The sequence below is a fragment of the Dendropsophus ebraccatus genome, chromosome 4, assembly GCF_027789765.1.
Source record: "Dendropsophus ebraccatus isolate aDenEbr1 chromosome 4, aDenEbr1.pat, whole genome shotgun sequence".
Taxonomy (NCBI): Eukaryota; Metazoa; Chordata; class Amphibia; order Anura; family Hylidae; genus Dendropsophus; species Dendropsophus ebraccatus.
This window is the reverse complement of record NC_091457.1, coordinates 154,282,908-154,346,132: the sequence shown is the minus strand read 5'-3', so window position 1 is coordinate 154,346,132 and position 63,225 is coordinate 154,282,908. Positions and strand designations below refer to the sequence as shown.

The window sequence follows — 63,225 nt, the reverse complement described above, 5'->3', positions numbered from 1 at the left end:
TGGAAGCCAAAGCCAGAAATGGATTTGAAAAGAGGAGAAATCTCAGTCTTTCCTTTATGACCTGATCCCTGTTTATAGTCTGTTCATGGCTTTGGCTTCAAAGATCTGTCAGATAAATCTGTCCGTGTAAACGCACCATTAGAGTATTTTATTTGCATACATTGAGGCCCTCACAGATACACAAGTGATCAGCCATGATTTCCTAACAGCGCCATCTCATCCCATGTGACTTCTGGTTATGAGGATGTGTCAGATCTCCCGGATGGCATTCGTCAGCCATGTATTATAGATTTTTTATACTTTTGTGCCAATAGGGTGTGGTTTATTGGAAGGCGGGGGAGGGTATGGCTTCACTGGAAATAGGAAGGGTTTATATGAAAGAAAAAATTAGCTGAAATTTTTGCTAAATTCTTCCATAAAGTAGGCCAAGTTATAGTTGGTCTAAACTTAGGGCCCTATTACACGGAGCGACAATCAGCCAAATCGTCCCTCTCCGGCCGATTATCGTTCCGTGTAATATACACAACGATCAGCCGATGACAATAAAATTGTATATAATTGTAGGGCACCGACCGCGCATCGCTACGTGTAATAGCAGTGCGTGGCCGGCGGCTCTCGATTTGCAAACTGCATACATTACCTATCCATGGTCCAGGCCTCCTCCTGCGCGCCTTCTTCCTCCCGGTTCCGCGCGCTGCAGCTTCTTAGCGGCCTGTCTTAGCTGACAGGCCACTCAGCCAATCACTGGCTGGGACCGCCGCAGCCAGTGATTGGCTGAGCGGCCTGTCAGCTAAGACAGGCCGCTCTGAAGCTGCAGCGCATGGGACCCGGGGAGACGAAGACCGCAAGAGGAGCCCTGGACCATGGATAGGTAATGTATGCAGTTTAAGCAAGGGCTGCAAAAACATCGGTAACAACGTCCATGCAGCCCTTGTTAAACGATTATCGGGCCATGGAATAGGCCTAGTAAACGAGCGCCGATCTAGTAGATCGGCGCTCGTTTATAGTTATAATCGGGCCGCCATTGGCCCGTGTAATATGACCCTTAGACTGGACAGTGCAAACAGACTAAACAGTCTAGATTCCCATAGCGAATTGAGTCATTCTCACATGGCCACAATCTAGAGCTGAGATCAAGGGAGCATGCTAGAGTCCAATCATTCTGCATTTGATTACCGGTGGCTGAAGAAGTCGAATGCAGCCCTAGGGAGTCCTAGAAGCCTATGGCCGCATCCATGTTTTTCAGGACTCCCTAGGGCTGCATCCGACTTCTTCAGCCACTGGTAATCAAATGCAGAACCATGAGACTCCAGCATGCTCCCTATGCGCTCATCTCTTATAACCTGTAATATTAAGTAGTTACAGTACTTGCAGTTCTGGCATCACAAACTTTTGTTGTACATCCAAAGTCATTGTGTAGTGCAAGTATAACACCTTCCTCTGCTACTGACACAGACACCATATAACTACCGAAATAAACATCTACCGATCACATTACCTATGTGCAATGCTGCTAGGATTCAGTGTGATGTCTCTGCATTTCCCACATATAGAGCTGATATATAGCTGATATAGCGTGGAATATAGCTGATATAGTGTGGAATATAGCTGATATATAGCTGATATAGCGTAGAATATAGCTGATATAGTGTGGAATATAGCTGATATATAGCTGATATAGCGTGGAATATAGCTGATATAGTGTGGAATATAGCTGATATAGCGAGGAATATAGCGTGAAATAAATCTGATATAGCCTGGAATATAGCTGATATAGTTTGGAATATAGCTGATATAGTTTGGAATATAGCTGATATAGTGTGGAATATAGCTGATATAGCCTGAAATATAACTGATATAGCAAGGAATAAAGCTGATATAGTGTGGAATAAAGCTGATATAGCCTGGAATATACTGTAGCTGATATAGCGTGGAATATAGCTGATATAGCGAGGAATATAGCTGATATAGCGAGGAATATAGCTGATATAGCGTGGAATATAGCTGATATAGTTTGGAATATAGCTGATATAGCCTGGAATATAACTGATATAGTGTGGAATATAGCTGATATAGCCTGGAATATAGCTGATATAGTTTGGAATATAACTGATATAGTGTGGAATATAGCTGATATAGCCTGGAATATAACTGATATAGCAAGGAATATAGCTGATATAGCCTGGAATATAGCTGATATAGCAAGGAATATAGCTGATATAGCCTGGAATATAGCTGATATAGTTTGGAATATAGCTGATATAGTTTGGAATATAGCTGATATAGTTTGGAATATAGCTGATATAGTGTGGAATATAGCTGATATAGCCTGGAATATAGCTGATATAGCCTGGAATATAGCTGATATAGTGTGGAATATAGCTGATATAGCCTGAAATATAACTGATATAGCAAGGAATAAAGCTGATATAGTGTGGAATAAAGCTGATATAGCCTGGAATATACTGTAGCTGATATAGCGTGGAATATAGCTGATATAGCGAGGAATATAGCTGATATAGCGTGGAATATAGCTGATATAGTTTGGAATATAGCTGATATAGTTTGGAATATAGCTGATATAGTTTGGAATATAGCTGATATAGTGTGGAATATAGCTGATATAGCCTGGAATATAGCTGATATAGCCTGGAATATGGCTGATATAGCCTGGAATATACTGTAGCTGATATAGCGTGGAATATAGCTGATATAGCGAGGAATATAGCTGATATAGCGTGGAATATAGCTGATATAGTTTGGAATATAACTGATATAGCGTGGAATATAGCTGATATAGCCTGGAATATAACTGATATAGCAAGGAATATAGCTGATATAGCCTGAAATATAGCTGATATAGTGTGGAATATAGCTGATATATAGCTGATATAGCCTAGAATATAGCTGATATAGTGTGGAATATAGCTGATATAGTGTGGAATATAGCTGATATAGTTTGGAATATAGCTGATATAGCATGGCATATAGCTGATATAGCCTAGAATGTAGCTGATATAGTGTGGAATATAGCTGATATAGCCTGAAATATAGCTGATATAGTGTGGAATATAGCTGATATATAGCTGATATAGTGTGGCATATAGCTGATATAGCCTAGAATATAGCTGATATAGTGTGGAATATAGCTATAAGCCCAGACTAGAATCCAAGCAGGTAATCCAGCAATATTTGAGTTAACCCTAATCTCTGCAGGCTGGACCCTTCCCTCCCCTCCGTCCGCTCCGTGCCTCTGCGCCAGGTTTTCCCCATCACCCATGCCACTTGTTCAGCATCCTCGCTGCTCTGTCAGACTTGGTCTGTGCTGCTGTGTACAGGATAAAGGACCGATGCTTTGTGCCTATGGACGGGATATGGTTCTGAGCATCCTGAATGGAGTGATGCGGACAGAACCGTAGAGCAGAGCTGGATGATGGATCAGCCACGGGTATCATGGACTCACGGTCTCTGTATAGCCGTCCTGATGTGTCTCCAAGTCACACGTGAGTTATATTGATTCCTTATTAAGCTCCGACAACAATTGATTTTTCTGTAATGTCTTTCTATATGGAAAGTATATTAGTACAGTATATTACTAGTCAAAAGTTCTTTTATACTTTACTGCGCTCTGTACTCTTCTTCATCATCATCATCATCATCATCGTCGTATAGCTCTATACAATAATAAGTACAGACTTCATTTGCATGCCTCATTAGATATGAAAAGCCTTTTCGGGACAACTTACATTCTGCATGAATTATTTCCCAGCAATAATGAATTCATTTACCATATATTCAGCCCAGGCGGATCTATGAGGAGCGAGGAGTTTATACCTGCAAGTCCAAGCCAGTATGTGTTTGTTACCTGTAGCATTGTAAGAGGTAATTCAGATTACTAAATTATATGCAGGTCATAGGCGGCCGAAATATTTTTATATTTTATATATAGCTGGGACCCTTGGGTTGCGTTCATATGCTGCAGTAACGGCCCACAGAATTGCACATGGATTGCCACAATGTGTTTCCATTTTAGTAGGTGTTAGAATGGGTTCACACTGCGTTTTATGCAACAACAACAAAAAAAAAAAACGGATGATTTGTGTGCATCTGTTTTTATTCCATCGACATCCATTATTGAAAAAAATGGATCAAAACACAATCTTTTTTTCTTTTTTTTGCGTTTTTTTTTTAAAGAAACGGGTGAGTTTTAATCCCTTTTTTTAATGGAAGTCAATAGTAAAACAGATGCACACACATGCATCCATTTGCAAAAACGCAGTATGAACCCAGACTAAGGGCCGTATTACACAGGACGATTATCGTTCCAAAAACCGTTCAATCGTTCGGATTAAAAGGATTATCGTTTCGTGTAATAGCAGGCGACGATTAAATGAGCAACGAGAAATCGTTGATCGTTTGATAGAATCTGGACCTATTTTCATCGTTGATCGTTCACAAATCGTTTGGTGTAATAACACACCGTTTGGTCGTTCCCTGGTCTATCAGTCAGGAAAGGGCGAGTGCAATAAGGGCCGTTGAGGTAATCTGTTGAGGTAAGCTGGAGAAATTGCTCCCCACGCTTCTAGAAGCAGCTCCCACAAGTTGGATTGGTTGGATAGGCACTTCTGGCGTACCATACGGTCAAGCTGCTCCCACAACAGCTCAATGGGGTGGTGATCTGGTGACTGCGCTGGCCACTCCATTACCTATGATAGAATACCAGCTGCTGCTTCTGCTGTAAATAGTTCTTGCACAATTTGGAGGTGTGTTTAGGGTCATTGTCCTGTTGTAGGATGAAATTGGCTCCAATCACGCGCTGCCCACTGGGTATGGCATGGCGGTGCAGAGTGATGGCCTTCCTTATTCACAATCCCTTTTACCCTGTACAAATCTCCCACCTTACCAGCACCAACCCCAGACCATCACATGACCTCCACCATGTATAACAGATGGCGTCAGGCATTCTTCCAGCATCTTTTCATTTCTTCTGCGTCTCACAAACGTTCTTCTTTGTGATCCAAACACCTCAAACTTGGATTCATCCATCCACAACACTTTTTTCCAGTCTTCCTCTGTCCAATGTCTGTGTTCTTTTGCCCATCTTAATCTTTTTCTTTTATTGGCCAGTCTCAGATATGGCTTTTTCTTTGCCACTCTGCCCTGAAGCCCAAAATCCCGCAGCCGCCTCTTCACTGTAGATGTTGACACTGGTGTTTTGCGGGTACTATTTAATGAAGATGCCAGTTGGGGACCTGTGAGGCGTCTGTTTCTCAAACTAGAGACTCTAATGTGCTTATCTTCTTGCTTAGTTGTGCAACGCGGCCTCCCACTTCTTTTTCTACTCTGGTTAGAGCCTGTTTGTGCTGTCCTCTGAAGGGAGTAGTACACACCGTTGTAGGAAATCCTCAATTTCTTAGCAATTTCTCGCATGGAATAGCCTTCATTTCTAAGAACAAGAATAGACTGTCGAGTTTCAGATGAAAGTTCTCTTTTTCTGGCCATTTTGAGCGTTTAATTGACCCCACAAATGTTCCAGAAACACAATCTGCTCAAAGGAAGGTCAGTTTTGTAGCTTCTGTAACAAGCTAGACTGTTTTCAGATGTGTGAACATGATTGCACAAGGGTTTTCTAATCATCAATTAGCCTTCTGAGCCAATGAGCAAACACATTGTACCATTAGAACACTGGAGTGATAGTTGCTGGAAATGGGCCTCTATACACCTACGTAGATATTGCACCAAAAACCAGACATTTGCAGCTAGAATAGTCATTTACCACATTAGCAATATATAGAGTGTATTTGTTTAAAGTTAGGACTAGTTTAAAGTTATCTTCATTGAAAAGTACAGTGTTTTTCCTTCAAAAATAAGGACATTTCAGTGTGACCCCAAACTTTTGAACGGTAGTATATATATATATATATATATATATATATATATATATATATATAAAATTATTTTTTTTTTTTTTAAAGCTTTTATGTGTTGTATCTTAATAAAGGGGTTTTCTAAACTTATAAAGTGATGTCATTTGGCTAGTATATACCATCACCTTATAATCGGGGGGGGGGGGACTCTGACCGGAGAATGACTGCTCCTTCATTATATACCGAGATTTCCTGCTGTAAAGAATAGTGCAGCCAGACTCTTTTATGTTCACCATACTTGTACTTTCAAAAGATTTCTAAAAACCTGCATGTGGAGAGTGACCCTTTAGACTGGTGACAATGAACTTTTCAGGCTCTCGCTGCTGTTATTGAACTCTTAAAAGTCCTTTCCCTTCCATAGGTGGAACAAGATCTGAGCTGTTTGCCAGCAGTACACACACAGGGACTTGCTTTCCCTTACTTGTTGGGCTGATCATAGCTCAGCACCTCCCATTATGTCCTGACACTGCACTGGACAGGCTGGAACTTTGCTAGAGAATGATTTATAGTACAATACTATAGAAAGGGTAATGCACTGGGTTTCTAAGTTGGTACATGAGCAAGTGCTTTACCTTTCAGACACAGATTGTACACAGTTCAGACCTTCTTCCTCTCTCCTGCACATAGCACAAGCTAAGCCCCGCCCCCACTTCCTATATTCTGTCTACATCTATCCGCTGCTAGGAATGGTTGGATTTTCCCTAACAGGCAGTATCTAATAAAGACCCCTAGTGACCGAGATTTTTTCTAGGATAAGGAGTCATTTCCGTGTATAGGTTATCCGCTTTTTACATTGGGAATACCCCTTTGATGAAACAAAACAAAAAAGGCCAGACCCTTCATGTTTGTATTGTGCATTTATTTCAGTGGATAGTGGCCAAGACTCCCATAACTATATACATGACAAAAATAGGAATCCAAATGGGATGGGATAGCATTCTAATAGCTGGAAGTAGGGATGGTCCGAACCTGGTTTGGACGGGATTCGTATAAACCAGAACCCTCCGCAATGATTTCCGTTGTCTGCCTGCTCCGTGCAGCGGGTGGATCCAGCAGGAGAAACGCCTGGAAAACTGGGATACAGCTATAGCCATAGGCTGTATCCCAGTTTTCCAGGAGGTCCTCCCGCTGTATCCGCACGCTGCACGGAGCGGGCAGACAGCGGGAATCCGATGCCGAGCGTTCGGGTTCAGCCGAACCCGAACCTCGGCGGGTTCGGACCATCCCTAGCTGGAAGCAAAGATATGTCTGTTAGATTCAGATTATTGTAGGTTAGGCCTACCCGGTGACACGAGTCCTGCAGCCATAGATCACATGGGAGATGGGAACACCCCTATAAAATGAATTTAGGTGAGTTGATTATATAAAGGAAGGCCCTTGTCCACCATTGATACCAGTTTCCAATAATAATGACTTATTGTACAACGCACACGGCCAGTGGTGTTCAAGAGCAGGCACTGACGTTCAGCATCTATGTCACATGTCTGGGATGTGTCCTCTGACCTATGTTTTACAGGGCAAAGTGGCCACCAGCGGGTGTTACATCAGCTTCAATAGAGACCTGGCCATGCTTGCATGCGTCTCTACCCATTGACATTAATGGAGACAGACATGTGCACGTGCAATCACCTCTCTGCTGAAGCCAATGCAGCTTCTGGCCTCTTAACCTCAGCAAGAAGGGGTCAGGGGACAATTAGTGGGGGGTGCAGAAGGTGAAAGCACCAACTAACCAGCATTTATGGCCTATCCTGCAGCTATAAGATACATTATTACGGGTCACGTAGGCTATTCATACAGCTATAATGTGTATATCTATAGTGGACGGAGTTATACATAGGCCGCAATAAATTATTTAACTTGAGAAAACAAGAGAAGACCCTAATAAACTGATAATAATAATAATAATAATAATTAAATTTATTTAATAAAAAATAAATTTTTACTAAGTTTTATTGTATGGCTATGTTCACACAACGTATATTTTCGTAAAAGCAACAACGGCCGTACTTTTTACGAATAGATACATTGCCCAGCCTTCTATGGGATCCCGGCCAGAGCGTAAACACATAAGGGGAGATTTATCGAACATGGTGTAAAGTGAAACTGGCTCAGTTGCCCCTAGCAACCAATCAGATTCCACCTTTTATTCCTCACAGACTCTTTGGAAAATGAAAGGTGGAATCTGATTGGTTGCTAGGGGCAACTGAGCCAGTTTCACTTTACACCATGTTTGATAAACCTCCCCCATAGTATATGCTCCAGCCGGGATCTCTCACAGCGCCGCAAAGAACTGACATGTCAATTTTCTGTGGCCGCTCTTCAGTGCCCACAATGAAGCGAGCGGCTGCGGACGCAAGCTTCATAGTGTGCTGTGGAGAGTTCTGATGCAGGTGTGCACTGCAGTACCGGCCGGGATGATCCTTTCAGAGACCGGCCGCTCCGTGACCCGGCCAAGTCACGGAACGGACGGTCTCTTACGCCATGTAAACATGGCCTAATTGTTTTTTTTTTCCCATCAGTAAATGTCGTCTCCATATGATTTCCTTACCTGCTTATACACAGAATATATGGGAGACGCTCGCACTCATATTTCGTGGCCAATGGCCGCATAACGTTCACCTTCAATTTCTGCACTTTTGCTCTGGCAAACATGACTTATTAGAGGTTTTGCGCCAAGGTCAACAATAGTGAATGAGTGGAAAATGGGCATGGATTCCCTGGAACGGAGCAGTGGCTTGTATGTGACCAAAATTGTGGTATAACATTATGGAGTAAAGTAAAGGCCTGTATAAAAGGGACATTGACCAGCCGACGATCAGCTGATCTGTCTCACTGGAGCTCGTTATTTAGATGGTGTTGGACTATATAAACCAGAGATGGGGAATCTGTGGCCCTCCAGCTGTGGCAAAACTACAATCCCCATCATGCTAAAGCTTTGGCTGCCCAGGCAGGATGGGAGTTTTGCCACAGCTGGAAGGCTTAGGGTTCCCCATCCATGATCTAAAGGCCCTAAGCCAACTATGGGAATGTGCACACTACGGAACCTGGGCGGAATCTGCCTATGCATAGAATGAAGTCTATGGGACAAGCAGAGATGTGTGCAGCCGCGAGTGTGGTTTGCAATTAAACTCCATTCACTTCAATGAAACTGAGCAGCAAAACCCCACCCAAGCTGGAGACAAGAGTGGTGCTGTCCCTGGAAGAAAGTGGCCATGTTTTTGTAGCACTGGATAACCCCTTTAAGCAGGTATTCCAGGGAAATGAAATTATTTATTTTATCAATACCTATCATTGATTGGCAGTAAGGGTCGACACTGTCTCTCTGCTGCCACCAGTGGTTGTGTCGGGAACTGCAGGGCTTCAGAAGCAACAGTTACGTATTGTGAGCAAGCTCGAGTCTAATCATTTAGCTTTTCAATTTTTCCAGGACTCCCAGGGGCTGCATCCAGCTTCTGCAGCCACTGGCAATCATATGCCAAATAATCGGACTCAAGCATGCTTGACTGCACTCATCTCCAATCGCTAGTAGTGTGTGTTGAGCTGCTGGGAGCCAAAAGCCAATCGTTCAGGTTTGGAGGACGTTCCTAAATCGGAACAGTTCGGAAGGTCCACTAAACACTCATCACGAGCGCTGCTGCATGCAGATACTGAGCCTCCTCTGATGTCTACATAATACATGTTAGTATAAGAATAGACATTACACTGGGGGAAGCTGTCTGTGTCACTAGCGCTGCAGCTGCTGCAGAGTAAGCAGGGATAACTGTCAATCCCCCCAATTTGGTGCATTTTTAGACTGTCTAGTCTAAGTTTGTACCGCCTAAATATTAGATAGCATTAGTAAACCTGACCTTTCTAGTGTCAGTCGTCCCCCCATTCAAGACTATAGACTATCGGACAACGTTTTTTCATCTTGTGGCCATCTTAATAATGCAATGCTTTATAGATGCGGAGAATGCAACAGATCTCACCGCATTGTACGAAACGAGACAGGAGCCTTATGGCAATTAAAGGGTTAAGACCAGGACAAAGAAACTCTAAAAGGCCCCATATAATCTAGGTCACCGTCTGTCACTTACTTAAGCTACAGAGGTTTTATAAGTATATTATAACACATGTCTCTCTATGATATTGGGGCAAAATACATGAATTTATTTAAAATTTAGAATTTTATTTTGGGTTTATTTATTTCCCATCTATATACGGTATTGAATAAGGACTGTGTAATCCTTCAGTGTTTCTACATATAAATCCCTTTTAGTGTCGCTCCTCGTCATAGAGATTTGCCCGGCTGTGTCTCCTCATTACTGTATAATGTGATGGGATTCTTAATGCAGCGCCATAGTCTTATTGCTGATCATACACGCCATGTACGTGCCTTATACGCCACTCCAGAAAATCTCCCAGCAATCTGCTAATCCACCAGTAATTGCGAGACAAGGATGAGAATTGTAGATGTGATATAATGAAGCGAACAGTATCCCTGCCCAGGCTGCACATATGGCAATGTCCGCCCCTTGGTCTGCCCAGGACGGAGCTGATTTTCCTGCTCTATATCAGATTACTTACACTCATCAGATATATAAGCAGCTATTATTCCCAATTTTAGTCCCTACCGTGTTAAAGGGGTACTCTGGTGAAAAATTATTATTATTATTATTATTATTATTATTATTTCAAATCAACCGGTGACAGACAGTTATACAGATTTGTCATTTACTTCTATTTAAAAAATTCAAGTCTTCCGGTAGATATCATCTGCTGTATGTCCTGCAGGAAGTGGTGTATTCTCTCCAGTCTGACACAGTGCTCTCTGCTGCCACCTCTGTCCATGTCAGGAGCTGCCCAGAGCAGCAGCAAATCCCCATAGAAAACCTTTCCTGCTCTGGACAGTTCCTGACATGGACAGAGGTGGCAGCAGAGAGCACTGTGTCAGACTGGAGAGAATACACCACTTCCTGTAGGACATACAGCAGCTGATAAGTACTAGAATACTTGAGATTTTTAATTAGAAGTAATTTACAAATCTGTATAACTTTCGGTCACCAGTTGATTTGAAATAATAATAATTCTTCACCTGAGTACCCCTTTAACAGGGTAGGAACTAATATTTGGACTAACAGCTGGTTATATACTTTTTGATATCAGTTAATTAAAAAAACAATAATAATAAATAAAAATTGCTGAAGTTCCCCTTTAAGACCTATGGATGTCATGGAGGAGAGTCTCTTGCTCAGGATGATTCTCCCTAATTGAGGGTGCAGCATTATGGCCAGCTCCAATGTTCCTCTGCATGTTTTAGAAGTTGTCAGGAAGAGACAATAGAAGAATAAGTTCTGTGAAATAATTGGAAAGTGTCATCACATGGGAGGAACGCAAACCATGGTGCCAACGGACACGGACAATACAGTGTGATATGACAGATATGTCATATTACAGGAGTGATGTCACAATGAAGGAATAACTCATAGAGGGATGTGACAGTGCCGGTATGATGTATACAGTAATATCACAGCTATAGGAAATGACATATAATAGGAATAATGTCACTCAAATAATGGACACTGTGATGTCAAAGTACAAAATAATGGTCAACAATGTCCCAATATAATAATAATGGACACAGTGATCTTACAGTAAAGGGATTATAGACCCTAATGTAATTGTACAATAATAACAGGCACTGCGATGTACAGTAAGTGAATAATAGGAATTTATGTCAGTGTGGTAGTAGACTGCAAGCCCTCGGGGGCGGGCTTCTCTGTCCCTATGTAAGCCCTCGGGGGCGGGCTCCTCTGTCCCTATGTAAGCCCTCAGGGGCTGGCTCCTCTGTCCCTATGTAAGCCCTCAGGGGCAGGCTCCTCTGTCCTTATGTAAGCCCTCGGAGGCGGGCTCCTCTGTCCCTATGTAAGCCCTCGGGGGCGGGCTTCTCTGTCCCTATGTAAGCTCTCGGGGGCGGGCTTCTCTGTCCCTATGTAAGCCCTCGGGGGCGGGCTCCTCTGTCCCTATGTAAGCCCTCAGGGGCTGGCTCCTCTGTCCCTATGTAAGCCCTTAGGGGCCGGCTCCTCTGTCCCTATGTAAGCCCTTAGGGGCCGGCTCCTCTGTCCCTATGTAAGCCCTCGAGGGCAGGCTCCTCTCTTCCTATGTCATCCCTTGTGGGCAGGCTCCTCTCTTCGTATGTAAGCCCTTGTGGGCAGGGTCATCTGTCTCTATGTAAGCCCTCAGGGGCTGGCTCCTCTGTCCCTATGTAAGCCCTCAGGGGCTGGCTCCTCTGTCCCTATGTAAGCCTTCAGGGGCAGGCTCCTCTGTCCCTATGTAAGCCCTCGGAGGCGGGCTCCTCTGTCCCTATGTAAGCCCTCGGGGGCTGGCTCCTCTGTCCCTATGTAAGCCCTTGGAGGCGGGCTCCTCTGTCCCTATGTAAGCTCTCAGGGGCTGGCTCCTCTCTTCCTCTGTAAGCCCTTGTGGGCAGACTCCTCTCTTCCTATGTAAGCCCTTGCGGGCAGGGTCCTCTGTTCCTATGTACGCCTTCTTGGGCAGGGTTCTCTCTCCCTATGTAAGCCCTCGTAGGCAGGGTCCTCTCTCCCTAAGTAAGCCCCCATGGGCAGGGTACTTTCTCCCTATGTAAGCCCTTGCAGGCAGGGTCATCTGTCCCTATGTAAGCCCTCGGAGCAGGCTTCTCTCTCCCTATGTAATCTCTTGTGGCCAGGCTCCTCTGTCCCTATGTAAGCCCTTTGCGGGCAGGCTCCTCTGTCCCTATGTAATCCCTTGCGGGCAGGGTCGTCTTACCATTTACCTTATTCATTTTAACGTGCTTTGATTTTGTGACCTTCTGTTTGTCAACCCCTATCACTTGTATAGTGTTTTGAAATCAAGGGCAATTTAACCCATTACACGACCCATGATGTAACCTTGCGTCATGGCACCGTTAGAGGGTTCAGACAGGGGTCACACCATGACCCCGCTCTTTACCACGCTGCTCCCGGCTCCTATCAGCAGCTATTGGTAAAAATTAGTAAAAAAAAGAAAATTACCCCCACAGTACAGAGATAATGAACCATGTGATGTCACAGTATAAAGATAATAAACACTGTACATCTGACAGTACAGAACTTTAGAACAATCGTGGCGCTTTGGACCACCAATATAAGGTGTATGGGGCCATCTAGAATTACCACCGACACATGATTTTCCATCATGGCCGACCTTTTGGTTCCGTCAGAGATAAGCCACAGCAAGAACACTCCCTGCAGCTTATGTGGTGAGGTGCAGGTCTAGGTGTTGTGACAGCTCAGCCAGGGATGGTAGTGTCATGACGCCAGTGCTAGTCCAGCACACAGGTGTGATGTTGGTACCTGCTTTGTCGGTTACCTGCCAGGTTGTAGTGGGTCCCTTGGGCTCCTGTCACAATAGTCCTGATTGGGAATTGACCCACCCGGACTATTGTACCGGTAAAATCGGTATAAATAACCCAAGGTGTGCGGTTAGTGTCTATGGGTGCTGGTGCGTAGGAAAGATGACGGAGTCCCAGTGTTATCAAAAATATAACAACTTTACTGTAAAGTCCTTTAAGGGTACAAACCCACACACCGTATACGCAGCAAATACGCAACAAATACGCAACAAATACGCAGCAAATACGCAGCAGTTTGATGGTGAAGATTTAATGCTGAGTTCAGTTATTTAGATCTAATCTGCTGCGTTTTTGTTGCGTATTTGTTGCGTTTTTGCTGCGTATTCGCTGCGTATCGCAGCAGTAAATACGCTGTGTATACGGTGTGTGGGTTTATACCCTTACAATACAATACTCTTTAGCAGAATAGATAGATCTTCACATAGACTTTAGTACTTGAACTTAGTTTTGCTTGAGGAGGTGCTGGAGAAGTTGAGTAGTAGAGAGGTAGTTCTAGTGGTGCTTGGAGAGTTGAGAGTAGGAGAGTTTGTAGAGGGAGTCCTAACCCTATGTACTGACGGAACTTTGGGAGAATACTTGTAGAGTGAGAAGTTACTTGTACCTGTGTATAGACTTCAGTCTGACCACCTTCTGCCCTACAGTGTCGAGTGACACATCCTAATAGGGTGATACAAGCCCCAGTTGTGGTGATCTGGGTGAAGCTAAGTTCCCAGGGGTGTCCCAGTTACCTGCACTGCGAGATAGGATAGATAGACCTTCCTTGGAATAGACTGAACTTGTCCCTTTCAGGAGTCCTGGCAGCAGCCAGGCCCTGGCCTGGCTACAGCAAGAGCAGCAGTTTTTGCTTCCTTTCTCTGTGAAAATCTGGTAAGAACTCACTTGCACTTCTTCCACCCAGCAATTAACTTCCTACAGGGGCTAAGTAATCTACCCTGTGAGTGGTGGGGATGAGTGTGTGCAAAAGAGAGAAAGAAAGAGAGAGGTTAGAAGCAGAGAGCACCTCCTATAAGTCAACAAAAACACATAGTGCACAGAACACAGTAACCCATTACCTTCCTCAGCTGCGCAATACATAGGAATACATAGACACATGGAAGATACTGACATCTAGTGGTGAAACTTTAAAAATACCTTCATCACCACTAAACCTAAAGTGAGAAGCTTTTTGAAAGGTGCACAGGAGAGACACAAAACATCCATGGTGGGACACCACACTTTCCCCTCCCCATAGAGAACACAGGAACATTTCTGCGTATGGGGTGGATGGATGGTGGGCAGACAACATAACTGATGGCTGGATGATCATTTGGCCATAAGTTATTGAGGGTGTATGGGGGCCTTAATGGATATAGTGATGTCAGAGTACAGGGATAATGAATATAGTGATGTCAGAATACGGGGATAATGAACCATGTGATGTCACAATGTCGAGTGCTTCAAGTTTCTTCTCTGCTGGTGACAATTTTTGGCATGCCAACTGCAAAGTGATCGACAACTGGGGTTGAGAGATGAGCGCGACTTGAGCATGCTCGAGTCCGACCATGCAATATTTGGATATCGGTGGCTGAAGAAGTTTGATGAATCCCTAGAGAGTCCGGTTTAGCTTTAGCTTTGGCTGTCCAGGCATTATGGGAGTTGTAGTTTTGAAACAGCTGGAGACCCAAGGTTTCCTACCCCTGGGCTATATCCATGTTTTCCAGGACTCCGTAGGGCTGCATCCAACTTCTTTAGCCACTCAAGCCTGGTCGTCTCTACAATGGGTGTGGGCCAACTAGTCACCCTCCGGACCTCATGCATTTGGTGTAACCTTCTGGACTATGTTTCGCTGTGTTTAGTGTTGGTGGATATTGGGTCTTTGCCGCTGATTTCGGGAGCTGGATTGGTACTTTTTGCCTTTATACCTAATACCTCAGACTAATGACGGGATTTCCTCGACTTTCCACTAATTTGTTCGGCTTCTTCTCTTCTGCTTGAGTAACCGGATTTTCTGCCGCGTCGGTTCACATTGTGATTTCTGGTCTTTACACGGTTGTCGGCACCTGCTGAGGGGCGCAGGTTCACGGGATGCCGAAAAACGACTCTCCTTCTATATCGTGGCACCAGGTGTAGCCGTAAGACATATTACAGACTTGTGCATAGGCTTTATTATCTCCAATACTTTATAAGCCATACTTTATTATCAGGCCGGTGCTTTCACGCGGCCACTTTGTTGTCGTCATGAATCCGTATAATTTACGGCCTTAGATGCTTTGTTCTCTATGGGCGTTTAGGTGAAAGAGACGCAGGATCGGTACCCAGAGATAAAACAGGCAGATGCTCGTCCTTTGTGTCTCCAGTTACCATGGTGATGTTTTTGCTGGGTATCAACAGGTTCCTATGGCAACTAATTGAATGCTGAAGTCGCTAACCGCGTTAGAGCCCTGATGCTGGAAAAGGGAGATTCTCTGTGTATTCTCCAGTGTAAAATCTTCGTGGATACGTGTCTAGGCTCCCAAAGCACAGAAGTACGAAGATTATGTGAATTATGAGGGAGATTTACCAAACATGGTGTAAAGTGAAACTGGCTCAGTTGCCCCTAGCAACCAATCAGATCCCACCTTTCATTTTCCAAAGAGTCTGTGAGGAATGAAAGGTGGGATCTGATTGGTTGCTAGGGGCAACTGAGCCAGTTTCACTTTACACCATGTTTGATAAATCTCCCCCTATGTATTTTTGTGTTTAACCCCTTCAGAGGTTGTATATAGAGTGCTGAGGTTTTATATAGCATGAGAAAACGGTAAAAAGTTATTTTTTTACATTTTATTATAAAAAAAATTCTAAAAATAAAGATAACAGTATCATAATAAACAATATAGAGGCTAGGGTAATAACAATGTGTTACGGAACGCATCCATATGGTTGTGGACCGTCACCTCAGCAGATTAGCTTGACCTCTAATAGTTTTTTTTTTTAGGTCCTGAGTACTCAGATACCCTCAGGACTTACAGTAGGGCAGAATAGTATGACAAGAAGGCAGTCACAGTAAAAACATGAGGGAGAGTACAAGTACAAGAATAGGTTGAGATCATTGTTGCACCTACTACGTCTTCATCATGGATCAACCCTTTTAGCATTACACAGTACACATTACACATTAGCATTACACAGTACACATTACACATTAGCATTACACAGTACACAGTGCCCATTCATATCAGTGAGATTTCTATGTGGTGCAGAACAGGACAGGTCCTCCAGAGGGAGAGACGCTCTTTGTAGCTGCACTCTCTAGCACAGAAGTGAGGATTCTGAACACAGGAACCCCACTATTAAAGGGGTACTTGGGAGATTTTTTTTTTCTTTCAAATCAACAAGTTTCAGAAAGTTATATAGATTTGCAATTTACATCTGTTTAAAAATCTCCACTCTTCCAGTACTTTTCAGCTGCTGCATGTCCTGCAGGAAGTGGTGTACAATTGGGGGCAACACATCTGGCGACATAAACTAAGGCCTCTAATAGGCTAAGTTAAAAGATAGAGGAGGCATAGTGTGAGGTACCCTTGACAGGGATTGGCCTCAGTCAGCTCACAAATCATGACATATAACTGGATAAAACATACCAGCAATCATAACACAGTTAAAGGGGTTGTCCAGTGAAAAACTTCTTTTTTTATATCAACTGATATCAGAAAGTTCTATAGATTTGTAATTTACTTCTATAAAAAAAATTTCAAGTCTTCCCATACTTATCAGCTGCTGTATGTCCTGCAGGAAATGTATTATTTTCAGTCTGATACAGTGCTCTCTGCTGACTTCACTAGCCGAGACAGGAACTCTGTCTTGGTTTTATATAAATCCCCATAGAAAACCTCTCCTGCTTTGGACAGTTCTTGTCTCGGCCAGAGATGCCAGCAGAGAGCACTGTGTCAGACAAAAAATAAAACATTTTCTGCAGGACATACAGCAGCTAATAAGTATGGGAAGACTTGAGATTTTTAAATAAAAGTAAATTACAAATCTGTATAACTTTCTGATACCAGATGATTTGAAAGAAAAAGATTTTTTCTGGACAACCCCTTTAACTCTTTTGCTTAGCGTCTCTCAACTGTGCTCAGTGGTGTGCTAGGAAACAGTGACACCAAGTGGTGGCAACAGCATACTACAGGCTTCAGTCCCCAGAGCATATACATACATTGTACCGACCGATAATTGCATAGATAAAGCAGTAGAACCTGCTCTGAGACACTGCATAGAGCTGCAGACACAGGCAGATAAGTGACAGGGAGATAAAACAAATGGTGCCTTTGTCTTTGCTGATGGCCATTTACAGAGTTATAAAATTGCATTTTTCCTTGGATGCTGAAATGATGCTGAGCCATGGCATGCACGCCTCCTCCCCCACCTCTATCTTTCTTAACTAAGTGATGTATAGGGCTGGAGGCTATCAATATATATTTTTCTATAAAATCGATGAACATACATTATCCATGAACATATATTACAATGTTTTGCAACTTTTTAAAGCAGGACCTAGTGAATATTACAAAGATTTATAGTTTATTAGATGAATTTTTGCCATTCGATATGTCTTGTATTTTCCAGGTACTTTTTGCTCCAGGAACACTTCGCACTGTTCTTCTCCTCCATGCAGAGACGACTTTCCCTGCTCATCCTCACAAGGCTGTGGGAGCCTATTGGATCCATGTCTCTCCGATCCCTGCCCCCGGAATGCCACGTGCCAGGTTACCCTCGATACAGGGACCTACGAGTGCCGCTGCCCGGCAGGATTCAAGGGGACACATTGTGAGATCCCAATGAAGAGATGCTATAGAAATCTGTGTAGACATGGAGGACAGTGTTATGTCACTGAGCGGGAGTCCACATGCTTTTGTGCTGTAGGATACAAGGGGGCATTCTGTGAGACTCCGGAAGACGAGTGCCTTTGGAATCCATGCCAAAATGGAGCTGTGTGTAGAGAAAGGGGGAATGGACAAGCCTGTTACTGTGTGCCTGGATTTCAAGGGGCTTTATGTGACATTGAAGTCAATGAATGTATCTCCCAGCCATGCCAACATGGCGGCACTTGCCTCAACCAGATTGGAAGTTACGGCTGTGTTTGTCCACCGGATTATACAGGTAGGAACTCTCACCTCTAGTGCCCTTATGTAGAGTATGGTACTCAGATCAGTCATCCATTCACCAGGTATCCCACCTGTACATGGATTCACTCATGTTGGGTATGTGTCATACTGTGGCCAGACCAATATCAAAAAGACATCCACATACAATGTGACTATTTCAGTGAATATTTTCAAAACTGACATGTAGAACCTGGCAATTTATATAGAATACAATGAATAAATAAATTAAAGGGGTACTCCAGAGAAAAACTTTCATCTCTTAAATCAACTGGTGCCAGAAAGTTCTAAAGATTTGTTAATGACTTCTACTTAAAAAAAAAAATCTCCAGTCTTCCAGTACTTATTAGCCGCTTTATGTCCTGCAGGAAGTGGTGTATTCTTTCCAGTCTGACACAGCTCTGCTGCCACCTCTGTCCATGTCAGGAACTGTCCAGGTTTTCTATGGGAATTTGTTGCTGCCCTGGACAGAGGAGGCAGCAGAGAGCACTGTGTCAGATAGGAAAGAATATGCCACTTCCTGCAGGACATACAGCAGCTGATAGGTACTGAAACACTGGAGATTTTAGTAATTTATTAATAGTAATTTACATATGTGTATAACGTTTTGATATCAGCTAGTTTGAACACTATTTTTCCCTGGAGTACCCCTTTAGGTAAAGCAACAACATGCTCAGTGCATGTAAATTTACATAGATCATTTTTTACATATTTTTGCCATATTGTGTTTTTTATTAATAGATTATTACCCTAAGCAGATAAAATCCCTAAGTTACTGTGACCCGTCCTGTGATTTGTGCCATGCTCCTTGCACAGCTTAGATGTCCGGCCATCAGTGATTAACACCCCGGGTTTCCTAGTATGATCTGGCAACCTTCACTTTTCATTTTCACCTTTGAACACATCGTACTAAAAATTAATTCAGAAACACAGGGGGACGATCAATGTAGATAGCGGGATCTGGTGTATACTGTGTGTAGTACTATGCTGGGATCCCCTGTGATGTGCTGCATTACCTATAGGTAAAGGACTCATATCATTAGTATGGCTTCTGACATCCTATATTCTATAATAAACAAGTAAGAGAAAGGCTCGTGTCACACGGCTGTAATATAGTCATTGTCTGACACATAGGCCTTAAAGCGACTCCGTACCCACAATCTGTCCCCCCCAAACCACTTGTACCATCAGATAGCTGCTTTTAATCCAAGATCTGTCCTGGGGTCCGTTCGGCAGGGGATGCAGTTATTGTCATAAAAACAACTTTTAATCATACAGCGCTGTGTCTAACGGCAGGGGCTTACATTTGTATATGCATTAGGCTGGCACCACCTCTCCGTCCTTCCTCCCCACCCTCCTCATCATTAGGAATAATCCAGGAACATTTACTGCTGTTTGAGCTTTGCACAGGTGTATTAACGATCCAGCCCATGTTCATTATACACACAGGTGGGGAATAGGAAGCAATCTGCCTGGATCATTCCTAATGATGAGGAGGGTGGGGAGGAAAGACAGAGAGGGTGTGCCAGTCTAATGCAAAGACAAATGTAAGCCCCGGCCGTTAGACACAGGGCTGCCGGATTAAAAGTTATTTTTAGGACAATAACTGCATCCCCTGCCCAACGGACCCCAGGACAGATCTTCGATTAAAAGTAGCTATCCGAAGGTACAAGTGGTTTGGAGGGGACAGATTGTGGGTACGGAGTCGCTTTAGAATTAGGAATGTTCGCCAAACCAATATAAAGATCCTTGGCACTCAAAGGAGAAGTTCGGATAAAATTTTTATTAAAGTATTGTATTGCCCCCCAAAAGTTATACAAATCACCAATATACACTTATTAGGGGAAATGCTTATAAAGTGCTCTTTTCCCTACACTTACAACTGCATCAAGGCTTCACTTCCTGGATAACATGGTGATGTCACTTCCTGGATAACATAGTGATGTCACTTCCTGGATAACATGGTGATGTCACTTCCTGGATAACATGGTGATGTCACTTCCTAGATAACATGGTGATGTCACTTCCTGGATAACATGGTGATGTCACGACCCGACTCCCAGAGCTGTGCGGGCTGTGGCTGCTGGAGAGGATGATGGCAGAGGGATGCTCAGTGTCCCTCTAGTGCCCTGTGTCCCTCAGTGTCCCGCTGCCATCATCCTCTCCAGCAGCCACAGCCTGCACAGCTCTGGGAGTCGGGTCGTGACATCACCATGTTATCTAGAAAGTGACATCACCATGTTATCCAGGAAGATACATCACCATGTTATCCAGGAAGTGACATCACCATTTTAACCAGGAAGTCAAGCCTTGATGCATTAATAAGTGCAGGGAAAAAGCAGTTGATAAGCATTTCCCATAATAAATGTATATTGGTGATGTGTATAACTTTTCGGGGGCAATACAAAGGGATATTCCGGAGAAAAAAATGTTTTTGGTTTTTTCTCAAATCAAATGGTCAGGGTATATAACAAAGTTTTCCAAACTGGACCACCCAATTAATAGAGGGGTGAAGTAATATTGCCATAGTAATAATAATAATAATAATATTGACACTAATATTAAAACAATACAAACCTTAAAGGGGTTGTCCAGCGAAAATATTTTTCTTTCAAATCAACTGGTTTCAGAAAATTATATAGATTAGATTTGTAATTTACTTCTATAAAAAAAATATCCAGTCTTCCAGTACTTATCAACTGCTGTATGTCCTGCAGGAAGTGGTGTATTCTTTCCAGTCTGACATAGTGCTCTCAGCTGCCACCTCTATCCATATCAGGAACTTCCCAGAGAAGGAGAGGTTTTCTATGGGGATTTGCTGCTGCTCTGGACAGTTCCTGACATGGACAGAGGTGGCAGCAGAGAACTCTGTTTCACACTGGAAAGAATACACCACTTCCTGCAGGACATACAGCAGCTGATAAGTACTGGAAGACTGGAGATTTTTAAATAGATGTATTTTACAAATCTGAACAACTTTCTGACACCAGTTGATTTAAAAACAATTATTTTTTTAAGAAACAGTTTTCTCCCTTCTGGATGAGAGCTGGTACGCATGGTTATTACTAACACACCCCTGCTTGTAAATGATGTTATGTCGGGGAATTGTTCATAATGCAGTTTGATAATATAGCTTAAATACCACTTAACAAGCATAAACAACCTGATGTGATTTCTCTATGTAATATATTGGCTATAGCCGATCCTTGATGGCTGTTTCTCTTACCGACTCTTGACTTTTCATGCTAATATTTCCTGATCTTCTTCTCCTCCTCTTCTCCTGACAATCTTGTTCTCTCCCAGGCCGGGACTGTGAGCTGGAGTATAACCCATGCACATCCCGGCCTTGTCTGAATGGAGCCATGTGCCTGGACCATGCGGGGTCCTTCTCCTGTGAATGTGCCGCAGGATTCTCCGGGGACCTCTGTGAGGTGAATGTAGATGAGTGTACCAGTTCTCCGTGCCTTAACGGTGGGCGCTGTGTGGATAACATTGACGGGTGAGTACTGGCGCCCAGGACACGGCCTTTCCTTATAATTTGGTGGAATTTTTATGTTGCATCATGATGTCTTACAGCTATATGTGTGACTGCAGTATGGTGGGCTTCACCGGTGTGAACTGTGAGGACCCCGCGCCTCTGTGCTCAACGCAGCCATGTCAGAATAACGCCACCTGCCTACAGGACTCTGACCGCTTCCAGTGTCTCTGCTGGCCAGGTACTTTTTTTCTTATTTACTTTGAAGCGACTATAGATTTAAGGGGTACTCTGAGGAAAAATATTGGGGAAGATTTATCAAACGGGGGGTAAAGTGAAACTGGCTCAGTTGCCCCTAGCAACCAATCAGATTCCACTTTTCATTCCTCACAGACTCTTTGGAAAATTAAAGGTAGAATCTGATTGGTTGCTAGGGGCAACTGAGCCAGTTTCACTTTACACCGTGTTTCACGAATATTCCCTATTCTTTCCAGTCTGACACAGTGCTCTCTGCTGCCACCTCTGTCCATGTCAGGAACTGTCCAGAGCAGTAGCTTTAGCTTTGGCTGTCCAGGCATGATGGGAGTTGTAGTTTTGCAGCAGCTGGAGAGCGAAGGTTTCTCATCCCTGATATAGGAGATGGATCTGTAGCTGATATATGTGCAGCCTTACAAGGGAAGTGAATGAGCCCTTGAGGGCAGGTATATCCTTCATGTAATTCTGTAAAACCTTTTCCTATTATGACAGGTTACACAGGCTCTCTATGTGAGACCCATATCCCTATGTGTGAGAGCCAGCCTTGTATGTACGGTGCAGAATGCCTGGACCTCACGTGGCTTGATATGTCTCAAGGACAAGTCAAACAGCAAGACAAATCCAGAGGTTACATCTGTAAATGTGGGAATGGATTTCTTGGTATGTATTAAAGTAGAACGTCTAAGTATGTAAAGTATGAGCCTTTAAGATTTGGAAACATAGAAACCTTCCTGCAGGGACAGTGCTTGGTGTCTCGGATTATACCGTAGGGCGTCCAAGGGTGTTTCTTATAACAGGGTGTGATCCTTCTCCTTTGCACTCAACAAAATACTACTAGTATTTACTAATATGCCGTTTTCCACCATGTTTCTTGTTCTAAAGATTCATCAGGGCACAGCACTAGGTGAATCAATGGCACCTTTTCATAAAGACTAATAGCAGTGTCGGACAGAGGTTAACATGGGCCCACAAGGGAATATTTTATTTTAGGGGCCCACCCTACATACAACAGATATACCCAGCGCCAAACCTTTCTCATTTCTATAGCGACTTTGCACAGTGCTGTGTATGTGACCAGCAACGCTCCCTCACTGTTAGTAACTGGTCAGACACTCTATGTCCAGGCACGATGGGAGTTGTAGTTTTGCAACTGCTGGAGGGTCGACTGGGGGAATATATGTCATCCTGAAGCTGCTAAACAGGGATGCAGACCTCCTGCTCAGGGGCCCACCAATGGGTAGGGCCCACCGGGCATTCCCCTGCTCCCCTGTGGGCCAGTCCGAGCCTGACTAATAGATACTCAAAGCTGTGTTTTTTAGCCCAAACATTTTTTTGCCCTCTTAAGAAACCAGGTCTGATGCTAACCCAATGAAGAGAGAAGACTCTGCTAGTAAAAAATGGCTGCTCATGCTGGCCCTAGGCTTCTGAAATCTGTTGGCAGAACACTAGATTGGCGAACATCTATCTCTCCTGAAAGGCAAAGACTCAGGAGGTCACCATACACAATAGATGGTTGCCTGGTCTGGCCAAAATTAAAAGCTTCAGCTGAGAAAGTCTGGCCAATCTGTGAAAGGGTTATCTGGCCCTGGTCGCCAGTAATAGTAAAAGTAAACTTAGGGTCCTATTATACGGGCCAATGGGGGCCCGATAATAACTGTAAATGAGCACCGATCTGCCGCGCACTGCTATTGCACGTAGTGATGCACGGTTGGCGCCCGACAATTATAGGTCCAAACCTATATCAATGATCAGCCGATGATCCTTGTCATCGGCTGATCATTGCGTTTATTACACGGAGCGATAATCGGCCGGACAGGGCCGATTTGGCCTAATAATGTTCCTTGTAATAGGGCCCTTAGAATTCTATTACATGGGGCAATTATCTCCCTAATCAGGCAAAAATAGGCAGATAACGTCCCATGTAATAAAGTCAACGAACAGCCGAGGAGCCGATCATGATCGTATGTATGCTGATCAGTGTCTTTCAGCAAGTTTGAAAATCACGCTACATGTAATAGTGATGCGCAACCAACAGCTGATGCGAGGGTAAAAAAAATAATAAAGATGTATGCTTACCTCTCCAGACTCCCCCAGTGTCCTCGAGGCTTGTATCTGTTATTACCTGCTCCCTGCAGCCGCATCTGGGACTTCTAGACCCATCTCTGAAGTGACGGGCCGCTCAGCCAATGACTGGCCACGGCACTGTCCCATCTCCGTCAGTGATTGGCTGAGCGGCCCGTCACTTCAGAGACAGCATCAGAAGTGCCAGCGGTGAGCAGGGAATTCCACAGATTCAGGACCCCAGGGGAACATAAACAGGTAAGTACACCTTTATTGCTTAACACCTTTAAAGCAAGGACTGCATGGACATTGCTATATAGAGAGAGACAGAGACAGAGAGAGCGAGCAAATCAGGCTTACCCGATCATCAGGCCATGTAATACCACCATTAAAGGGGCATTCCACTCGAACATAACTTTTGATATGTTGCTGCCCATGGTGAGACTAAGAATTCTTTCCATACTTGTTATTATCTATTCAGTCTCCTTCCCCCAGTTCTCAGCTGCAGCTTTCTGCTAAAATCCCAAAAGTCTGTGTGTGAGCTTTTCTCTCTGTCTCCCCCTCCTCCCCCCTCCCTTCTCAGACAGCTGATGTAAATAAGTCCCTGGCTGACTTATCTGCAACATTGTAGCTTCTTTTTAATGCTGGGAGGATTAGTCACAGTGAGTTCATTACCAACTTGACCTCAGATAAACCACCATTACAAAGAAGCTACAAAGTTGCAGATAAAACCAGCCAGGGACTTGTTTACATCAGCTGTCTCAGAAGGGAGGGGGGAGACAGAGAGAAAAGCTCACACACAGATTTTTGGGTCTTCAGCAGAAAGCAACAGCTGAGAACTGGGGGAAGAACTATAGCGTTCATAGTACAGGATAGATAATGTCATGATGCACTAATTTGTGCAAAATTGGGATTAAAAAGCACCGTTTTTTTGCAAATCATGGCAGAACTGTAGCCAGGAGACAATACACCACTTAAATTTTAAGTCTTTTTGGGTGGCCAAGGGCCCCCAAGAGCTCGGGGCCCTGGGCTGCCGCCCGAAACGGACCTATTATAATCCGCTACTGCTCCCAGGATAATGACTATTCCTGGCCAAGTCCTTAAAGCGACTCTGTACCCACAATCTGACCCCCCCAAACCACTTGTACCTTCGGATAGCTGCTTTTAATCCAAGATCTGTCCTGGGGTCCGTTCGGCAGGTGATGCAGTTATTGCCCTAAAAACAACTTTTAATCCTGCATCGCTGTGTCTAACGGCCGGGGCTTACATTTGTATATGCATTAGGCTGGCACCACCTCTCCGTCCTTCCTCCCCACCCTCCTCATAATTAGAAATGCTCCAGGCAGATTGCTTCCTATTCCCCACCTGTGTGTATAATGAACATGGGCTGGATCGTTAATACACCTGTGCAAAGCTCAAACAGCAGTAAATGTTCCTGGATCATTCCTAATGATGAGGAGGGTGGGGAGGAAGGACGGAAAGGTGGTGCCAGCCTAATGCATATACAAATGTAAGCCCCGGCTGTTAGATACAGCGCTGTAGGATTAAAAGTTGTTTTTAGAAGAATAACTGCATCCCCTGCCGAACGGACCCCAGGACAGATCTTGGATTAAAAGCAGCTATCCAAAGGTACAAGCGGTTTGGGGGGACAGATGGTGGATCTGTGTTCCTAAATATATGACTTATCTATTCTACTGCTATTGGATAAATATGTCGACTATACCTGTCACCCAGTTGTTGTTGACTATTCAGCTTATTTATATTTATTTTAGGGTTTATAAACCCTGTGTCTTCTTCATCAGGGGCTAATAATAGCTTCTGAGGTGAGCGGTAGATCCCCATAGAGTTTCTCACCCTGCTCATTGCATAAACGCTAATAAGAAGAATTAGACTAAGCTGGTTTTAAGAGATTGAAAAAACACTGTGTGCAGAAGGGTAATCCAGTGACGGATCCAGGCATCAAGATGCACAGAGACACCGCTCGTGATCAGTGCAAGGGACGGCTCTGAGAATGCTCCATTCACTAATATGGGTATCCGTCTCATCCCTTCTTGTACATTTGGGTAAGGTCTCCTCAGCTATCTGATTCATCAACCATTGTTCAGGTTAGACCTGCGCTGTCTAGATCAGGGATGGGGAACCTTCGGCCCTCCAGCTGTTGCAAAACTACAATTCCCACCATGCCTGGACAGCCGAAGGCTGTCCAGGCATGATGGGAATTGTAGTTTCGCAACAGCTGGAGCGCTGAAGGTTCCCCCATCCCTGGTCTAGATAGTGATGGGGTAATGTGTGTGTCTGGGTAGACCGCCACACTAGAGTGTAGAGTCTTATAGCTCAAGATAATATAGATAATCACACAACTACCAAAACATCATCCAAAATTATACGTTCGTCTTATTCACTTCATCTATTTTTTGGGGGGAGAAAACGCCACTTAATTTTTTTTTTACACAATTTTATTTCATGGATCTAACAAAACGGAGAGGTATAAATCCTTCTTTATCCAGCGTTAGAAAAATAGGGCCACTTTCTTCAGGAGACGGGAGCACTCTTGTCTCCATCTCAGGTGTGGTTTGCAATTAGGCTCCATTCACTTCAATGGAACTGAGTTACTGGAGACAAGAGTGGTGCTGTGTCTGGAAGAAAGTGGCCATGTTTTTCTAACATCTTTAAGTTCATGGCTTCGACTCAAAGAATTGTATCAAAAGCCGCAGTGGTGGTCACCCATAAACGTAATATGTGAAAGATGGATGACTTGTCTTTTTGTTTCTAGGTGTCCATTGTGAGCAAGACATCAATGAGTGTGAGTCCAATCCCTGTAAGAATGGAGGCACTTGTGAGAACCTTCCGGGCAGGTATATCTGTCGCTGCCCTACTAACGCATTGGAAGGACGTTACTATGGAGGACCAGACTGTACGCAGGAACTTACGGGCTGCGAGGAACATACATGCCAGAACAGTGGCTCCTGTGTACCTTATATGAAGGACGATGATCACCACCATAGCTGTGTGTGTCTGCCGGGATTTACAGGACCTTACTGTGAGACACAGACCACGTTCTCCTTTAATGGGAGATCTCTTCTTCCTCTTACGTTACGTCCTCGAAGAGATGAACCTTTCAATGTTTCCTTCTCTTTCCGGACTGTGCAGATATCGGCTGCCATATTACACCTGCGAGCCCAAGCTTCGGCCCTCAGGCTCTATCTCCAGAACGGCTCCTTGTTCTTCTCCGTACATCTCAATGGTCACTTGGACTCTCTGTTGCATTTGCCCTACAGTGTCAGCGATGATCTCTGGCACACAGTGGAAATAGTCTTCCAAGACGATATCCAACTCAGATTGCTCGACCCTTCTTGCGGAATTACATGCATGGACAAGTCTGGACTAAAAAAGTCATCGGCTATCGGGTTCCGTGAAATTTTCTTTGGAGGTGAACCATCGGGGCAGAAGGGGCAAGGAACCAGTATTACTGGTATAGCGGAAGTTCAGACACCGTACGTAGGCTGCCTACGTGATATGACAGTGGGCTCCATCGTTGTTACTGAGGAAGACGCAAAATTGGCTGACGTTGACATCGGGTGTAAGAGACGTGACCATTGTGAGAGTCACCCGTGCGGTAACCGAGGGGAATGCATCAATTTATGGCTGAGCTATTACTGTGACTGCCATCGGCCTTACAGAGGAAGCGACTGCTCCGCAGGTAACCAGGGCTGTTGATTTATAGAATATGTGAACTGTTCAACCCAAAAAAAAATATATATATCTAAAAAAATCTAATAATATAATCTTAACTTAAAGGGAAACTATCAGCAGGTTTGTGCAAAAAGTGCTGATATCTGCCTGCATTCGCCTGCCTACCTCATCTTTCTGACACTGATCTTGTTTTCTTTTTAGGTCCTGCCATTTTGGAGTACTTTAACCCAAATAAAATATGGAAATTAGCTTGTTAGGAGCACTAGGGACACTCCTCGGCCCCCAGTGCATTGTTCAGCGTGGCCGCCACCTCCTTTGGTCACGCCTACCTAAAAATAATTGAATATGCATAAGTAGGCTGGACGTATACTATGAGCAGATGATGGGAGGAGTAGTACAGTGTATATGTGTCCAGCACCGAGCAGGGAGGGAGGGGGGAGATAGTTAAATGCATAGGCACCTCTCTCCCTCCCTGCTCAGGGCCCTCCAAATGTACTGATTGAATACAATTATGGAATACTTTGGAGAGCAAGGACACTTGCTCCCCAAAGTATTCTATAAATGTATTCAATCAATAAAACACAGTGTACATTACATTACTTTACATAGACATCCATAGAATCAATACAGTGCCATAGAATTCTACATATAGTGCGCCCCCTGCTGAACACTCCATAGGAATTACAACTGATTCGTGACGTCAAGTTTTTTTTACAGAATCTGAAGCCTCTCTGATCTAGTAAATTAAGGGAAATAGCAGTATATGTGCATTTCCTATAATTAATGTACATTAGGAATTTGTCTAACTTTCCATAAGTAATAACATATTAAAAAATACTTTTTGTCGAACTTCTCCTTTAAGGCCCTATTACATGAAGCAATTACGGACGATAATCGCTTATTGTAATAAAAGGCAACGATCAGTGGATATTCATGATGTCGGCTGATCGTTGTCTTTTAACGTCTGTCAACATGTTCAACGACTAAAGACAATAGCAACGATCTGCTGCCGTTGCTCAGTGTAATAGGAGCGTCAGCAGCAGACCGCCACTACCTCCTACGGGCTGCCTGGACGATCTGATGATCACCAGGGCAGCCTCCCCGCAGCCCCCCTGCTCGCTGTCAGCGCGTGCAATAGCTCCGGCAGCGAGCGGGGAACGAGGAGCAAGCAAGTGCTGACCTGACAGGTCTGAATCGGCCCATGTAATAGGGGCTTTAGACACCTTGCAGGGCCCAGAACATAACAGACATGGGGGTGTTTTTCTTACTTCTCAAACTGCTATAGCAACCCTGTATGTTGATGAGGTATTATATCTCATTGTGGAGACTACTAGCTGGTATATGGAGTCTTATAGGCAATGCTCCCTGGGAATATGTATGCAAACTATCTCTCCTCCATAAAGAAGAACCTGTCTTTCTAGTGCCCCCTATAAGTGGCTTCCCTGTAAGTAAAGTAGTCCTTAAAACATGACTAGGGATATTAGCCAAATCAGAGCCTTCTCATAAAAGAAGAGTCCTCTATTGGTACAGTCTTGGTGCCTCATCAGTACAGGGCTCCAATAGGTGGCGCTAGAGACAATTAGCATGTAAGTGTATGAATACATGGAGGATGGAGACTTTGTATTCCTGCAGAGTTTTACACTATTTTAAACCTGACATCATTTTTTACTTTCTCTGTGTTTAGAATATGAAGCTGCCGGCTTTGGTTATGGACGTGTGTCTTCATATGCCGTTTTCCAGACAAGGATGCTACGCAATGACGATGTGATTATATCTGCATTTGTCAGGACATGGCGGGATACCGGGGTTTTGTTCGCCATGGGAGACTCCACTCACTATGACATAATCGTATCCCTGGAATCTGGTAGATTGGTGGCAAGAACTGGAAATGGTTTTGTGACTAAGGGAGAACACAGCATCAGCGATGGTCGGGGTCATCTGGTTACTGTGAATCTGACCAAAGAAAAGCTGGATGTGTCTGTCTCATCACAACCGCTGGGTTTCATATCTATGGATATCAGTAGAGGACAGGATACAGGTTTTCTATATGTCGGAGGATTGGGCGATCGCTTGGAGACCATGAAGAGAGGGGGCTACTTTAAAGGTTGTATCCAAGATCTGAGGATCGGCAGCATGGCTCTAGAATTCTTCCCCAATTCAGAAAATGCAACTTTAGTCAATGTGACAAGAGGCTGTCTAAATGATACCGAGTGCAAGGTGAGGGGCATGCTAACCAAGATGGATTGTGCGATGACTCTGGGTATTCCACTCAAACATAACTTTCCATATGTTGCTGCCCCTGGTGAGACAATTCCTTCCATACTTGTTATTATCTATTCACTCTCCTTCCCCCAGTTCTGAGCTGCTGCTTTCTCCTGAAGACATAAAAATCTTTTCTCTTCGTCTACTTGTCAGGGACAGTGCAGAACCTTTGTATTATGGTAGTATAGCTTAGAAGATTCCTTCTGAAAGAGTAAGCAAGAAGAGACTATATTATCAGATGCCAGAGGGGAAGGAGTCTGCTCAATACCCACCCCTAGCCGCAAGTACTGTATTAGCAGCAGCTCCAAGGAAACCTGGCTGCATAATATCATCAGTCCACCCAGGACTTTTGCTACAGAAATGCTTTAACAGATAACCCCTATAAAGATGTGTCCCTACACAGTCTAGTGCTACATCTGTAGCACGTGGCTTAAAGCGACTCTGTACCCACAATCTGACCCCCCCAAACCACTTGTACCGTCAGATAGCTGCTTTTAATCCAAGATCTGTCCTGGGGTCCGTTCAGCAGGTGATGCAGTTATTGTCCTGAAAAGCAACTTTTAAACTTGCAGCCCTGTGTCAAATTGGCGTAGCCTAGAGTACCCATGTCCTAGGAATGCAACGCCCCTCCGTCCCTCCTCCCCGCCCTTCTCATTATTAGGAATGCCCTACGGCAGGATTTCTCCTATTCATCACCTGTGTGAACACTGCACATGAGTCTGTTCGTTAAGGCACCTGTGCAGTGTTCTCACAGGTGATGAGCAGGAAAAATGGTGAAGTGGGCGGGGAGGAGGGACAGATGGGTGTCGCAATGCTAGGGCATGGGTACTCTAGGCCATGCCAATTTAGCACAGGGCTGCAAGTTTAAAAGTTGCTTTTCAGGACAATAACTGCATCACCTGCCAAATGGACCCCAGGACAGATCTTGGATTAAAAGCAGCTATCTGATGGTACAAGTGGTTTGGGGGGGGGGGGGTCAGAATTAAGGTTGTATCCTAGTTTGAAGGTTATGGACACCTCTACACTAAAGGCCCTTTTCCAAGGGCCGACGGAGAGGAGCAAACTAGCGCTATCAGCCCCACTTGCTGCCGCTGCCTTTCCGTGCAGCAGCAGCAAGCGGGTGAGTCCGGGGGGGGGGGGGGGGCGGGGGGGGGGGGCGCAGGAAGCTGCGGGGGGGGGGGCTGCCTGGCCTAGGTGATCGCTAGATCGTCTGGGCAGCCCATAGAGGTTAGCGGCGGTCTGCTGCAGCCACTCCTATTCCACGGAGCGACGGCAGCAGATCACTGCTATATCAGTCGCTTGGTTTTTAACATGTTTAAAAAAAAAAGCGACGCAACGATCAGCCGACTTGAACGATGTCGGCTGATTGTTGCCCTCTATTCCACAGGACGATTATCGGCTGTAACGGCTGTTATCGGCCCGAATACGAAAAATCGTTCCGTGGAATAGGGCCTTAACTTCTTTTGTTTCTTAATTGCAACATCATGTTCTAATGGTTTGGTGCTGTAAAGTCTGTGAAGATTTGTGGCAATTCAGCTTGACTAGTATTTTTGAGAATGGATGTGGAAGACGATGTCCTCATCCCTATTATGCATGCATGATAAGAATACTTAACAACGTGTCTCTCTTGTTGCCTTAGCCCAGCCTTTGCCAGGATGGCAGTGCTTGTGATGATACAGATGGCAGGGATTGCTCGTGTTCTTCAAATGCAGCAGGAAAAACATGTGAAGACCTACAATGGTGCCAGCTGACTCAATGTCCTTCTGGATCCGTCTGCCAGCCGGTGCCTGGAGGATACGAATGTAAGTACAAGGATTAGGAAATGCGTCCATCACACAGCCAGAGCTCCCTGAATGCAGTATGAATGAGTAACCAGACACAAAATCATTACATATCTGTTCTTAGTACTCAGTAGTAAATTACTTTACTACTTAGTAGTAAAGTAATTTAAGAAACCTTCTATACAAGGCGTATCAGAGTAATTAACGATAAGTGAAAAATTAAAGGGGTTTTCCAAAGAAAAAAAAGAATTTAAGTTACATGCAACCCTGTGCATTTAGAATAAAAAAAAAAAAGATGCATACTCACCTGCCCAGGCTCCCCCACTGCTGCTGCACCTCCTCCTTCTGATGACAATTTGTGCCAGTAGGAACTGTCTGTTCAGCCCAGTGATTGACTGAGTAGGTATAAAACTTAATCAGTAGGAGAATAAAGAGGGCAAAAGTTCTGGAAAACTTGACAGCAGGAGCAGGGTGGTGCAGGGGAGGTGAGTATGTCCCACTGGGATTTGGCTGTCAACCAAACACACAAATGTACACCATAGCTTTATACTGCTTTCGCTTGCAGTATATATATACTATATTAAGACCTTGGGAATATGATGATTTCTTGCACTTTTTCATTCGGTATAACAGGTATTTCCAATGCATTATTCCGTGGTAATGGACAAGCCGTCAGTTATAGAAGCAATGGGAAGATACTGAGGGACCTCACCAACCTGACCATCGGCTTCCGCACCATTGACTCTGAATCCGTGCTCCTCCACGCCCAACGAGAACCCGAAATCATTAGAGTCAAGATCCTTAATAAATTTCTACTGTTTCACCTGCAAAGCAGCAATGGCCTCGATGCTGTGAGTCTCTTAAGCAAGGAACCCGTGAGCGACAGTCGGTGGCACACCGCCACCTTATCCATGACAGCTCCCGGGTCCCAGTCCTCAACATGGCAGATGGAAATAGATGGAAAACCAGAAAGAACTATCAGTTTACAGGCAACAGGAAACCTGAACTTTCTGAAGGAAGGCACGGATATTTACCTGGGTGTAGACATGGATGGGATGACCAGGAACTTTACCGGATGTCTTGGCACGGTGCTCATCGAAGGAATCCACTTACCCTACTTTGCCGATACGGATTACGTAATGGTTAAACCACAAGAAGAGCAATTTATCAAAACTTCTCCAGAGATTGTTGACGTCAGATGCTTGCCGTCTGATCCCTGTGCCTCCAACCCATGTCTGTTTGGAGGCGTCTGCCATGATGTGTTCACCCACCCGGTCTGCACTTGTCCAAAAGGAAGAAGTGGAGACGTCTGTGAAACCAAAACCACAGAGTGCCTGCCTAACCCTTGTGCACATGGCAACTGTACTATTGAAGCTGATGGTTACAGATGTGAGTGCGAGACTGGTTACACCGGACCGAACTGTGACCACATGAGCTGTCAGGGTCATCTGTGTGCTAAAGGTGCCACCTGCATTGGGGGAGCCAATGGATACTATTGCCTCTGCCCACCTAATGTCACAGGGCAGTACTGCAGGTGAGAACAGAGCCAACCCCATGACCGATATAGTATATATGGCGTCCATTCTGATATATGTCCATCTATGTGTACTAACATACCCGCACCTTCATTCTTATGTCCTTCACAGTTTGTCCTCATCGTCTGAAAAATCATCTCTGAGTTTGGTAAGAATGTATGTATCATCCATCTCTACCTGCTGTGTCTGTGTCGCTGATATAGCCCTTTGCTTCGTAAACCCGGCATTTATAAGCTTTGTTATCGGATCCTTAAAGTGTCGCTGTCGTTTTAATGTTTTTGCAGAAATCAATAGTACAGCCGATTTTAAGAAACTTTGTAATTGGGGTTATAAGCCAAAAAAAGCTTTTTTATCATGAAAAAGCAGTTTGAAGCTCTCCCCCCTGTCTTCATGGTTGTCTATGGAGAGGGGAGGGGTGGAGGGAGATGAGGCACCAAAACAGGACAACATATATTATAATATACAGTATATATAGTAGAGTCATATTATATTACATATTATAGTAGAGTCTGTAATATGTTGTCGCTAATAGTAATAACAATCCATTCCCAATCCTGGTGTTTTATGTCACCATTTCTACCATTGTCTATGTGATCAGTATATATGTATATTGAGAGTTTAGGTTCTCACCATTTTGTGTGTAATTTTGCAGATTTAATATAATGCCTTCCATTTTCTGTGGAGATGAAAAGAAAAACATAACCTGTTATAACTACAGTAACTGCACCGAGGTGCGCGGGGTGCTGGGGTGTTCCTGCCAACCTGGATTTGTGGGAGAGAGGTGAGTTATACTATAGCCACCCATTAAATATTATTGTTTATATTACATTAGCATCTCCTTATAATGTATTATGTAGAATAGCTCATTTGCAGCAAAAGAACTTGCCCTACAGCGCCACCTACTGGAGGTAGCTTCAATACAATCAAATTCAATCAATGTCTGACCCTTAAAGGGAACCTGTCACCAAGACATTGCTGTCTAATCTATCGCCATCATGTTGTAGAGCAGGAAGAACTAAGCAGATTGATATATAACTTTGTGGGAAAAGATTTAGTATAACTTGTAAAATGTAGATGGAAATCCCTGCTCATTCTGTGTAAGGAGTCCAGTGGGCGGAGTCATTCAATGGACTGGACTCTTTAGCATGGAAACATAAGAGATTTAAATTAATAAATTATACTGAATATTTTCCCATAAAGATATATATCAATCTGCTCAACTCCTTCTGCTCTATAACATGATGGCGATATAGGTAGCATTTTCATGGTCCCTTTAATCAGAAAATACAAATATATATATTTTGTACAATTAAATTTAACTTTGTAACTTTGTTAAGGAAAATCTATTTTTTTCTACCTTAATACATTGAGTGGCAGCGGTAAGGAGCGACACAGTGCCTCTGCTGCCACAAAAGGCTGTGTCGGGAACTGCAGGGCCTGCAAGTCTAATGTCTGTTCTAATTCATAATGACATCAGAGGAGGCTCAGTCTTCCTGACCCTACATGCAGAAGTAGTAAGGCCCTATAAGATGGCCGCATGTTACACTGTAAACGAGCGCCAATCTCCTACATTGAGTATGTGAGAGGGCGTAAGAGCAGAACAATTAAGGACAACCCCTTTAAACAGCCTTAAATGGATAGTTCACCATTTTCTTTCTCTCAAATCAACTGGTCCCAGCAAGTGCCAAAAATTTGTAATTTACTTCCATTTAAAAAAATCTTAAGTCTTCAAGTACTTATCAGCTGCTGTATGTGCTGCAGGAAGTGGTGTATTCTTTCTAGTCTGACACAGTGCTCTCTGCTGCCATCTCTGTCCATGTCAGGAACTGTCCACAGCAGAAGCAAATCCCCATAGAAAACTTTTTCTGCTCCCCAGACTGGAAATAATACCTCTTTATGCAGGACATACAGAAGCTGATAAGTACTGGAAGACTTACAAATCCAGTATCTGTAGGTTGTGAGACAGAGAGGATATGGTGGTCCAGTTTCATATCCTTTTGGCTTTTCAGGTGTGAAATCGACTTTGATGAGTGTGAATCCAACCCCTGCCTGAATGGCGGCATCTGCCAGAACCTGCCCAATCGCTTCCATTGCATCTGCGACATGAACTACGCCGGGGAGACCTGCGAGATCGATGTAAGCGACCTCTCCTTCTATGTGTCTATGCTCCTGTGGCAAAATCTCTTCCAGTTATTGTCCTACCTGATCCTGCACATGGAGGACGAGCCGGCCGTGGAGTGGGGGGAGCAGGATTACGAGGAATAGCCGGCCATAGCGTCCGAATAACACGGCTACAGGTCTATGGCCGCCCACATGTCACTTACAGAAGCAGGGATGTATATAAAAACACATACACAAATGCCAGGGATTTTTTATTATTTTTTTCAGGGTTTTTTATGGCTTTTCGGGGGCATTTTGGATATGAGTTTTGTGCTTTTCCTATGGGGAAAACACCAGGGAATGATGAATTTGTGAGAGGTCAAAGCCCCCGAAATGTGAAGAAAACTCGATTACTTGTAACATATTATGGGGGAGATTTATCAAACATGCTGTAAAGTGAAACAGGCCCAGTTGCCCCTAGCAACCAATCAGATTCCACCTTTCATTTTCCAAAGAGTCTGTGAGGAATGAAAGGTGGAATCTGATTGGTTGTTAGGGGCAACTGAGCCAGTTTCGCTTTACACCATGTTTGATAAATCTCCCCCATTGTGTCTCCATATCATTGTCTTCATCTCTTTTTGTACTATATGTTTGTATTGTTCTTGTGATGTTTCTCTATCGTCTGTATATTAAATCTATACTCATGACTTCCTCTGAATGTTTGCTGATCTTTATTTCGTCATTTCATTGTCCTCGTCATGATCACTGTCATCATCATCATCATCACCACCGTCATCATTATCATCATCATCATCACCACCGTCATCATTATCATCATCATCATCATCACTGTCATTTGTCCAAGTCTCCATGGATCATCAGCTGCCCCTAACTATATTACAGATAAGGCTTCTTCTTTACATAGTTGTAGGATTTTCCCATATAGTCCTTTGTGTTTGGCTATAAGGGCATCATGGGGATTGTAGTCTTGTAATTGTAGTCTTGCAGGATTCACATATTGGGGAACACTATTGTAAGTAAAGATACGAACCAATATCAGTAAACTTTACAAACTCTTGTCACCCTTGACCCAAATGACCTTTATTTGCTGAAGCTGTAATACACCGTCAAAGGGATAGTTCACCAACTTGTCTCAGCAAGTGCCAGAGATTTGTAACTCACTTTTATTTAAAAATCACGTCTTCCCTTACTTATCAGCTGCTGTATGTCCTGCAGTGAGTGTTGTATTCTTTCCGGTCTGACACAGTGCTCTCTGCTGCCACCTCTGTCCATGTCGGGAACGGTCCAAAACTGCAGCAAATCCCCATAAAAAACCTCTCCTGCTCTGCACAGTTCCTGACATGGACAGAGGTGGCAGAAGAAAGCACTGTGTCAGGCTGGGAGGAATACACCACTTCCTGCAGGACATACAGCAGCTCATAAGTACTGGAAGACTTGAGATTTTTTTAATAGAAGTAAATGATAAATCTCTGGCACTTGCCAGACATTGTGAACTTAAATAACATAGTAACAAGCAAACTCAGTCAGCAGCAGATCTTGGGCGGTGTGAGGTGCGTCCTCCATGGAGGGGACAGGTATCTCCATTCCATCGGGCTGAGATCTGGGGAATCCTTATTCCACATTGCTGCCAATACAATTCCTTTTATAATGACAGGTACACTTTAAAGTGTAGAACCTATGGGTAAGTCAGTGTCTGACCATTACAGAGCCTTCTTCCGGATCTACAGCAAGATCCTCTGTTAATCCAGAAGTTGGGGGGGGGGGAGGGGGATACAGAGATGCAATGAGACCGTAATGTGCACCACCCCCATTGGATTCAATGCCAGTTTGGTGTGTGCCCGGCTGTAGGTGTGCCCTGGTACAGAGCTCCCCCTGCTGGTACAGGCCGGAGGGGTGCTGTGCAAGTGCCAGGTACAAAAGTTATTTTAGAGTGCTGTGACCAGTGCCGGCGTCAGCACAGGGCTTACCCGGGCAAGTGCCAGGACCCACAGCACCTCCAGGGGCCCAGAGAGGGAGCGGGGTCTAATGTTCAGCCCCTCACTGTAGTTCAGGGAGAGTGGGATGAACATCAGAAGACACAGGTGATAGAGCAGGGCCTGTACAGAGAGAGAAAAGGGTGAAGGACCTGATCACATGACCTGCAGGTCCTCAACCTTACAGTGTGGAGAGCAGCCGGACAGAGAGGAAGAGGGAGAAGACTGAGCTGTAACGCTGTGTGTCAGTGTCTGAGTGTGTCAGTGTCAGTGGTGTGTAAATTGATTGTGCATAGTGTGTGGGTGATGGGTGCATAGTGGATGGATGAGGGGCCCACTGAGGCCTGGAGCCGGCCCTGGCTCTGAGATTTGGGTCTCTGAATAAAATTGGGCTTTAGGGCTCTAACAAACATAGAGGTGGGCTTCATTGCTGCAGAATATTATCTGGATGAATGGAACTTATCAGTTGCAGAAATGTCTGCAACCAATCTGACACGTGTGAATACACTAGAGGGCCTGGGTGTGACTACTACCTGTGTACCTCCTATATCCATGTTATCTATAACCGCCCTCCTGACTCATATACTCAGATGTAGCAGGGATTTCTATCAATGAAAGTTGCAGCCTGTGTCCTGTTAATAGTATTTGCTCTACTCTCTTTACAGCAGGTGTCTCTGCTCCATGGAGGATCATGTACCACATAGAACGCAGATAATTAATATGTTACAGAGTGTACCGCCAAACTAGATACACCTTCTTCTAAGTGTACAGGCTCCACTATATCTAATATGGTCACAAACTAGATTCATGTATCCTCTGCTGCCATCCAGTGGTAAAAAATCAGAAGGCAGCAAAAGCAAGACCAATATCATCAATGTATCTGCTCTATGTAGGCTGGATGCTGCGATTACTGGATGTGGTGTTGATGTCACAACATTAGGTACAGATAGTATACAAGACTTGACCTTAATACATAGGTCTCACCTGAATTCAGTGAGATGCAATGCGGGGTATATAAATTAATAAACTACATAGGTTTCCCAAATAAAAGTGGAAGCCATCAGTTATAAGGATATTACTGGTATATAGTTACATGAGTAATGGCAAAATAGGAAGAACATCCCATAGATGAGGGTGGAATGAGAAGTCCAAAGATGATAATAATACCATAATAACCATTATTATAGATGGGGGGAGAGCTTGGTCTCTGATTTGGTGACATACAGAGAAGTCGAGCTTTAAAACTTTATTTTACACGTTATTTATATTATAAGACCTATGAACATTATATTATGTCCTGGTATATAACATTATATGTCATGTTTTCAGCTCCTTGACTTCATGCCTCCGGGAGTATTTACCGCCGTGGCCGCCGCCGTCCTGGCTTTGTTCTTTGCCGTGTGCGCTGGTCTTTGCATCTTCATCGCGATTGCCGGCATGAGGTCAAGTCAAGGAACCTACAGCCCGAGTAGGCAGGAGAAAGAAGGATCGCGGGTGGAGATGTGGAATATCGTTCAGCCGCCGCCGGTGGAGAGACTCATCTAACTATAAGCACTTGCTTATCCAGCTTCAAGGACGTCCAACATCTCAGGAATCACCGACATTTCATGGGAAAATCCTTGTAAATGAGTTGTCCGAGATTAGAATTTTTCTGGATGATATAAGATGATATCTAATCTTGGGCGCCCAGTTTGATGGGGTTGTGGTTGAAGGACCCTAAAAGCAAAGGCGACAGGACTAAAGTTGGTGCCTCATTCACACAGTAATGATTTTGTTGCCTTTAATGCGAAAATCAGATACTGACTTCTATGATGGACAAACAAGTCCGGAGGAGGGTGGTGGTGGTGTTTGCGTTTGATTTTACATGGAGGAAAATTCAATAGTCCACATTGATTAAAGGGATATTCCACTCAGACATAACTTTTGATATGTTGTTGCCCATGGTGAGACTAACAATTCCTTCCATACTTGCTATTATCTACTCCATCTCCTTCCCCCAGTTCTCAGCTGCTGCTTTCTGCTGAAGACACAAAAATCTGTGTGTGAGCTTTTCTCTCTGTCTCCTCCTTCTCCCTCCTCTCTTCTCAGACAGCTGATGTAAACAACTTCCTGACTGGCTTTATCTGCAACTTTGTAGCTTCTTTGTAATTCCGGGAGGGTCAAGCTGAGGTCAAGTTGCTAATGAACTCACTGTGATTATTCCTCCCAGCATTATAAAGAAGCTACAATGTTGCAGATACAGTCAGCCAGGGACTTGTTTACATCAGCCGTCTCAGAAGGGAGGGGGGAGGAGGGGGAGACAGAGAGAAAGGCTCACGCACAGATTTTTGTGTCTTCAGCAGAAGGCAGCAGCTGAGATCTGGGGGATGGAGACTGAATAGATAATTACAAGTATGGAAGGAATTGTTAGTCTCACCATGGGCAGCAATATATCAAAAGTCATGTTTGAGTGGAATACCCCTTTAATAATGACTAGAGATGAGCGCAACTGAAGCATGCTGGAGTGTGATTGGTCAGCATATGACTACCAGTGGATGAAGAAGTTAGATGCCGCCCTAGGGAGCCCTGGTGGATATATCCTATGGAGTATGGCTGGATCCATGTTTTCCAGGACTCCCTAGGGATGCACCTAAGTTATTCAGTCAAATGCTGAGTGTTCCGGTTCAGGGAACGTTCACAGCCTTTTCTCTCAACACTACATATCATACGAAACCAAAGAACAATACAACATCTCAAAACGTATGTACGAGACTTCACACTAACTGATGGCGCTAGTGATCACTGCCGTCTATTCCTATATGTGCCATGTAACCACCGTTTTGTCATACGTGTAAAAATATTTCATAGTGTAATAAAGGGGTTTGGTACATGTCTTGTCTGGCTATGGGTTAACTTCATGAAGGGTCTACAGATCTCCGTACAGTTCAACAAATCAGAATCTTTTTTTATATTATGGATTTGTCAGAGTAGCCGCCTCTCGCTCACTCTTAGTTGAGTGGTTTTCGCCAATGGGGATTAGAAAAGCGTTTAACTAGGGCTAAAAACTTTATGGGACTGTGTATTCATCCTATATATACACAACTGATGGTCTCAAATAGAGATGATCGAACTCGAACATTCTGTGCGGAAGGCGGAGCGTGCCCGGGGACCGACTGGAATCCCGTAATTCTAGGCGGTCCTGGGGCACGTTCCTCCTTCAGCACGGATCGGGAAGGCATCAGCAATCTAATGCGGAAGGGGGGATTTTAAAATTTTAACCCCTTAAGGTCAAAGCCAATTTTCGTTTTTGCGCTTTTGCTTTTTCCATTTTATGTTTAAAAGTCCATAGCGCTTGCATTTTTTCACCTAGAGACGTATATGAGTGCTTATTTTTTGCGAAACCAATTGTACTTTGCAATTACAGGCATAATTTTTCCATAAAATATGTTGTGAAACCGGAAAAAAATCATTTGCGCTGTCAAATTGAAAAAGAAACAAATTTGTTTTGATTTCGGGGAGTTTTGCATTTACGCCGTTCGCCCTATGGTAAAACTGACTTGTTATGCATGTTCCTCAAGTCGTTACGATTACAACGATATATAACATGTATAACTTATATTGTATCTGATGGCCTGTAAAAAATTCAAACCATTGTTAACAAATATATGTCACTTAAAATTGCTCCATTCCCAGGCTTATAGCGCTTTTATCCTTTGGTCTATGGGGCTGTGTGAGGTGTCAGTTTTTGCGCCATGATGTCTTCTTTCTATCGGTACCTTGATTGCGCATATACGACTTTTTGATCGCTTTTTATGACATTTTTTCTGGATTTGATGCGACCAAAAATGCGCAATTTTGCACTTTGGGATTTTTTTGCGCTTACGCCGTTTACCGTGCGAGATCAGGAATGTGATTAATTAATAGTTCGGGCGATTACGTGTGCGGTGATACTAAATATGTTTATTAATTTATTTATTTATTAATTTATATTTATAAAATGGGAAAAGGGGGGTGATTTGGACTTTTATTAGGGGAGGGGATTTTTTATTAATAAAAACACTTTTTTACTTTTTTTTTTACATACACTAGAAGCCCCCCTGGGGGACTTGTATATAGACAGCACTGATCTCTCATAGAGATCAATGATGTGTATATACACAGCAAAGATCCATTAGATCGGTCATAGATTGCTATGGCCTGCTGCAGGCCACAGCAATCTATTGCCGAGCCGGGATCAGCGTCATTCCGACGCTGAGGCCCGGCACGGGCAGAAGAACGGATCTCCCCCCGCGATGCGATCGCGAGATCCGTGCCACTTGACACCAGGGATGCACGGAGGAAAGCACTTCAATGCAGCTGTCAGGTTTGACAGCTGCATTGAAGGGCTTAATTAGCCGGCGCGGCAACGGGACCCCGCTCTGAACACCCCCTGCGGCACCATGACATATCAGATACGTCATGGGTCGCTAAGGGGTTAAACATACTAAGGTTTAGTTCAACTGAAGTGAATGGAGCTAAATTGTAATACTACACACAACCTGAGGACAGGGGTGTCACTGTTTTTGCAAGAAAGTAGCTGTATTTTTCTGTGGCCTACACAGCAAAGCTGACAAGTGACGCTAGAGGGACAGTTTTCTTTCCTTTTTTCATAGAGCATTGCCTGTCAGACTCCAGAGACCAGTCGGGCAAAAGAGGCAAAAGAGAAATGTAGAAAGCGTCCTCATGTATACAGTACATCATCCCTCGGATTGTATGTAAGGGTGGGCTGAAAAGGGAGAGACCCTCCATGACAGGGAGCTTCCATCTGTCATGTGTAATGCAGGAAAGATGGAGACTTGTCCTTTCACCTATCGGCTGGACTGCGGCACCAGACACAACCCTATACATATAGATGCTGCGGTATCACTGCAGTCACGGCTCATTGGTATGCATGGACTAGGAAGGCAAAATCCAGAAAAATCCTTTCAGATTTTTGGTATTTGCTGCTAAAAGAGAAACTAAAGCTGTAAAGGGAACGTATGATTGGAAGATGGAAGACGCCTCTATACAATGGACCAAATGCCCGACTATGACCACATGACACCTTACCTGACCCGGATCCTAAGGAGCCAAAAAGGCCCCACTGCTAAGGAGTTGGGGTGGGGTTGTCTTCATCTGGATGCCTGTACAATGTCTGCAGTGCGGCCTCCGGGGCATTATCCATTACATACATTGGGGGGTCCCACTGCCATGAAGATGTGTACAATGGTTAGGTAGGTGGTCGGTATCACAGTAACATCCACATGATGTCAGGACACAAGGTCTCCAGCAGAACATTGCCCATCACACTGCCTCCGCCATCTTGTCTTCTTCCCATAGTGCATCCTGGTGCCATCTCTTCTCCATGTACAGTAAGTGATGCACACATACCTGGCCGTCCACATGATGGAGAATGTGACCCATCAGACGTCTTCTTCCATTGCTCCATGCTCTAGTTCTGATGACCATTGTAGACACTTTCGGTGGAGGACAGGAGTCAGCATGAGCTGTGACCGGTCTGTGTGGCCCCATACACAACAAGCCAAGATGGTTAGGGGACTGTATGTGCACATTATGGATTCCTAGCTGAGAACTTCAAGCGGATTCAGTGGCGCGCCGCCACTTGACTCTCTGGCTGTCCCATAGACTCCATTCTATAATCAGGCAGATTCCACTGTCCACCCAAAAATTTGCTTGAATCTGCTTGAGTGTAGAATGGAGCCTATGGGACCGGCAAAACTTCAAACAGGGGTGTGCTGTGGATTCCCTTTGAAGTTCTCCGCTTGGAATCCGTAGTGTGCACATAACCTTAATCTATAATAGTCATTGCTCTACAACAGCTCTTCTGGGGGATCGGACTATACAGACTGGCCTTCACCCCCCCACACACAAATCAATGAGCCCTGCTCTGACCCCGGCGTCTACACATCCTTTTTTGGCCCTTCTCACAGTCGCTCAGATCCTGTGTCCAGCATCAAATCAAAGACTGACTGGTCACTTGCTCTCTCTCTCTATAATATATATCCCACCACTGAGAGGCGCCATTGTCCTCATATACTCCCCGTTACTCACTTCACTTGCCAGTGGCTTTAATGTTATGGTTGACCGGCCTAAAGTCTTATCCAGTCCCTCTATAACATGGGTCTCCAAACTGGCGCCCTCCAGCTTTTTCAATACTACAATTCCCATCATGCCTGGTGAGACAAATCCAAAGCTTTACCTGTCCAGGCATGATGGGAATTGTGGTTTTGCAACAGCTGGAGGGCCGCAGGTTGGAGACCCATGCTCTACAACAGGGATGGGGAACCTTCGTCCCTCCAGCTGATGCAAAACTGTCCAGGCACGATGGGAATTGTAGTTTTGTAACAGCTGGAAAGCCAAAGGTTCCTCATCTCTGCTCTATAAGATCAGTCGCCTTTCCTTTGATTTATTCCTATAAAAATCAATGTCTGGTAAACAATTGGGGGGAGATTTATCAAACATGGTGTAAAGTGAAACTGGCTCAGTTGCCCCTAGCAACCAATCAGATTCCACCTTTCATTTTCCAAAGAGTCTGTGAGGAATGAAAGGTGGAATCTGATTGGTTGCTAGGGGCAACTGAGCAAGTTTCACTTTACACCATGTTTGATAAATCTCCCCCTTGGTGTCTATGTGGGTGAAGTACGGGTGTAATTAATAAGCCCCACAATGCAGGGTTTAGAATTTCCGCCTTGGCTCAGCCTGGCGCCCTTAACTTGTTCAGCATTCAGGGGGCAAAGCGAAGGGATTTCTGCGACTAGAGGAGGGAGCAATTACAGAAGCAATGACATTTTAGTTGGAGACATGAAAAGCGTACGGCCAGAGACCGCATGAAAGACAAATGGCAAAAATGCAAACCGCTAATTAGTGGAAAATGCCAAATTCGTTAGTAATCTGCTCAGGGGACGGGCGCAGGAGACGGGAACGGTACAGCCGGGATTAACCCTCTCAGTATCAGCCACAGTCATCGGTACTGTGAGACCTATGGATGATCGCCCCCCCCCCCCCCCCCCCCCCCCGCCGCCCCCCCGCCGCTAATGCCGGATTGTTCTATACAGAAACATTCCGGATGAATTATTTCTTTCATCATTTCAATGTTTCGTTACATAAAATTGCTGAATTGCAGCAGAGAGAGAAGCAGCCGAGAACATTGCTGAGATTTAGAGAGTTCACTTAGAGGACACAATGTAACTAGCAGCGCGCGGATCGAAACACGGCCGGTCAGAAGTTACGGGGCTGAAGTCTGGGCAGAATATTACAGTGTCAGGATTTTTTATTCTTATTAGTTCCTCCTCTGCTGTTTCTTGAGGAGAAATGTCAGGTGACAGTTTCATCATACTGGATATACTACTATACTTGATCCTCGTATAGGGTCTCTAAATCATTTAAAGGGGTTATCCAGCAAAAAAATAAATAAAAAATTAAAAATTCTTTCAAACCAACTGGTGTCAGAAAGTTATATAGATTTGCAATTTATATATTTGTAAAAACCTTAAGTCTTAGGGTACAAACACACACAGCATATACACATAGGTTACACAGGGCTCGACTGATGTAAAAGAGTCGAGATTTCCTGATAATGAGCAGTGAATGAGAAAGAGGAGGGGGGGGGGGGGCCTGGGAAAAGTCTTTTTGAATTCAGATAATGGCAGATTTGCCTAATAAACCCAATTACAAAGTTTCTTAAAATCGCCTGGACTATTGATTTTTGCAAAAAATAAAAAAATAAAAATACGACAGCGACACTTTAAGTACAATGAAAGGCGCTCAATCACCTGAAACGCTGCATCATATATGGAGAATATAACACAAAAAACAGAAAGCAGAGAAAACACAAAATAGGTGCACCCCGCAGGACGCCATTGTAGCTGCCAAACAGGCTGCATGTCTGTGGAGCTAGTCATCTAGTGATGGGGGGCACAGTAAGAGGCTCTAATGAGCCGTCCAATATACTTGGAGTAACCTCTGCTATTGTGTTATGATGCATAACCTAGTGCTGCATTGTTTCTAACTTTAGTGCAATATCGACAGTACCGAACTGGGGTCTGAACAAGTACGCCGGTCTTATTTTAGGCCCTGCCCCCTTTCCCCGGCAGGATTCACTAAGAGGTACACGCCTCTTAGTGAATCCGGCCGGCCGGGCTCCTGAAGCTGCGTACTAAATCTACATCTGCTTCGAGCAGGTGTAGATTTGGATCATGATTTACGTCTGCGCGCAGGCGTAAATCATGATAAATGAGGCACGGGAGGAGGCCACACCTCCTCCCCGCCTTGTCTCGCCCCCAAACTCCCCCAGCCCGCCCATTGGGCATGTGGGGCATACGGCAGGCGCACGCCAGGGAGAAGGGGCGAATCTGCACCTTCTCCCTGGCGTACCGTTCATAAATGTCCTCCTGAGTGTTTATAATACACTTCACACTGAATATACTTCCCCAGCCTTAAGGCCCTATTACACGGAATGATTATCGGCCGTATTCGGACGATAATCGTTCCATGTAATAGAAGGCAAAGAACCTATTCTGAAATAAAGTAAGTTATCCCCTGGGAATAAGTCTCAGATCATGGTGGGTCCAAGTCCACCTCCAGAATGGAACAGTAACTCTGTATGTGCACAGTCGCTCCATTTATGTCTATGAAGCTGCCGATGGTAGAATCAACTCCATAAACAACGAATGACGCTCACCACCCCATAAGAAGCATTTGGATCCCTGTTCTAGAGATCCCCCATGATCACATGCTTATCCTTTATTCTGTGAATAAAAGTTATTTTAACTTGGAATATTCCTTTAAAAGGGATATTCTTATCTAAACTAGCATAGTTATACTAAGTGAAATACTTTTGCAAATATATACATTTACCAAACTTGATATGCTGCTCTTTCCCTCCCATTGTTGACAGCTCCTTGTCTAGGTTACCGACCACCACTCTGCTCTAAAAGCAGTGGTCTGGCTGGTATATATAATGTAGATGCATAGCAAGGTAGTGTATATACAGTATATATATTGTATAATATACATAAATATGTATACAATATCTATTTATATATTAGTAGATCACTGGATTAGAGAAGAGTTGTGGTCAGTAACCTAGACACGAACTGTCAACAATGGAGGGAAAGTGCGGCATGTCAGGAGAAGTTGACAAGTTTGGTAAATGAATGGATTTGAAAAAGTATTTAAAGGGAATCTGTCATAAGGCTTATGCTGCCTTAAATGAGGGCAGCATAAACAAGTGACAGAAATGCTGGACAGATCAGTGTATTACTTACATCAATTTGTTCAGCCGTTCTCCTGATATGCAGGAGAATAGGATTCTTGCCACACCCCTCCTTCTGTGCTTCAGCTGTTGATTGATAGTTGACTGCCTATACACAGCATATATAGATAACTGCAGCTGGTGGGAGGAGTTTTCTCCTTCTCATGAATATCCAGGACTGCTGAGCTCATGCACATGATGGAGAGGACTACTTATTTCTTCATTGTGTGAACTGACAGGGTTTTCTGTGTGCAGCGGGGAATTCGCATGCGGGCGTGCACAGATGCGCCCGCATGCGAAGTCTGTGGCAGTAAAGATCATTCGGCCGGCCGGGTCACAGAACGGCCGGTGTCTTACCACATGTGAACATGGCCTCAGTCTGCATCATTGTATCAGATGAGAGCCATGAGCTGATCCAAGTATCAATGCAAGATGTGCATTTCGAGATTAATAATAATTTTGCGCTCTTCCGATTGTTTTACGACTATAAAGATCCATGAAATTCTCCACTTGGATGAAGATACCCAATAACCTGCCCACTGTAATGTATACGGGTCAGAGCAGTGTATACTGCAGCCACCTGACCAGGACCATCACTGTGTATCTGTGCTTCCCCCGGATAACGTGATGGACAAGTCTTCTCGTTTTTATACATAATGGATGTCGAACTTCTCTTTTAATCCTTCCTCCAACACGAGGGTCTGCTGAGCCTGGCCGAGCGCTATACACAGTGAGCTGTTTGTTGTGTACTCGGGATTAGCCTCTGGGATTTCTATGTCTTGCAATATTTTTCCCTCCTGTGACTGACGTTAAATCGCCACCAGATCTTCCCCGGTACACAAGGCTTTCTATAGAACTGACTTTACAACTCCCGGCGTGGCTTCATTTCAGATTTGCTAAGACCTGCCAGATCAAATTAGCCTCCCATTCCCCTCATGCCAGTAAATAATCCTGCCCGGTTAATGCCCCGTCATCACTGTGATTAAGAAGACACCGCCATCACAACCACATCTGTGGCGCCATCAATGACCACAGGACGGTGGCGGGGGCAATGCCCATAAATACTCCTACACCTCCCCCCCCCCTCACTTCTATATCGGGTATGAATACCTGCATTTAGGGACGTCCCTTAATAACTTCATATTTCACAGCCAGTATACAAACATTTCATCATTTTATTACTTATTAATAACTTGATCCGCAGAGAAAACAGGAAGTGGCGTTCCTAAATGTTTGTCGCCTCGCGTCGGAAAATGAAATCATGACTCGGTGAGCTCAGGGATCCAGGTCGACTGGTGGAGAGACAGAAACCCTGGTTATCCAAGGAAACCCGTGAAATATGAAAAGAAATTAGGAGGGATTAAGCGGCGGCTCGCGACACGTAGAAAGAGGAAATTTATTGCTAGGTATTTACCCAGTTTATTACACAATAAGTTCTCGGGGATACGCAAGCCTCTTAGACTCTACTGTATATGGTACATAGACACTAGATATAGAAACTGCTTAAGACATTGAATGTGCATGGAGATTTCCTATAGAAGGTAAGGAGTTGGTTCTCTGGTGCCCCTTAATAGAGGCCTTGACTAGAGATGAGCAAATTTACATTACAAACTAAGCGAAACGATTTGCTTGCTCGGCACTCGCCTTACATGCCGAATGCCTTTGACCTCCCTGCCGCTCCTCTCCAGGTGCTTAGGAAAAGCTGGCTCCAGTCCTGGGAAACTTCTCCCAATTTCCCAGGACTGGATCCAGCATTTTCATGCACCTGAAGTGCAGTGGCAAGGAGCATAAAAGGCAGCCAGCCTAAAGGCGAGTGCCGAGCAAATGAGGCAATTCGCTTAGTTTGTAATGTAAATTTGCTCATCTCTAGTCTTGACCCCTTTAAGAGTCTTAAAACTGTGTTCTGCAGGATTTTTCCTCCCCAGCAAATTTAAATTACAAATTAAGCAAATCGCTTCATTTGCTCGGCACTCACCTTATATGCTGGCTGCTTTTGATCTGCTGCTTTCTGCCACTGCACTTCAGGTGCGTGAAAATGCTGGATCCAGTCCTGGGAAGTTGGGAGAAACTTCTCCCAATTTCCTAGGACTGGAGCCAGGTTTTTTTTTTTTTTTAGGCACCTGGGGAGGATCGGCAGGGAGTTCAAAGGCAGCCGGCATATAAGCTGAGTGCCGAGCAAACAAAGCGATTCGCTTAGTTTGTAATGTAAATTTGCTCATCTCTAGTCTTGACCCCTTTAAGAGTCTTAAAACATGACTGGAGAGTAAAAAATCCTGCAGCAGTCAATTAACAAGCTGCCCTAAAAGAAGACTTGTATTCTGCTGAATGTACTAAGTCACCTGTCACTTCTTTATCATCAGCGAGGGTTCTACCAGTAGGACCCCTCTGACTTCATCTAGATAGGTTGCTCTAACATGACATGGTACTGGGAAAAGTGCATTGAATAGGCTGACACTGTGCTGGGCTCAGTACACTACTATACATGGCATGTAGGTGGAGAAGAGGTTACTGATGCACTGAGTTTGCAAGATGCTATGTGAGCTTTTTTTTTTTTTTTTTTTTTAATAAACTGGTGCCATAATGTTATACAGATTTGTAAATTACTTCTACTAAAGAAATCTAAAGTCTTCCAGTACTTATCAGCCACTGTATGTCCTGCAGGAAGTGGTGTATTCTTTCCAGTATGACACAGTGCTCTCTGCTGCCACCTTTGCCCGTGGAAGGAACTGTGCAAATCAGGAAAAAAGGGATTTGCTACTGCTTTGGACCATTCCAGATCATGTCAAGCCGCCCACGTGACTAGCCTAGAATGAGCAAATGTAGTAATGTAAACAACTAAATAGGAATCTTCAACCACAAAACTATATATCAATTTGCTCAGCTCTTCCAGCTCTAGAACATGATGCCTGCAGATAGGAACAAGTGACAGGTCCCCTTTAACCCTTCTTACTCCTGATGAAGCTGCGTGGGGGCACCGATATACATGGAGTCCTCTCACTCCACTGTCCTACCAGATTTGGTGACTCTCGGGTTGTATGGGGCTTTTGCCCTGTCTGGCTATTTTGCACTAACACCCTCCGGTAGCCTGTTTGGGACAACTGTATCCCTGTACAGTGGGGTGCACTATTTTGGTGTGTCATACATTATGTTTTAAAAGTTTTTATCTTTTTGTGTACTGTTTGTTCACCACTAAACTTTGTTATTGTTCTATATTTTGGTGTATCTTTATACACGCGCCTTTTTTTTCTTGTTTATCACACAGATTACTAAAGATGAGCGAACCTGCAAAGATTCGGGTTCGTATGAACGTGAACTCTCGGCGGAGGATCGCCTGGAAAAATGGGATACAGCCATAGCCATAGGCTGTATCCCAGTATTCCAGGCGGTCCTAAAGGTTGTATCCACCCTCTCCATGGAGCGGGCAGACAGCGGGAATCTGATGTCGAGAGTTCAGGTTCATACGAACCTCAACCTCGGGGGGTTCGCTCATCTCTACAGATATCACAAGACAAGTCATAACTCCAGCTAGGGAGTAAGGGATAGATTGTATTTAATAACACAGTGTGGACATATACATATGACACAGTGTGGTCTCCCCATACACTATGACATTAGTACAGTTAAGCAGTCCTTGCATATTCTGTTACTCTCACTATATCTCGGTTGTCTTACAAATGTCCTCGATATCCCTAATTGCTTCGTCCGGGATACAATTCTTTCCCAGTCTTGCCCAAAGCCTTTTTGCTCAATGACCTTTACAGAACGTGTGATAATACACTGGCACGGATGCCTTAATTTTACTCCCCGCAGTAAATCGTGCATTGCGATAAAATAAGAAAATATAGGATTGATGCCGCCGCCGCCGCATTTTATGGCATTTTCGTAGTCCTGAGACGAGCGGCAGCCGGCGTCACTCCACTGACCCAGCTTTGAGGTCATGTATTTGTATTGGAGGCTCATGCACCAAGATTTGCTGTTCCAATATAAGAGCTAAGCCTCCGAATGCTGCACCGGGAGGGGGAGCGCAGCTCTGGGCTGGGTGGGGAACGGGCAGAGTGGAGTTTTTGTTATTTTATGGAGAAAAATGATCAGAAAGAACCATCTGCAGAATAGCCGGAGCAGAAAAGAACATTTTCTCATTTTTTTTTCCTTAAAAAGGGGCAATGTGATCCCCGTATGCATTCAATGTGGCCAATGATCAAATGGTTAATAAAAAAAAACAGTAACATTGTAATTTGCCGTCTTCTTTATTCCAGGAAAAACTAGATATCTTGCATGATATTATATAAATCGGAAAAAAGGGATCCCTCAAATCAGTAACTGGTTAGAGAATTCCTCCAATTCAATCTCCAGATGGTTAAAGGGTTTCTCCAGGATTAGAACATCAAAGCAGTTTTTTTTTTTTCCAAAAACAGCGCCACTCTTGTCTACAGTTTGTGTGTGGTATTAAATGTACAGACTGTGACCGAGAAGGAGCTGGAAGAAGTTGTGCTCAGCGTGGTCCTCTCCTGGCCCTGTGTCATGTGATAGGATGGCCATATAATGGAAGTCTATGGGGCAGATCTCTTCTCACTGACACAGAGTGGGGAGAGGAGCAGCAGCCCATTCATTGATCGATCAGGGTATGAACATTTAGACCCCGACCACCTCCCTGACATCAGAATGGACTTGGTCCGACAGCGTCCAATAGCAAGAATACGGTGAGGTTTATTCAAGCAACATCCAGAGCGGCCATGTTTCAGCACTTAATGGGTCTTTTTCAAGCCTAAGGCCCATGAGGGTCGAAATGTTGCCACTATTGGATGACTTATTGTAGAAATTATGGGGGAGATTTATCAAACATGGTGTAAAGTGAAACTGGCTCAGTTGCCCCTAGCAACCAATCAGATTCAGATTGAAAAATGAAAGGTGGAATCTGATTGGTTGCTAGGGGCAACTGAGCCAGTTTCACTTTACACCATGTTTGATAAATCTCCCCCAATGTTTTTATGTTAAACAGATTTTTAAATTATTTTTGGTGGCATTTATTTCTAATTTTCCATTTTTCTTTCTATATTATAAAATAATCCTGAGATCTCGCAGTTCTCATTCTCACCACTGGGGCTAAAACTAAGCTGAGACTTCCTGTCGTGTCTGTGACGATAGGAGGAGGCTGCTGTAAAGTGATCTGAGCATTGCAGCATCATGGGACACCAGTAAATAGAGGAGACAATAGGTGGAATGACCTCTTCACAGGTCACAGAGCGCGCTCAGTAATGTTTCATATTCATCTCTAGGGGACAGCATCTGTCTATTGCCGTCTATGTCCGAGTCCTATGTCACTAAATGCTGTTAAGAACAGCCCAGGCAATATGGCCGCCCCCATAACAATGGACAAAAAGTTAAATAAAAAAAATTACAGTCAGAAAATAGAAACAGATTAGAATAAAAGAACAAGTTTTAGTATCTGACTCTAATCAGGAAAAGAAAATTTAGGTGACGCATCCCCTTTAAGAACGAGAAAACCTTCATTGTGAAGGAATCTCACAATCCTGCATACAATGTTACTTAGTAGTTTGGTTACAGTCGACATTTATAAAGAAACAGAGTTTTTTCCTTTTCTTTTTAATGACTTTTAAAATTTTCGCAAGAAAAGCAACTTTTAAATAACTGTTGTATGATATGAGAAGAGAGGAGGTGGGCGAGAAGAGAGGAGGTGGGCGAGAAGAGCGGGTTCCTATAGAACATTACAGTGCAACAATACAGCAACATTATCAACAATAAAGCGTACCATGTGACTGTATGTACTGTCTACCCCCTGACTGCATAGACATGATCATAAGGATTGTACAACCCCGTTCCCATAAAATGGTGGAAATAAAAATACTATTGACCTAGAAATGTTACAGTCATACATGAAATCCACAATGTGGCCATAAATTGTTCTCTGGCTGTTAAAGGATATTTGTCAGAGCTCGTGTTAAGAAGCAGCATCCATGCCTCCTCCCCCCACCCCTTTCTGTTCTACAAGATTGACATACAGGGCTCAGTGCTGGAAGCAGAGCCCTATATATAAGTCAAGGCAGGAACGGTGGTGGGGGAGGAGGCATGCATGCTGCAGCTGAGCATGATGTAGATTCCCATTAATGGCCGCAAAGTTTTGCAGTTAAACAGCTTACAGAACTACGCAACCATGAACGCATAGAAAACTGTGTTGAACATTGTGACTGCTCCATGAGACCGTACCCTTGTCTTTAAAGTTAACAGTTGACAGCCATTAGTTATTCCTATGGGACCCTTTTGCAGAACCTAATAGATGAGGCTTCCTGGAAGGTGTCCCAGTCATAAAAACACAAAAAGAAGTTATCCATGGTATAAGACACTCACTATGAGCTCTAACTTGGTTCTCTATACAGAAGCCAAAATAAATATGTATGGTATTCACCTGTTCAATATAGTCAATAGTTCATTGTGCACCTTATATTTTTCATGGAGATTTGAGCTCCCCCTTAAAAGCGTACAGATGTGTCAACCCTCAACTTTCCTTAAATTTTGTTAAAGGAGTAAAATTTTTTAGGATACTCAATGCTAGCAAAATCGGCAACAATCTGCAATTCACATCATAGCCACTAGGCTGCGTATAGATGAACAGCTACACACAGAGCTCTTACACCACACAGGGTACGTCAAGCCTAAGGGAAAGGTAAGGATGGACACATCTGTTCTTGGGGTGACAGAGATGACAACTCTACAATGTAATCGACTTTAAAACATATAAATCTGAGTGTCCATCCCATTATAAAACTTGATATAGTGCCCATAAAGCCTATACATAACTGTTTTATATATCCCTTCCTATTACATTAAATAAGTTACGAGTCTACAGTGTTTACCAGGCGTACCAGTGAGTGATGCTACTATGCCATTCACCGCGCTCCCTTTCTAAACAATAAAAATAAAAAGATTAAAAAATTTCCTTAATTCAAGTTAAACAATAAACACACAAAGCTAGAAATAAATCCGCTGCCTAGTCATGTCATTCCAGTAAGATTTCCTGCTCTCGGATATCAAGCCCCTATGTAAGTCACAGTGCAATGGCATCGCAAGGGTAACAAAATATAGGCTAGAAATAACTATAGTATATATCTCTCTCTCTCTCTATATATATATAGGTAGTATATGTACATCTTCCCAATAAAATATATTCAAGAGGAGGAAGAGGAGGAGGAGATTTCATATTATTACTATTATTATTGCCAGGGGGCAATATATATATATATAAGTACCGTTACATATGGATTTCCGGATTCCCTTTGGAACAGTATTGATGAAGCACCTTATTAATAATACATGGATTACAGAGTCTCAGCACATCAAGGTATAATGATAATAATGATCAATACCTAATCTATGAATGGATGTAGTCACAAGTGCGGATATGATATGCTACAGTGCTGGCCATGGTAAATAGTAAGTCCTGCGTCATCTATCTATCTATCTATCTATTCGCCTTGTTAGACACAAAACGCAGCGTGAACCCAACCTAATGTATTTCTGTTTTCAATAGAATAGTAATAGGCAATGAATGGAGGGGACACTCACACTTGGCCACCTTCTCCATTCTGCAGGGAGGCTTAGGAGGCTCATTTGAGGTGATGGGGGGTGCCAGTAAGACCCCTCCCAACCATATATCCTGATAGTAGGGAATAAGTACTATAGGCTGCGGTTCCCCTTTAATGGGTGATACCATATATGACTCCTACACAGAGCTCTAGTACACTACTCTGGACTAGTAAGGATCAGTCCCATGGAGTCACCAGTTTACATTAGGAATGCAATATGTATTGCAAATAAAAATAAATTATTTGGTGACAGGGTAACTGATAGATGTATATAGGATATATGCTGAGCTTAAAGTGAATGCAACAGTCTTGAAGTCTCAGAAAAGCTCTGTACGTGGCATCATAACAGTGATGTGAATAAACACATATAAAAAGGCACTGTAAATGAGATCACTAAAAAGAGGGGAAACACAAGACAATAAAATGATCATACTGCTGCTCCCAACACATGTGCATCAACAGAGGTTACTAAACTACAACTCCCAGCATGCCCTGACACCTGTCGGGCTGAGAGATGTATTTTTGCAACAGGTTGGGGACACTGGTAATAATAGTATTGGACTGGTGATGGCAAGTAACAGCAGTATTTCAGGAGTATAGGCACAGAATGTAATGGAGGAGTAAAGGGCTTCCGCTGCGATTCAGTACGTGTGAACCCACCCTTAGGCTATGATCACACGTCGTAAGAGACTGGCCGTTCTGTGACCCGTCGGTCTCTGAATAGATCATCCCGGCCGGTAATGCAGTACTGTCTGGACGATCTTTCACGCCGCAGAGTTCTGATGCGGGCGCATGCACGCACGCATCAGAACTTCCCACAGCACAATATTGAGCGTAAGGCCACAGCCTCTCGCTTCATAGTGTGCACTGACAGGGTTTTCTGCGGCCGCTATTCAGTTCAGTTCTTTGCAGCGCCGCTAGGGATCCCGGCCGAAGTCTATACACATAGCGGGTTCTTATAGAAGACTATGCAACGTACCTCTTCGTAAGAAGTATGGCCGTTGTTGCAGATTGCAACAACGGCCATACTTTTACAAAAAGATATGTTGTGTGAACATAGCCTTAAAGTGTACCTGTCAATATAAAAAAAAATATTTTTGACATGCCAACATTTCATCAGTCCGTGTCTGAGTGTTCAGTCAGGCTCCATTGATTTACACTGAGCCTAACTTATCACGTGACATGGAGCCGGGAGAGGACCTCGCTTAGCGCAGTCGTTCTTGTGATCGGTAGAGGTCTGAACACTCAGACCTGGACCGATCAAAACTTTTGACCTGTCTCTATCACATGTGAAAAGTTTATTTTTATAATGACATGTACACTTTAAGACAAGCCCATAGGCATCATTTATCAAAACTAACAGAAAAACTCCATTGCCCCCTAGCAACCAATCACAGCTAAGAAATTAATGCTCAGCTCTGATTGGTTGTTATTGACAACAAAGCTTGTTTCTCTCCATTAGAAAATATTAAAGAGTTTGTTGGGATCTATCCCTTTAATTTAGAACTGACACAGTGAACCTAGCCTTATTCTATAGACTAAATAAAAAACCTATATACCAGAGAAACCAACCCAAATAAATGAGGCTCACCGTGTACATAATCCTGCTATATACGGCCATTACTTACTAGAGCTTCATCAGAGCTGGGGAAAAAATAAAAATATTAAGTGTGACCGCCATCATGCCTGATCTGTCATATAAATCTGGGGACATGTACTCAAGAGGGGGTCATAAATAACATAATAGCAACGACCACAAATGACAGTACCTTTAAAATACAGTACCTTACCACAATATATTATAGGGTAACAGTTTTGGCCCAAAAGAAGCATTTCCACAATCTATTTTTATGGTATATTATTCGATAATCTGTGGGGTCCGGGAGATCCCTTGACTTTGGGCATTGATGGCCACTTCCATATTTAAAACAGAGTCGGGACCTTAGGTTTAAGTGTGGAAGTGGCCATCAATGGACAAAGTCAAAAGGGATAATTAAAGGGGTTAACCAGGATTATAAAAACGTGGACTTTTTTGTCCAGAATTAGCGCTACCCTTGTCCTCAGGTTGTGTGTGGTATTACAATCCAGCTCCATTCCATTCACTTCATTAAAATGAGTTGCAAAACTACACACCCAAACTGTAGACAAGAGAGGTGCTGTTTTTGGAAGAAAGCAGCCATGTTTTCCAAAGCCTTCATAACCCCTTTAAGCTCCATGTTTTGTGAACCATTGTTAAAGTGTCATAATTATTATTATTATTTTTTTTTGCAGAAATCAATATTCCAGGCGATTTTAAGAAACTTTGTAATTGGGTTTATTAGGCAAATATGCCATTGTCTGCATCAAAAAGACTTTCCCCAGGTCCCTCTCTCTCTCTCTCTCATCCACTGCTCATTATCAGGAAATCTCGACTCTTTTACATAAGTCGAGCCCTGTGTAACCTATGGAGAGGGGAGGAGGGAGATTATTTGCCAGCAGAGAACAAATGATTACACAGCGGGAGCTGTGTGAAAGCTGGTATTTAGAGGTCAGAGAGGTCAGTGCTGACTTCAGAGGAGATAGCCCCGTGATGTAGCTGTAAATTAACTCTTTGTTGTCCTGTTTTGGTGTCTCATCTCTCTCCACCCCTCTCCACTCCATAAGAGAACCATGAAGACAGGGAGGAGAATTTCAAACTGCTTTTTCATGATAAAAATGCATTTTTCGGCTAAAAAACCCAATTGCAAAGTTTCTGGAAATCACCTGTACTATTGATTTCTGCAAAAAAATGTAAACGACAGTGACACTTTAAAATGTAAGTCCTCTCTTATGTCATACTAGCTTATTGTGGGAATCTCCTTTACTACAAGGTGGGTTAAACACGAGAAATGTTATTTTGTACCATTGAACACCAATGCTTGTGCAAACAGAAAACTCTACGTGACCAGGAGCGTCCATTGTGCATACCCCATGAAGGATACGACCTACAACTAAGAAGTAGTTTAGGATCCGTTGCAGAAATGGATTCCTCCTGGTGGATTGAAATGATGCATCTAGGACACTTAGTGACACAGTAGTCTTAGCAGGGAATTTCCAATATTCCCCTTCTTAGCCAGTCTTCCGAATGTCTATGCCTGGAGCTGGAAGTGACGATATTCACAGACGGGATACATAGTCCTGAGGGCTACTTGGACTTTGGTCTCTGTTTGACTCCGTCTCCTCTTTTTCCCATGGCACTTGATTTCCTAAACTCTTATATGGAAGCTCCTCGGAGGAGACCTGGACACCATACACCGCGCCCTGCTCCGGTCTGCAGAAAAGGGAGGTGGGTCGTCCAGCTGTTCCAGGTGCCGCTGCCGCCTCGGTGAGAACGATGGTGGGAAATTCTGACCTGCGTCTGTCATAGTCTTTACAGGATGCCTCCCCTCTGCTCTGCTGGTAGGCCGGGGTGGAGACATGCTTTCTATATAGGATACTGTTATCCTGGCCAATGGTCCAGTTTTGTCCGGGATCTATGCATAGTGAAGTCAGGTTGTCCTCACTGGGAGTATTGTTTTTTTTCTGGAGATGACAAAAGAAAAACCCAGTGCTGTTAGTAGTAGTTAGTGGTTAAAGGGGTTTTAACGAGTAAATCTTATTTGTCCCCAATACAAAGACTAGACAAGTAAGAGATCACGGGATCTGAACTCCGTGCGCCCCGGCGATCTCTAGATTAGCCTCGGCTTCTTTGCTTTGGATAGAGCCATCAGTTGGCACGTGACCCGCAGCTCTATTGATTCCGCCAGAGATAGATGAGTACAGTGAATAGAGCTGTGGATCACGTGCCAACCCGCGGGTCTATTCAAAGCAAAGAAGCCCGGGTGGGGCCGTCCTAGAGAATGCTGGGAGGCACAGAGGTCGGCCCCTTGCGGTCTCTTACTTGTCTCCTATTCTGAAATCCAACATGCCTGACGCTTCTCTCCCCTGATATCCTCCGATAAAGGCGTCCCATGGGACAGCATTAGATGGTCATCCTGCCCCAAAATAATCTGTGGGTTTAGCTTCTTTTCACTAATGCACCTATCGGCCACCATCACAATCCCGTCCCATTTGATGGACACTTTGACAGAACCCAGTAGATCCCATTACAAGTCGCTGGCATTCATCATGTAAAGGATCCATCATCACATCAATTACATTTTTTGCTTTTTTTGACAAAATAGAAAACTTAATTCACAGCACGAATATGAACAAAGCCAAAAGCTTGTCATACACATAAGATATTGCTTGTCCAGCCAACAGCTATTTCCCTATGGATGTGCACACTTGGCTCAGCCAATGGACATAGGCGAGGAATCCGCTGCCAGACATCTCTGCTGGCGGCTTGTTATCCCAACCACAAATGGACTGGGCAGCTGAAATTCAAAGTGCCCAACTCCTCCCCCCCCCCCTTCACTAGTTGGGAGGCACCTATATACATCTGATGGTTGGCCAGTTATCTCAGAATCATCAGGTTTGGCCAGCATGTGCTGCCGGGAGAGAGAGAGGAGGCACCATGCACATACTGTACGATGGTTAGCTGGTCCCACCAAGATCGTAAGTTTGTGGCCAGTCTAAGCCTTGGATTTCTGCTGCAGATCTCATAGTACAGCACACATTGGATCTGACAGGTGTGAACATAGCTCCTATATATGAAGGTACTCAGGTACGACTTCATGGTAGTAAATATAGATATAATTCCTATTGCAAAGGGTGTACAGTATGGCTGCTGTTTCTCTATAGCAATATCTTTTACACCAGGAGAGGGGAATATCAGGCCCTTCGGCTGTTGCAAAACTACAACCCCCATCATGCCCGGACATGCCTGGCATTCGGCTGTCCAGGCATGATAGTAATTGTAGTTTTGCAACAGATGGAGGGCTGGAGGTTCCCCTTCCCTGCTTTAAACCAATAGAGGATGATGAGACTAATCTGTGGTGGAATAGCTTGGAGAATCTAGCTCTATGTTTGACTAATTGTGAATAGACATGAAACCAAATCAACAAATATATACAACATCAGAAAACACACACATATATATAAAGAGCATAATAACATTCTTTATTACACTTTATCAGTATACGGTATATAGATGAAGAGCATGCTGGGGACTGGAGGCCACGGGAATGGACAGCTCATTTGCCTACCTTTGGTATAGATTTTTCCTTCCACACTCATTGATTCTGATTTGTTTTGCTGATATCAAGTCCAACACATTGAATGCAGGAAAAAGACATCAATGCAACAATTGAATGAAGCGTCAATCGATTGGGTTATACGGTTATGTCTTCTACACAGACTAAGCTTGACTAACACGCATGCAGACCAGTCACAGAGAGAAAGGATCAGATCCCTAGTCCTAACCTTAAAGGGGTTCTCCGGTTTAGAGAAAACATTTTTATACACCCATTTAGTGAATTGTGAGTTAATAAAAGGGATTCCATTGTTAGGGTTTCTCGTCTCGCAGTCAGTATAGAGAGCAGTTCCAAAGAGCATATCTCTCTGACCTGTATTGCCCAGACAATCCATTGATTTGAAGGAACACTGTGTAATACTTCCTTTCCCCTGTAGAGGCGCTGCAGGAAAACTCACACTTCCCGCCAGGTTTATCCATAGATAACAGCCGATTGGTGAAGGTCCCAGAATGCGGCAACTTAGTGACTAATTTATTGTAAAGTAATATTTCTAACAAGTAGCTATAGTCTAAATCAGAGAACCCCTTTAAAGCAGAGGTGGAGTTGCAGTCGTAAACTTATGCACATTTATCTCCAGCTTTGGCTGCTAAGATCTATGACTCCAGGTTAGCTACATTGCTGAATGGAGAGTAAGGTTGATCTAGAATCCACCTGCTGTGTTATCAGAGGCTTTGGCTTCATCACTGTCCCTTCCCCATGCTTTATACTGCAGCCCTGCTACTTAGTATCAGAACATGTCTATCAGCCATCAGTCAGTGCATGCAGATCTCATGCAGGGAGAAGAGGGAGATTAACCTGTAAGATGGTGCCAAATCACCGTATTAACAAATAGCATACATACCGTAACCTTATAGTCTAAGTCCTCTGTGGATCGAAAGAAGTCCAGACTCTTAGCAGCTGTGAGGCGACCTCCGCCGGGATCAGAACTGTGGGTGCTCAGCGAGTCCAAGATCTCTCCGAGAAGATCCATCTCTCCTCCTGGGCGGGAGGACAGGCTGACGTCATCGTACGAAGCATCGCTGTCATATAAGTATGCAGATACCTCTTCACTGTCCTCCGATGACAACCTGCATAGGGGAGAAGGAGGCACAGACTCTGCTTAATGGTATGATAACAATACAGATGTGCAAAGCATCCTGGGGAATAACCTGTAATACTCTAATATAAATGGACAGTAAGGAAGGTGAAAAATAATTATTAATCAGCATTAGAGGGAAATCTCTCATCTCACAGCACTGCTATACACAGGAACAGCCAGAAGGGGGCAGTGCATCCCTTTCATTATCACATCAGGTGGAGGTCCCAGCGGTTAGATCCACTCTAATCATAACCACTTCAAAGACAGGTCTATTTTTATTTTTTCACTTTTGATTTCGCCTCACCTTTTATTTTTCCTATACGAGGGCTTCACCTATGTGGGATAAGTTGTACTTTTCAATGGCACCCCTTATTATACTGTATAATGCACTGACCAGCCAAAATATATTTGCAGAACAAAGCAAAAAAAAAAATAAAATGCAATTTTTGTATTTTCTTAGTTTTTATTGTGTTTACAATTTTATTAAAGTGATACCATAGGTTAATCACCTAAATTATTTCTTTCCACATAACATTACTTTGTATCACGCTTTAGTTTTTACTGGTATAATTTTGGGATTGAAATTCAAATTTTTTTCTGGCATTTGCTATTTTAATAGTTTAAATTTTTTATTTCCAGTTTACTTATTTCCAGTTTATTTAAAAAAAAAATGTAAACTGATTTATTTTTTTTTAAATTAAACTTCGTTCCCTTATAGAATGTACGTTACACTGCACTACAATATTATGTATATTCATACTGATGTATTAAAATCATGTAAGCTCTATAGACATTTCCCCGGCCATTGAATGCCATAATAACCCAACTGCATCAAGTGAAAGGGGAAGCGGTAACCCCGCTCCTTATAACCACCTAGATGCCTAGATCACTAGTGACTGGAACATCTAGTGGGTTAACCCAACTGGTGTCAGAAAGTTATATAGATTTCTTTATGGAATGGGAATACAGTACAGATGCGAGTGCAAAACCACCAAAAAAGCTCAGGCCCTCCCTGACATACATAAAATATTTTGTACAAGGACAATGAAAGGTTCACGGGGTGTTACTTACTTGCTGGCATTGTCACAAGTGTCAGAATCCTCCATCCCGCAGTTATGGTTGGCTGGGCTCAGCAGCTGATTCCGTCGTGTCTGGAAGTAGAAAGAAGAGAGGATTGCTACAAGAAACGACAATCTAGTCACATTACCATTATCAAAGCGGGCGGAAAATACTTGTATAGGGCCGAATCACAAGGGAAATGGCTAGACATGAAGAAACCTAAAATCTCACAGGCGTTATATCATCTGACCACTAGAGGGCAGTAGATCATTTACTATTGAAGCGCCTGACTCTAGTTTCACGTCCACTGCTGGCAAGCAGCATCTTCAACATGGCGTGATTATAATACACTATCGCATCCCCTAAATCCAGGATTAACCGTATGAGCACAGTGATAACATCCACGGGAACGTTCATTAAGTGAAAGGCGGCATATTCTGCTGTAATCACGGTGGGCGGATAAAAGACAATGTAACATGGGGGATTTATAAAGCAGGTTTACAATAGATTGTCGATGCTTAGCACTTTCCTGCAACTGATATTAATTTATTAATTCTGCAAAAGTGTCACCTGATCTTCACACCACTGTATGTATGGTGCTCAGAGGCAAAGTTTAAAGGGGTACTCTGGCAAAAAAAACTATTTTTGGTGTCAGAAAGTGCCAGAGATTTGTCATTTACTTCTATTAAAAATCTCCAGTCTTCCAGTACTTATCAGCTGCTGTATGTCCTACAGGAAGTGGTGTATTCTTTCCAGTCTGACATTGTGCTCTCTGCTGCCACCTCTGTCCATGTCAGGAACTGTCCAGAGCAGCAGCAAATCCCCATAGAAAACCTCTCCTGCTCTGGACAGTTCCTGACACGGACAGAGATGGCAGCAGAGAGCACTGTGTCAGACTGGAAAGAAAACACCACTTCCTGCAGGACATCCAGCAGCTGATTAGTACTGGAGGACTGAAGATTTTTTTATATAAATGAATTACAAATCTCCGACACTAGATTTGAAAGAATTTTTTCTTGTTGTTGAACAACCCCTTTAAGCCGCGATTTTACTTCTGGACCCTCTGCGGTGCAGCAGTGAAGGGGTTACTTTCTATAATGCATGTTCCCCTGTAGCTGTTGCAGAACTGATACTCAGATTTATTTTTTCCAGATCTAATTGGGGATTTTTTTTTTTTGAGCAGAATGTTGACATTTTCCCAAGCGCTGGCAGGCTAATGAGGAAGTCACCATTACTAATAAGGGAAGCGCGGAGGAGAGGAGGCTAGATTATGGGGAATAGTGTCAGGATGACAGCAAACAACTTCAAACCCGCGCTGCACAGTCCGGGTGGGGACGGCCATTCTGCAGGAGAGAAGTTATAAATGGGATTCTGACGGCTGGCGCTCCACCTCGGTTACCAGCCGGGGCTTAATGA

The 63,225-nt window shown here is 43.8% G+C and overlaps 2 protein-coding genes across 5 annotated transcripts in view; one reads left to right on the top strand and one right to left on the bottom strand.

Moving 5' to 3' along the window:
• Window positions 1-3,332: 3,332 nt before the first annotated feature.
• CRB1 (crumbs cell polarity complex component 1) lies at window positions 3,333-39,497 on the top strand. The gene is made up of 13 exons (XM_069969001.1): window positions 3,333-3,503; window positions 17,917-18,450; window positions 21,756-21,951; window positions 22,029-22,168; window positions 22,675-22,842; window positions 27,017-27,943; window positions 29,621-30,153; window positions 31,838-32,000; window positions 32,613-33,513; window positions 33,626-33,670; window positions 34,167-34,295; window positions 35,524-35,650; window positions 38,938-39,497. The coding sequence occupies exons 1-13, from the start codon at window positions 3,431-3,433 to the stop codon at window positions 39,151-39,153; spliced, it is 4,152 nt and encodes a 1,383-aa protein (XP_069825102.1). The 5' UTR covers window positions 3,333-3,430; the 3' UTR covers window positions 39,154-39,497.
• Window positions 39,498-57,239: 17,742 nt separating this feature from the next.
• DENND1B (DENN domain containing 1B) overlaps window positions 57,240-63,225 on the bottom strand; it is a 142,146-nt gene continuing 136,160 nt past the window's right edge. For all 4 annotated transcript variants that reach the window (XM_069967504.1, XM_069967506.1, XM_069967505.1 and 1 more), the window contains 3 exons: window positions 61,822-61,901; window positions 60,514-60,739; window positions 57,240-58,020 (listed from right to left, as the gene is read on the bottom strand). In XM_069967504.1, coding sequence (XP_069823605.1) covers window positions 57,616-58,020; window positions 60,514-60,739; window positions 61,822-61,901 — 711 coding nt within the window. In that variant the 3' untranslated portion in view covers window positions 57,240-57,615. The remainder of the gene's footprint in view (window positions 58,021-60,513; window positions 60,740-61,821; window positions 61,902-63,225) is intronic.

Excerpts from the sequence above, each read along its gene's own strand:
- CRB1 (XM_069969001.1), top strand. The coding sequence starts at position 3,431 with ATGATGGATCAGCCACGGGTATCATGGACTCACGGTCTCTGTATAGCC. Across the intron at positions 22,169-22,674 it reads CCAGTGTCTCTGCTGGCCAG|GTTACACAGGCTCTCTATGT; the intron begins GTACTTTTTTTC and ends CTATTATGACAG. Across the intron at positions 32,001-32,612 it reads GGTGCCTGGAGGATACGAAT|GTATTTCCAATGCATTATTC; the intron begins GTAAGTACAAGG and ends TCGGTATAACAG.